The sequence below is a fragment of the Ovis canadensis genome, chromosome Y (assembly GCF_042477335.2).
Source record: "Ovis canadensis isolate MfBH-ARS-UI-01 breed Bighorn chromosome Y, ARS-UI_OviCan_v2, whole genome shotgun sequence".
NCBI lineage: Eukaryota > Metazoa > Chordata > Mammalia > Artiodactyla > Bovidae > Ovis > Ovis canadensis.
In genome coordinates, this window is record NC_091271.1 from 13912340 (window position 1) to 13984428 (window position 72089).

At 40.5% G+C, this 72089-nt stretch overlaps 2 pseudogenes; both read right to left on the reverse strand.

Annotated features, from left to right (window-relative positions):
* Window positions 1-6301: 6301 nt before the first annotated feature.
* LOC138431324 (BCL-6 corepressor-like) lies at window positions 6302-10945 on the reverse strand (annotated as a pseudogene).
* A 3793-nt stretch (window positions 10946-14738) lies between these two features.
* On the reverse strand, window positions 14739-21056 carry LOC138929714 (BCL-6 corepressor-like; annotated as a pseudogene).
* Between the last annotated feature and the right edge of the window lie 51033 nt (window positions 21057-72089).

Consider the following 72089-nt stretch of genomic DNA (forward strand, 5'->3'; position numbering starts at 1 on the left):
CCTTACAGAGTGGTAAATCGCTCCTGGGACTGAGGAATGCATGCATTTGCTTCGTTAGTTTTTCCACACAGTGATAAGTAACTATTTACAATCCACTTCCTTTTTGTGAACCATACGGTGAAAGTGATTATTTACAACCCACTCTCTTTTTGATATGGATTGCCTTGGGTTTCCTTGATAATTTGTAAGTCTGGACTTTTGATCTTTATCTCTGCTGAAAATAGCTACCTTGTAAGACAGTATACACACCCACACTACATTGAATAAAACATCTTTGCTCCATCAGAGCTTGGGTTCCTGTGTCTTTCTTTTGTACTTTATTTCATTCTTTCTTTCTCTGTCTCTCTCTGTCTCTCTCTCTGTCTATTTCTCTGTCTTTAATGTCTGTCTGTCTGTCTGTCTGTCTGCCTGTCTGTCTCTCTCTCTCACCGGCAAATTCACTGGAGCATAGAAACCCATCGTGCTCACTCTCTGGCCTGGTCTTCTAAAACCCTCTCGAGAAGGGTCCCTTCCTTGTGCCTTCATCCCCTTGAGAGGGTGCCCAGTGCCTACGTCAGTGTCACAAGCCCTGTGTCAAGGACTTTTTTGGTTTTCTTGGTAAATCAGGGAATATCAGCCTCTCTCTTTTACTTTCTAGCCGTTGACTCCAGACCACCAGGTTCTTGTCCATTAAAGAACCTCAACACTCCCCCAGGTCACCTCCATCTCCTCCCTCTGCATTCTCTTCTCTACTTAACCCTGTAAAACTCTCTCGGTGTTCCGGGCTGTGGTGAACACTGAGGGAACTGCTCACAATCTAGACAGGTCCCTCTCCTGTGACTACCCCTCCTCTCCTCCTGGTCACCTCTATTTCCTTCCTCCCACTTCGCTTCTCTATCAGTTCAGTTCAATCACTCAGTCGTGTCCGGCTCTTTGCAACTTCATGATTTGCAGCACGCCAGGCGTCCCTGTCCATCACCAACTCCCGGACTTCACTGAGACTCACGTCCATTGAGTCCGTGATGCCATCCAGCCATCTCATCCTCGGTCTTCCCCTTCTCCTCCTGCCCGCAATCACTCCCTGGATCAGAGTCTTTACCAATGAGCCAACTCTTTGCATGAGGTGTCCAAAGTACTGGAGCTTCGGCTTTAGCATCATTCCTTCCAAAGAAATCCCTGGGTTGATCTCCTTCAGAATGGACTGTTTGGGTCTCCTTGCAGTCCAAGGGACTCTCAAGAGTCTTCTCCAACACCGCAGTTCAAAAGCATCAATCCTTCAGTGCTCAGCCTTCTTCACAGTCCAACTCTCACATCCATACATGACCACAGGAAAAAACATAGCCTTGACTAGACAGACCTTAGTTGGCAAAGTAATGTCTCTGCTTTTGAGTATGCTGTCTAGGTTGTTCATAACTTTCCTTCCAAGGAGTAAGCGTCTTTTAATTTCATGGCTGCAGTCATCATCTGCAGTGATTTTGGAGCCCCCCCCCAAAATTAAGTCTGACACTGTATCCACTGTTTCCCCATCTATTTCCCATGAAGTGATGGGACCAGATGCCATGATCTTTGTTTTCTGAATGTTGAGCTTTAAGCCAACTTTTTCACTCTCCTCTTTCACTTTCATCATGAGGCTTTTTAACTCTGCTTCACTCTCTTCCATAAGGGTGGTATCATCTGCATATCTGAGGTTATTGATATTTCTCCCGGCAATCTTGATTCCAGCTTGTGTTTCTTCCAGTCCAGCGTTTCTCATGATGTACTCTGCATATAAGTTTAATAAGCAGGGTGACAATATACAGCCTTGACGCCTCCTTTTCCTATTTGGAACCAGTCTGTTTTTGCATGTCCCGTTCTAACCATCTAGTCAAATCTATGGTTTTTCCAGTGGTCATGTATGGAAGTGAGAGTTGGACTATAAAGATAGCTGCACACAGAAAATTGATATTTTGAAACATGCTGCTGGAGAGGACTCTTCAGATTTCCTTGGACTGCAAGGAGATCCAGTCACTCCATCCTAATGGAGATCAGTCCTGAAATCTTCACTGGAAGGACTCATGTTGAAGCTAAAATGCCAATGTGTTTCTTCCGCCACCTGATGCGAAGAGCTGACTCATTGGAAAAGACCCTGATGCTGGGAAAGATTGAGGGCAGGAGGAGAAGGGGATGACAGAGGATGAGATTGTTGGATCGCATAACAGACTCAATGGACATGGGTTTGGGTGGACTCCAGGAGTTGGTGACAGACTTGGAGGCCTGGCATGCTGCAATTTATTGGGGTTACAGAGGGTTGGACATGACTGAGTGACTAATCTGAACTGAAAAATCTTAAATGGAAAACAATCGTGTGTGTGTGTGTGTGTGTGTGTGTGTGTGTGTTTCAATACCTGTGATGTATAAACTAACACAGCATAGTAAATCACTTATATTTCAATTAAAATCTGGAAAAAAAAATGTCTACTTTGCCAAATGTCTACTTTGTCTACTTTGACTCATTCGAGAAGATTTTGCTATTAATATGGATACTCATTGTTCATGAAGCACTTTCCACTTATCTGAGGGCCACTGCTAGTACCCAAGCAAGACAAGCCACTAAGCTTGTGGGCACTACAGTGACATTAGCACCATATATAAGAAGGTGTTGAGTAATTTGGAACCATCTACTTGCACAAGCTTCATGGAAGGCACAGTAACCTGCATTATCTTGAAAATGCACATCATAAATCTTGTTTTCCAGGCAGTACAAGACCAATCACTGTATAGAGAAGAAAGGATGTGATCAGATCACACATAGTGAAATTCAAAGATATCTATACTCAGGGCTAAATTGCACTGTAACATAAGTAAGCAAGATCCACGTTGGTGAAAGGACAAGAGCATATATGAAAGTCTTGATGATGGCAAAAGTGTTGTATTGATAAATACGAAACCATGCCCATTTGGTGGGTGTACTCAACAGGTGGTTGGGGGATATGACAATACAAGTTTAGATAAAAATATGAAAAAACAATAAATAAGAATAGGTTAAACGAGCTAAAGAATAACCCAAAACTTAAGGAGGGAAGGACATACACAGGAGCCAGGTCATCAATCTCATGAAAGATCAGAGTGCAGGAAGAAAACACTTCTGTTTTTTATATAAATGACGTGTGACCCTATATTCTCCACACAACATTTCAAATAATATCAGCGTCTAATTGCTTCAGGCTCCATCCCAGTTCAGGTTTAATCCATGTAATAGTTTTTATTTATTAACATTAATGATACATCAAGTAACATTGATGATATTAACAATAGTGAATATTTCAAGTCTGTATTTTGTCACCTTGTTTATTTAGCATATTTGCAGGGTACATGATGTGAAATGCCAGGCTGGATGAAGCAGAAGCTGGAAACATGACCGCCGGAAGAAATAACTTCACGTATACAGCTGATGCCACCCTAACTGCAGAAAGTGAAGAGGAACCAAAAAGCCTCGTGATGAAAGTGAAGAAGGAAATTAAAAAGTTGGCTTAAAACTCAACATTAAAACAATTAAGGTCATGGCATCGGATTCTGTCACTTCGTGGCAAATAGTTGGGGTAACAATGGAAACCGTGATAGACTGTATTTTCTTGGGCTCCAAAATCACTGCAGATGGTGATTGCAGCCATGAAATTAACAGATTCTTGCTCCTTGGATGAAAAGCTATGGCCAATTTAGCAGTATTTAAAAGCAGAGACCCTAGTTTGCCAACAAAGGTATGGGTAGTCAAAGCTATGGTTTTTCCAGTAGTCACGTTTGGATGTGAGAATTGGACCATAAAGAGCGCTGAGTGCCGAAGAATTCATGCGTTTGATCTGTGGTGCTGCAGAAGACTCTGGAGAGTCTTTTGCACTGCAAGGAGATCAAGCCAATCAATCCTAAAGAAAATCAGTCCTGAATATTCACTGGAAGCACTGACTCTGAACCTGAAGCTCCAATACTTTAGCCACCTGAAATGAAGAACTAATTTCTTAGAAAAGACCCTGATGCTGGGGAGGTTGAAAGCAGGAGAAGGGGACGACAGAGAATGAGATGGTTGGATGCATCTCTGACTGACTCAATGGATCTGAGTTTGAGCAAACCATAGGAGTTGGTAATGGATAGGGAAGCCTTGAGTCTTGTGTGTGGCAGTCCACGGGGTGTCAGAGTCAAACCTGACTGAGCAGCTGAACTGAACATTAATGATAGGGCTCAACATATACATTTCATGTATGAAATAAAAACGTGTGCCCCTACTTTTTCTGTTCTCTGTAAACTGTTTCCATTAAATCTCTGTTATCAATTTTATTTCTTTGGTATGTTAAAATATCAGCCAGTAGTTAATTAAAACAGGAGGTTGTAAAAAGTTGAGTGACATTTAATGTTAACTATGAACTTTAGTTACTAATAACATAATATTCGTATATCAGTTATAGCAAACATTCATAATAGAAATTTTAGGAGGAAAAGATTGTATGGGAACTCTGTATTTATCCTCAATTCAATAAAATTAAAACTCCTAAAGGTATAAATGGCTTATTAAAAATATAAATATATTTACACACATTCTTCCAGGACACAGGGCAGCAACTTCTTCAATGTTTTATTACCTTGGTTAAAGTTTCAAATAGAACAACATCTGCCATCAGAAAACAAGGCAGTGTTTCCCTTCAAGTCAAACTGAGCAGAGATCTGTCTGTCAGGTTCTGAAAATGGTGATGTAAACAACATAGACAGAGGGTACAGGGAACCCAACACTTTTGGTAAGGTGGAGCTGTAAGGGGTCACAGGAAGACACTCTATGACAACCGGTAAATAACTCACTTATAACATGTGAAACAGGGGGTCACTCTAGGCATTCACAGTTGGGAGGTATGTTGTGAGCAGCTTTTTTTTCGCCCTTTCAAAAGACACATCAACTAAAAAGGACCCCTCAGCTGGTAGGCAACAAGAATCTTCCATTTGTTCAATCTGTGAATCCAATGTGACATGCTGGTAAACCTGGCTACTCGCATACGGTTACCTTGGGCGACTGTGCAGCTCCTTTCCAAAAAAAGAGGAGGAAGTATGGTGGCAACTCCAGTGTGACCAAGTCCTTGGAAAGATGGGGGATGGCTATGGAACCATACTGGTAAAATGGGCAAGAAATTTGATGCAAACTGTTAGTCCTTGTCTCATCTGACCTTGGTTATTCCTGCACTCGTTGAAACAGAGGTCTGGCCACCAACATTTCCACAACCCTGCTGCCTTACTGCCTACCTGGCAGACATGATGCACATCTCACCCCAATATCTATGTATTCACAAGCAAGCCAACAACAGGGTTAATAACTTATCTCCCCTTGCTAATGAGAATTCAGAAGGGTTCATTTCCACAAACCCTGGGTTAGGTCAACTTTTGCAGCAGAGATATGTGGAAAAGATTAGAGGATGTCAAAGCAATTCACCTAGTTAAACAAAGTGAATTTTCATGACAAGGCTTTCTTTTCATCCTTAAAAAAGTCACCAACAGAATCACAGCACAAGCGCAGTTATTACTGATACAAACATTGTGGTAGGATACCTAGCTCAGTTTGTAATATGAGGAGGCTTTGTTTCGTATTTCATCTCCTCCCCCATCCTCGTCCAGCCAGGCACTCTCCCACCTCATGTCAAGTAGCAGCTGCAAGTAATTTCCAAATTGAAATGCCAACAAGTACACCCACCTCATAGCCAAGTTAGCAGCCTGCTGCAGCAGGGTCTCTCCAGCATTCTTATTAGCACTAAGTCTCCGTGCTTCTGGAGGTAGAGGGCAAGACTGCGTCATCTGTGGAAGTAAACCTGAACACAGTGGCTGCAAGGACTGGTCCTGCTTGGCTGGTGACTGATCGTACTTAGAAGTGAGCCTGGGCTGATTTCTGAATCTCTGGATGGTTACCTGTCATGAAACCAGGCAGTGCAAACATTTAAGGCCATCTTCCAACACTTGCATTTTTCCCCTCTCTCTGACATATAAAACTAACATAAGGTAATTTTCCTTTTCACTTGTTTGGATGTGGGACAGATGTCAAGGGGGTGTAAGGGGAAGAGATTTGTCTAACGAGTTTGAAATTTCATCACCACTTAGGAGACATGGTCCTTTGAATGCAGGACTGAACTTGGAAAAGGAGGTCAGAAAAAGAAAAGCTTTTTTTTTTTTTTTTTCCTGAGAAGCAATAACAGGTGGGCAAACACTGATCTGTGGAATGCCTACACAACCATCATTTAGTAGAGGATATCAAAAGGTACCTTGTCATCTGCATTGTCCCTTGTCATTGAAGTGCACTGTCTGGGCCCCTAAGGAATTAGGTGTTTGATTTTGCACAGTCTCTTCCCAGATGGTTTCTCAATGTCATCTGTGTTTTCCTGGCAATCCTCTTGTTCATTTGTGAGCAGTACATCTGGCTTTTGGCTTTCTTTAATTCTCCGCTGTTTGGTATGCTTTTTAAGCCTGATGTAAAGTTTGTCTGGGTTTGAATTTGATTGCCTGCAATAATGGATAAAAAGATTCTTTATGGGTAGGGAGTCAAGAGAATACAGGAAAGCCTAAAAGGGGGTGAAGGAGTGTCTTTAGGGAAAGGAGAAAAATGGATTTCAAGTTTTAGCTGGTACAGAAAATAAGCCTTCTGTAAACACTGATCACTTCAGTTTACAAAGACAATAGTAATTTAACTTCAAAACCTTAATATTTTAATTAGTTGACGTTCAAACAGCAAACAAGTTAATCCACAGAATGCCAAATGTCAACACTATTTAAAGGGCTGGAGCAGGAGTCAGCTATGCACACTTTTCCAATCCCACTTTGTGGGCTCAGATGCAAGACAGTCCCAAACAAGGTCAATCAGTCTATGTTATCAGGAAGCAGGAAACTAATTCGGTAAGAAGGTGAAATGAAGGTGCTGTCAAGCTACAGGGCTCAATAAGACATCTTCCTCAGCAGCGATAGTCTGGGTAAAGAAAGGCCCAAGAAATAAAGCTCCCTCCTTTCAAACGAGCTTCTCAGTAAACATTCCAGAGGGAAGTATGGAGGCTAGTAGGATCTCATGGGAAAAACTACTCACCTAACCACATGCTACTCAATCAACTTCAGTGTCATTCAGGTTCCTCCAACTCCCTCCATCACAGACGGTAGGTGACCAACCCACCCTCCAGGAGTGGCCCCCACACACCTTGTTCATCGTCTTTGGATTTGACAGAATTTTCCAACCAACTTTCGTTACATCTGGCCTCTGCCCTCTTTCTGCTGGGTGTCTCCTTAGATATTTTACTGCCCTGAGGCTTAAAGACCTGGGTTACTTTCTTCCTGCCTTGCTGGCCATAGTTGCTCTCTGCTGCCAATGTCTGCTGCTCTCCAAGGTGCACGTGGTGTTGCTTTGGGTGATAGGGCCCTGTTAATTTAATGCTCAGCTTCTGGTTAGTCAGCTCACTGTACTGTGAGTTTTCTAAGTGGTTAGAGGAAATGCTTGTCATTTCCCTCTAAGGTCAGTCGTTCTTTGGAGAAATAACTGCAAAGTAATCAAAAAGTACCCTAGCAGTAAGGGTCAGACTGTCATACATCTGTACGGGAGCCCCTGGTAGCTTAGACAGGAAAGAATCTGCCTGCAGTGCGAAAGACCCAGGTTGGATCCCTGGGTCAGGAAGAGCCTCTAGAGAAGGAAGTGGCAACCCACTCCAGTATTCTTGCCTGGAGAATCCTATGGACGGAGGAGCCTGGCAGGCAACAGTCCAAGGCGTCACAAAGAGTCAGACACAACTGAGTGACTTCACTTTCACCGTATATCTGTAATGGCAGTACAGTAAAGGAGGGAGGTCTCGTCACTATCTTTGCTGCAGGTTGCAAAGACTTGGGACAATTTGAGTATTTTCTTTGGCTGTCTTTCAGCCTGAGCATCTGATGAGGTGTAAAAGGAGGTATGAGCAGGATACCTGGAGCCTGTGGGTTCTATGTAATCGTATACAATATTGCCCTGGAGTTGGTAAGAGAACAGAGCCATTCACTTCTCTACCCCAAGACTTCGCCTGGACATTGAGAGGCTAGAGTAAGCACCATGTCTTCTTTCAGTTCCTTTTCGGCTTCCTGCAACTAAGCTTTTGGGACTCGTTTCTGCTTGGCTTTTGGCAAAGGGTCTTCTGGAAGCTCTTCCACAGTGTCACCTGAGACACTGTGCTTCTGTCCAGCATGTGAGTGAGGTTATGAGGCATCTTCAAGTCCATCTGTTTGGATGGTGTCTCATTTTCAGGCTCCCTGTCCATCAGGTCCTTCTCCACAGGAAGATCTCTGTCCTGAGGGACCTTGAAGAGATCCTGTTTTTGTTTTTGTTTCTACTGCTACACTCACCTGGAGAAGGGAGACAATAATACAAAATTGAAGGCCCAAAAGTCACCAGGAGAATGGAAGATCTGGGGAGCAGGTGAAAGATCCCATATTAAATGGCAATGCCTTATCTCCTATACTGACCAGATCTGTAACTATCATTTTTATAGCTGGGGGCGTGAAAACAAGAAAAGAACATGAAGCATCCATTGTATTTGTTCCTTTCCTTTCACAGCAAAATCCTACAAAGACAATACTGATCTTAAAATCTGTATGAAGACATGCTGAACTTCACATTTTGTAATGAGTGAAGGCTGATGTAATAAAGAGGCCAAATATTTACCAAATATGAGCTACAGTGCTGGGGTCCAGCCCTGGTGGATCCAGGGAATTCGAAGGTGGGGACGGAGTCGGCATCCTTGGAAAAATACATATTTAATTACAGACATATAGAAAGATTAGAAACGGATAGTGTAGAAGGAAAATTAGTGGAGAAAAATAGGCTGAATAACTTGGTTTATGTGGAATAGCATCCATGCTCCAGATAGGAATTCAGCCAGAAAAACGGGGAGCAAGAAAGAAATGACATGGGGGAATCAGTTTTTTGCGGAAAGTGATCCAATTTCTCTGTTTTGGGGTTTGCCTATATACCTTTTGTTACACATAGGGATGAATACAGAGTCACGTGGGGGTCAGCAGTCCTGACCTTTATCAAAATCAGGTGCTTCATGTAAAAAGGTCGTAGGGATTCTACATCATCTTCTGGCCATGAGTGAGACCTGCTGACATTTTATGATCGTTTCCTTCTGATAACCAAAAAACTTATTTCTTCCAAGGGTGTTTTTTCTTAAACTAGGCACCACCCTCCAAATAAAGTTACATTCCTATAGGGTGAGGGGGTAGTGAGTTACAATATAGAAAGGAATTTATTTAATCCAAGGCTAACATGATTAATCTTAAAGGTTAATGCTTATTTCTCCTATATGCTTAAAGGTTAATACTTATTTCTCCGATATGCTAGTTATATTCATTATAACGGCAGGGGACATGGAGATTTAGCAGCAAACATCAACGCAACAAATGAAAATCCTTTCACCACTGCTCCCCTTAAGATCTATTTAGTCTTAAAATAGTGATAAAGTTACATTTTTACATAGCAAGGACACAGTGGTTTATAACAAAGTACGGTGATCTATTACAAAAGAGAAAATGCATTAACTCAAAAAGTCTAGTCTTGCTAAACTTAAAAACTACTATATTTCCTTTTCTATATTCCAAATACGTTGATTCATATATTCCCAGGTGCCTAAGCATATGGAGGCCTGGTGGCAATCAATGACTCAACAATGAGAAAAGCCCTATGCTAATTAAGACTCTCAAAATACTCCAAAACTCTCTGTGCTGTTTACGGTTAGAAGGTAGTAAACAATCATGTGGCAGGAGTATGGGTAATCCCGTCACACAAGCTAGTCTGTCAACAGAGAGGCTTGACCTGAGACACCCTTGTCCCACCCAGGGCAGGGAATTAGCAGCAATTAATGGCACAACAAATGAAAAACCCTTCTCCAATGTAATTCCTAACCAACCCGCTATACTAATAATTTCCAACTTCCCAAAAGAATTTGCCTTTAGTAAATCTAAAACATCTCATGTCGCTCAGATTGGGAGGCTGTAAACAATCACATGTGGCTGGATGAACCTATACAGGGGGGCTAGATAACCTTCAGAGGAGTCCATCAGCTGAAACACTCTTGTCACGCCCAGGAATTTTTATTGACTTGGAGCTGCAAGTTAACTCCTTCTCTGAGAGAAATGGTAATGCGGGAGAGCCCGCTGTAAAGTCAGAGGTGTAGGTGACAGCATAAAACAGACTCTGGTTTTGGGGTAGATGCTCGGGAACAGGGGGTGTCCTGAGGCTTTATCATGCCTTTGTGTATGCCAAGCCTCCTTCCTCATGACCTTCGCCATGGGTGGAGTTCCTCACGCTGGCCCCCGACACTATAGAAAGAAAACTGGTAATGTACTTGGTTCAACAGGGCAAATTATGAAGAAAAAATAAATCATGGATGGAACTCTTTAGCAAAGTTTCTAATTGTATCTACAAAATTCACAGGCAACGTCACAGCAGTCAATCTGATTACAGTGAAATTCTCTGTCCGCTTTTCTCTCAAACTTTTAGGGGAAATTTTTATTACTGAAACCATGTAACTCCTCTCGTTTCCTGTGCAAGAGGAATTTTCTTCATACCTATACATGCAACACTATGCCTGACATTCTTTCCGCATTCCTGCACATGCAACTACTTAAACGTATCCCAAAGACAAATTCCCATCCTTTTGTTGTCACATATGCCCTCTGACTCAATGCAGCTTCAGATTCCAAGTGAACATTTTACATTTCAACTTCAAGTGTCGTGTAGTTACCTATCATATAGTTGCTGCTATCTCTGTTAGCAGTTTCAACTGTGTATAAATAGACATTATTCTCAAAGAGGAGGTTTTCTCCTTAAGGTTTCACTTTCATTCAAACTTAGTAAAACTGAAATTAGTTTATATTTCACCTGCCTGACTTTTTCACTAGCGTCTTCTACCCACAGAAAATATCCAGGGGGTTTGTGAGCACTTATTTCATACATGTTGGCAAACAGATTCACTGGGGTGGGGTCAGGGGAGGGGACCTTCATCTTCCTGTTCCTCCTTAGACAAGAGCACTTATAAAAAGTGAGCCATCTCCCTGTCTTCTTCAGGCTTCCCATCTGGTAAAAACTGAAGGAATGAAGATGGCGCTTCATCACCCTCTAGGTCTAGGAGCATGCAGCACATGTGTCACCATTCCCACTCAGCCAGATCACCTCCTGCCTTATTCTCAAGGACAGAAAGGATGAAATCCGTGCTTCCTCGTTCTGAACTATGATCAGAAAACCTGTACTGCTAAAGTCATGGTCCACTGAAACAACAAAGCCATACCCATAATTTGTGCTCTGTCCTTGGAGAAGGCGATGGCACCCCACTGCAATACTCTTACCTGGAAAATCCCATGGACAGAGGAGCCTGGTAGGCTGCAGCCCATGGGGTCTCAAAGAGCCAGACACGACTGAATGACTTCACTTTCACCTTTCACTTTCACTTTACACTTTCCTGCATTGGAGAAGGAAATGGCAACCCACTCCAGTGTTCTTGCTTGGAGAATCTCAAAAGAAGGGGGAGCAACCAGGCTGCTGGTGGGCTGCTATCTTTGGGCTTGAACTGTAGCCCACTAGGCTCCTCTGTCCATGGGGATCCTCCAGGCAAGAATGCTGGAATGGGTTGCCCTGCCTTCCTCCAGGGGATCGTCCCAAGCCAGGGATCAACCCCATGTCTGCCTCACTGCAGGTAGATTCTTTACTGTCTGAGCCACCTGGGAAGCCCACCCATAGTTAGTTGTTTTCTTTGTTTCACAAGAGGCTCTTTTCCCAAACTAGATCCATCCACACTTTCACCCAAAGCAATGCAGTATGAGAAACAAATATAAAATAACTGACACCTTTTCAGTACTGCCTTCTTAGATCGAAGATTCCGATTCTCTTAAATGAAGCCTCCCGAGGTATTTCTCATTATCCTCCTAAAGAACACATCTGACTATCAAGTTAACAGGCTATCTGAGCTGCTTGGAAGAGAAGCTGCACAGCAAATTTCTGCAGATCTCAATTTGGACTTTTGTAAATGAGGTCATTTCAACCACTATCCAAATGACTCCAGTTGAGGACAAAGAGATACACAAAGAGATATGCAGGAGTACTGACCATGACAATCTGTCACTGTTGCTACTTTTCTAAGTATAGAGAATCACATCTCCTTTGCCTTACAGTCTAGGCTGAGGTGATCATGTCTATGTTTTAACACTTGCTTTCCGCAGCACAGTCATATGACTCAGAGCTCATATGTCCCATAATTCATCATGTTGTACCATACAGTTACCTCACAAAAGGATCACCATGATGACATTTATAATTCATCGTAGAAACAAACCAGCACAGCAACCTCTCTATTATTGAGCCACGCCCCGTTAGATGGAAGCAAAATGGAAAAGTACTGATTAAGACTACCCAACGGTTTAAAATCCCAGCAATGCAGGTAATTTTAGAGACCCCAGCAAATCCTAACTTTGTTAAAAAATTTATATCCTTTACGAAAGAAGTACCAGCACTCTCTGTTCAAAGCTCTAATGTAAAAAACATACACATGGTCTTATGGAAGAGAGGTTTCCTGACCACGAAGCTTCATGAAGCTCTTTGATTTAGTCTTTTTTTCCAGTTCCTGCCCAGGCACTTCTATTGAGCAGGTCCTAGGTTTGCTCAAGCAAAAGAGTTGGCATAGGAGACCATAACTGCATTTTTCGAAAAGAAGGTATGAATCTACTTTGGCAGTTCAGCTAATGATTCCTATTTGTGCATTTACTAGTTTAGTTAACATAATTAACCTACTGACTTCTAAAGTGAAATTTTTATTCAACTGCCAGCATGCAGGAAGCTCAGGCTTCCCTGGTGACTTGAATGCTGAAGAATTTGCCTGCAGTGAAGGTGAACTCGATTTTATTCCCGAGTTGGGAAAATCCCTTGTAGAAAGGCATGGCAATCCACTCCAGTATTCTAGTCTGAAGAATCCCCATGGACGGAGAAGGCCAGCAGGTTACCATCCAAGGGGTCGCAAAGAGTCAAACACAACTGTGGGACTAAGCACACCTATACACTCGCTCGCAGATTAAATTAAAATCTTCAGCACTGTATTTTCAAATATAGGTTTTATTTTTTTTTTCTTTAGGCACCTGTCACAGAGATGTACCTGGAGATTTTTTTTTGTAACTTCAGAGTCAGTGCTTCTCTTAAAAACGATGTGTCTCAAGAACCTCTTTTGGGGGCACAATAAATTTCAGAGACCATCAGTTCTTCATTCTACTACCTGAAAGAGCAAGGTATTTTTCCTTGCAGGCACTAAACTGAAACTGAACTTGTTTCTCTCACTTCTCTCAATTCTGAGAATAGAGTCAAACCTGTTCTCATAGATGCGGTATCACAAAGTACTTATATCTCTCTGTGTCATTCCGGTCAGCAATGCCCTCCAGGGCTACCAACTTCAGCTTTTTATCCGGATTTTCTTTCACTCTTTACCAGGTAACAGGGCTGAACTTACTAATTTCAGAATCTCTTGCTTCAGGCTGGCTTCACTTTCTATCATCTCCAGCTGTGGGGACTGCATCATTGAATGCTCGAAAGAAAATAAATTCAGACTCCCCCTCCTCCCCCCCACCCCCCCACACACAAAAAAAACATATCAAAACTATTTTAGGTGCCTTATCTTTAGAGTTGGCGAAGGAAATGGCAATCTACTCCAGCACTCTTGCCTGGAAAATCCCATGGACGGAGGAGCCTGATAGGCTATATAGTCCATGGGGTTGCAAAGAGTCGGATACGACTGAGCGACTTCATTTTCACTTTCACTATCTTTAGGATAGTATCTTCCAAAAAAAAGAAAAAAAATATATATATATATGCCTGAAACCAACAATGATTTATGAAATAAAGCTGTTCTATCATATACTCATAAATTTTGGTATGAAGGTATATATTCTATGTGAATGTACATTCAGAGAATATACTTGCAAAAACAATATTCTTTTTCTCAGATAAATAGAAAAGAACAATCAAATATAAAAGAGAGTAGCAAGAAGTGATGTCCAAGGAACAAAGGTGAGCATAGGTATAAAATTCCCTTCAAATATTTGGCAGTAAAATTTAACTCTAAAGGTTTATGTAATATCATAATAAAAGTAATTTGTAAGAATAAATTTGGAAAACTATCTGATGATAAGCAGCAGGTAGGCATAAATACTGTCCTTCTGTAATCCTTATGTAATTAAGGATCAGGTATATAATTCTCAAATTTCATAAACATGAGCTAATATTTTTTCATGACATTACAAAAATAATTTGGTTTTATTCATTTTTCAGATAATGATAAAAGTCTTGGTAAATTCCTGTATGAATCATAATTCACTACTATGCGAGAGGTGTGTTCTTACATAGATATGTGAATCCTGTATAACTACCAGACTTGTGGCTGCTACACATTTTCTCCAAATATCACATAACACATTCTGAACATCAATGTAAACAAATGCTAACAGCATAGAAAGTAAAATAACTGATAAACATCATGAAACCTTTAAATATCCTCTGCAATTATTAAAACTTCTGGTATTAGCATTCAAGTGAAGTTTTTTTTTAACCTGAAGCATCTAAATTCTACTATGTAGTTTCCCTTATTGGACACACTTCATAATAATTTTAAGCATTTAAATTATTATAAGCTTCATTAACCAAATCTCCCTGTTGCCCTACCATACAATAACCTCCCCCCCCCCTCCCCATTCCTCTTCATGCATTTAAAAAACTAGCACCTGGTCAATTTGCTGCAATTCAGGTGGAGGGCCCAGCTGCAATGCCTGCTGCTCCGGGCTGGACTGGAATAAGCATCCAGCCTTGTAGTGATACACTTGAACCAGTCATCCAGATAACCAGCAGAGTTAGCAATTCTCTTTGCCAGCCTAGACAGCTTTGGTTTCAGAACTTTGCTACTGGTTGATTTTGCCTCGTGAGCTCAATCTTTGGTATTGGTGGAGGTGATATCCACACTTGGTGGGGCACCAGCCATGCAAAAGGGTTTGGGTACCTTTTTTTTTTTTTTTTACCAGAAGTTACAGCAAGGCAATCATTTCCCAGAATTGGCTGCAGGAACAGAGTCAAGACTGGCATTTCTCAGTTCTCCCTGTTGTGTCCCACTGGAACATTCCCTTTGCTAAAGCTAAAGACTGAGGGGTCTGGAGTGTGTTTGAAAGCATAGGCTTCATCACTGATGCACCCCAACTCCTCCCTCAGAGTAATTAAATCCTGGTAAGGCTGAAGCACCGGGTCAGTCAGGGGTTTGGTGCCCTCGGCACTCTGGAGAAGACTCAGTTTTAAAGCTGGCTATATGTATGCATTACATTTTTCATCTGGCTCTTCCTGCAGAAGAGCTACATATAGAAGGCTGTCATTTATGATGACAGTTTTCCCTTGATTCTACAAAACGCTTCCATTTAGGTTCTTGTCGCTCAAGATCTCCGAATGTAACATCGTTCTGTTAGCTCCAAACGTCTCAGAAAATTTATTTTGAAGGCTTGGGTCCTCAAAAGAGGATCTGTCGTCAGAGCAGGATAACTTCTTTGATTCTTTAGTGGTCTCTACAGGAGTCCAACCAATGTGCCTTCATTTGTCACAGATTCTGGCAGGCCCATGGGTACCTTGGCTTTGGAGCAAGATGGCTGGGAAAGGGAGTACTATTTAGCAAGAAAACTTGATGAGGGTGTGCAGGTTTCTTGATATGATATGAGAGAGGATTTAGAGGTATGGTTTCATGTGCTAAGTAGGGAAGGTAACTCCAATGGTAGGAAATTTGTGGGGACGTGAACACCTCCACTGGAGACAGAAAAGCCAAATTAAGCGGAAGATCACCCTCACTGCTTTGAAATTAGGTTCTGGGTTCCTGGCTTTGATGCCCTTGCTGCCAGTGTCATTGCTTTGTTTGACAGATGTGATCAACACCTGACCCATATGTTGATTAAGAGATGCCACTGAACCCATGGAACTCCTACTAGTTTTGGTGACATCCACACTACCATTTGGGATTGACAACACAAAGGCTAGGTGGCCCACACTCAGCTTTGACCCCAACACATCAGTGACCATGGCAACTGTGTTTCTCATTCAGGAACAAAATGAACTGCACTGCTGGGGGATGGCCCAGTCCAAACTCTCGCTCTTCAGAAGCAAGCCTCTACCACTGTTCTCTTCATTGGAATTTAGCCCATGCACCAACGAGAATGAGGGGGTTCTGCTAATGATGTCAGATCTATAGACAGCACAATCATTTCCTGGAGGGAACAGAGTTTCTTCTGGAATCTCACTTCTGGAGAACACTAAGCCACTTCCAGCTCGGCTGTGAGCCAAGACTTCAGGAGCCATCTTCTTCATGTGGTCAGTTTTGGAAGCAATGACACCCGCCATCTCAGAAGACAAGTCTAGTGGCTTACTGGTGACACCTTTGGTAAACATCTGCTTCTCCAATGGAGGAGATGAGCTGCCATCCTTTCTGTCATGACCCATTTTTTTCCCCAAGTGTCCACAGGAATCGGCTGCGTGCTTTCAGCTCCCTCTGGATACTTGCTGCTGCAGGGTCTGGCCATGAGGCACTTGCTGCTGATCTTCATGTATGGCTTCAACATGGTGATGGAAGGTAAGGCAGAAATCCTGGCATAATGCTTATTGATTTCAGAGCAGATGTTTGCAGTGGGCGGAGAAGGAAAGAGGAGTCTTGGTAAAGGCCAGGGTGACAGTGGTAGAAGACCTGTGTCCCCCAGCAGGCCAGTGGTTACTGCCTTGGCAGAAGGTCCCTAGGCTGCTCATTATTCCAACAGTGGGAATTAACGAGGTTCCCATGACTGACACCAATCTTCCAGTACAGGCTTTTGTCTGCACAGAGCACATGTGGGGTGCCTGGGGATGATGAAGGTATTAAGAGCCTCACAGGAGAAGCAAGAGATGATACCATGTGAGGATTCACAGACTGAGGTGGTGGCAGGCAGAGAAAATGCTCCTCATTTGTGCAGACTGGAGACTACATTGGCTGAGCTATTCTGTAGGACTGAGGTGGCAGTGCCTTTGTATATGTCCACTGATACTTATTTGGAAAGTTGCAGGAAGGGGAGACGTCTGGCACGGTTCCCTCCAGGGCAACTGGAAGTAATGAAGACCACTATGTTGAGATGGCTACATTTGTCACTGGCAGACCTATCTGAACCCAATGCTGCTGCTGTAGGGACAGCACTTTTTTCTGTGTTCTAAGTGGTGTTTTGTACACACCACTGAAGTTATCAGGCAGCTTTCCAGACAAGTGGAAGCCTCCACTGTTTTGGGTGTCTTCAGTTTGAACTCCACCTCTGGATTCCTTTCTGAAGAAGACTTAGCTCCACCTAAAGAGCTCATGCCACTCTCCTGACCTTTCTCTGAGGCCAGTACACACCAGACAGAAGAGACAATACCTTCAAGGACACAGATGTCCCTCTGGAAGAGGCCAGTGCAGTCCGTGCTCAGCTCTGCAATGCCATCAATCCAGTGGACAGCAGCCACATCCACCTTTACAGAAAAAGAACATGACTTGTGTGTTATTTTTCATGCTTTCAAAGCAGAAGTATCCATCTCAAAGAAAGTCCGTAGATTAATTTTCCATGACAGCAGCCTAACATTAGAGCAAACATGGTTAAAGATGAAATTAAACTAAAATATCCATGGGTCTCCATTATTCTATTTCCCTTCTCCACTCATATATTTTCACTTCTATCTCATAGCACTTAAATGGGCTTCCTGCATTTCTTCACCACTCAATCAGCCATCATTCTGAAAGCATGTAAAATTTTATATCCTTTTAGAGTTAATATTTATTAGTTAAATTATTAAATGAATGAGAAGAGACAATGATTTGACTTATAAATAATAAAGATATTATTTTCTTTTAATTAAATTTCTAAAATAACTAATAATTAAAATAATTAAATTATTACTGTATTAAATAATAAAAACAATAATAAAGACAACAATTTACATTAACCCTCCCCAGACGTGTCAGGGTTGTATGTGGATCCTTTCCTGGGCACAGAAAAGGAAGACTTATTATAACCAAAAACAATCTTACATGAACAACTGGGAATAGAACTTCATTCCTAAACTAACAGAGCATCTAAGGGTCAAAATGCTGTTGCATCTTTCTCCTCTTCTCCCCGGTATCTGATGACAGAACTGTGTTTCATATTCACTGGTAAAATATATATCAAAAGGGTCTACAAAAGGCTGAAAATTTATTCAGGTGCCACCACTGACAAAAAACAAAGCTGGAAACAGGAAAGCAGTGAGAGAAAACTGACTCACATGTATATGCAGATTTATTTAAAATTGCTAAGATTTTTTAGCAGAAATATTCCAGGAAACAAAGCAGTAGATAATAAATTAAAAGTGTGAGAGAAAACAACTGTTAACCAAGATTACTACATCTGAAAAACTGTATTTCAAAACTGGAAGATAAATTAAGAGTTACCCCAGATTAAGAAACACTAAGGAAATTCATTATCACCAGAAATTCATTTCTTCCTTAGAAGAAATCCTAACTGGGGTCAAATTAAAACAAACAAACAAAAAATATTCCATAGAAACACAGAATCATATGGATCACAATACTTTCCCATAAAGTCTGTCACAGTTTCCATTGTTTCCCCATCTATTTTCCATGGAGTGATGGGATTGGATGTCATGATCTTGGCTATTTTAATGTTTATTTTTAAGCCAGCTTTTTCACTCTCCTCTTTACCGGGGTCCAGCCCGGTTGGATCCAGGGATATCCTCAGGGTGACGGCATCGGTTGGGGGTTGGGGGTGGGATGGGGGGAAGACTAAAAGAAAGAATGAATGTTGCAGTTAAGAAAATAGAGGAGAGAGAGAGGTTGACATTCCTTGGTTTACACAGAAAGCCAATAAATCCCCAGAACAGGACTTGCACTGTTCACGTAGGCCACAGGTGCCCTCTGGAACCACTGAAGGTGCTTCACCTTGGGCATCTTCTCGAGTGAGTCTTAGAAGCCTGGGCAGGAATGTGAACTCAGAGGGCCCCAGCACTCCAAGGAGTCAAACTGAAAAAGAAAGAAGACAAGAACAACACGGAGAGACTAAGCTTCAGTGAGCAAGGCGTGCAACTTTATTTTCACAGGGAACTTTTATACCTTAAGTTGTACATAGAGAATAATGGAAGATGCAGAGTCATGCACGGTCAGCAGCCCTGACCCTTATCAGAACCAGGCGTTCTTTCTGTATACCTATTTGTATACACAGGTCTTAGGTGACTTACATCATCTTCTGGCCCGGAGTCCTGCTAACATTTTATGACCTTTCTTCTGATAAAGGTTAGTTAACCAGAAAGCTTATTTTCTCTAAAAGTGTTTTTTTCTAAAGTCAGGCACCATTCTCCGAAAGCACTAGATAAAGTTGCATTCCTATAGGGCAAAGGTGCAGTGGGCTATAACAGGGAAATAATTTATTAACTCAAGGCTCAGTGTTGTTAATATCAAGGCCACTACTTATATTTCTATATATCAACTATGTTAATTAATGCTCACAATATGAAAACTTGGCAGCAAACATTGGCTCAACAATGAGACCCTTCACCAGTACAGTTGTAATAATTTTAACTCCTCAAAAGGCTTTATTAAAGCTTCCCATGCCTCTCGCAGTTGGGAGGCTGTAAACAGCCACAGGTGTAGTTGTAAAAGTCCAGCTAAACCTGTCAGGCAAGTTAGAGAGCCATCAGAGGGGTTTGAATGCATTAAGCTCAGGTGGCTGGAACCAGCACACTATGTGCGGCCAAGAGGAACTACCCCACATCCCAAGTCAGAGGCAGAAGCTGGGAAAACCCCATGTCCAAAGGGCGGGGGCCAATAGGAGTTACCCCACGTCTGAGGTTGGAACAGTGGCCGAGAGTGCCAGGTTGTGACGGCACAGGAATGGCCTTGAGGAACCACATCCGAGGCCAGGAGCGGCTGCCGGGAGGACCAACCCCACATCCAAGGAGCAGTGGCTGCGTGGGCGCAGGAGGGTCTAGAGGAGCTATCCCACGTGGAAGGTCAGGAAGGGTGGCGGTAAGGAGATACCCCTCATCCAAGGTAAGGAGCAGCGGCTGCACTTTGCTGGAGCAGATACCCCTTGAAGAGATACCCCATGAAGAGATATCCCATGCCCAAAGTAAGAGAAACCCAAGTAAGTTCGTGGGGGTTGCAAGAGGGCATCAGAGGGCAGGCCCACTGAAACCATACTCAAAGAAAACTAGTCAGTCTAATCACACTAGGACCACAGCCTTGTTTAACTCAATGAAACAAAGCCATGCCCATGGGGGTAACCCAAGACAGGTGGGTCATAGTGAAGGGGTCTGACAGAATGTGGTCCACTGGAGAAGGGAATGGCAAACCACTTCAATATTCTTGCCTTGAGAATCCCATGAACAGTATGAAAAGGCAGAATGAGAGGATACTGAATGAGGAACTCCCCAGGTCAGTAGGTGTCCAATAAGCTACTGGAGATCAGTGGAGAGATAACTTCAGAAAAAATGAAGGGATGAAGCCAAAGCAAAAACAGTACCCAGCTGTCGATGTGACTGGTGATAGAAGCAAAGTCCGATGCTGTAAAGAGCAATATTGCATAGGAACCTGGAATGTCAGGTCCATGAATCAAGGCAGATTGGACATGGTCAAACAAGAGATGGCAAGGGAAACGTCGACATTCTAGGAATCCGTAAACTAAAGTGGACTGGAATGGGTGAATTTAACTCAGATGACCATTATATCTACTACTGCGGGCAGGAATCCCTCAGAAGAAATGGAGTAGCCATCATTGCCAGGGTCCAGCCCTGGTTGATCCAGGGAATTCGAAGAGGGAATGGCATTGGCGAGGAAAAATTTATTTATTTAATTAGAAATACAAAGAGATTAAGAAGACATAGTATAATAGGAAATTTTAGTGGAGAAAAGAGAATGAATAACTTGGTTTACGTGGAGAACCAGTAAAGTTCCATACAAGGAACTTGCACCAGCTACGTTAGGCCGCTGGCGTCCTCTTGAATAGCGGGGGTGCCCCATCTTGGGCTCCCTCTCTCGCGGATCTTAGAAGCAAGGGGCAAGTAAGTGGACATGGCGAGCCTCCACGCCCCAGATGGGAATTCAGCCAGAAAATAGAGTAAGAAAAGAGTAACACGGGGTAAAACAGTATTTCCAATGACTGGTGTGGCCTCTATTGTCTAGAAACGCCTTTTATACCCTTTTGATTGTACATGGAGATCAATGGGTAATACAAAATTATGCAGCATTAGCAGCCCAGACTCATCAAAACCAGGCTTTTCTCTTTGCATACCTAGTTGTATACACAAGTCTTAGGTGATTTACATCATATTCTGGCCAAAAGGGGCAATTAACATTTTACAGCCTTTTTTCTGATAAGGGTTTGTCAACCAGAAGACTTACTTGTTTTGATCTTCCCGAAGTGAGTGCCACTCACAGAAAACACTAAATAAAGTTACATTCTTGCATAGCAAGTATACAGCAATTTATAACAAGTAAAAGGAGTATAGTGATTTATAACAAAAGAAAAGTAATTAACTCAGAAGTCTAGAATTGCTAACATCAAAACTATTATATATCCTTTCCCATATCCCATTTACATTGATTAACATCCTCCCAGGTGCCTAAAAGATAAAGAATATGGCGGTCTAGCAGCAATCATAGAGTCAACAGTGAAACCCTGTCACCAATATGATTTTTAGCTCTTTAGAATAGGCTCTGTATCTTTAAGATGATTTTAAGCTTTGTGCCTCTTGTGGTTGTGGGGCTGCAAGCAGTTCACAAGCAGTAAGAGGTCTGGGGGAAACTATTAGGCAAGTTAGAGAGCTATCAGAGGGTGTTTTAAGCAGAGACATTCTTTTGCAGGAGACTGAAGCCCTGAATTAACTTTTTCCAGAGAGTGTCAGAAGGGTGGGAAAGTACAATACAATAAGGCAGGCAGATTCTTATTTTGGGGGTACATGGTCAGGAAATACCAGGGGGAAACCCTGAGGCCTGACTTGCCTTGCCCATCAGGCCTCTGCCACATGACCTTGTCATGGGTGAAATTCCTCACGTTGGCTCCTGGCACATCATGGTCAAGAAAAGAATCAGAAATTCAGTACTTGGATACAATCTCAAAAAGGACAGAATGATCTCTGTTTGTTTCCAAGGCAAACTATTCAATATCACAGTAATCCAACTCTATGCCCCAACCAATAGCACTGAAGAAGCTGAAGTTGAATGGTTCTATGAAGACCTACAAGACGTTTTATAGCTAATACACAAAAAAGATGTCCTTCAGGATAGGGGACTGAAATGAAAAAGCTGGAAGTCAGGAAACACCTGGAGTAACACTGGAGTAAATTTGGCCTTGGAATGTGGAATGAAGCACGGCAAAAACTAATAGATTTTTGCTAAGAAAATGCACTGGTCATTGCAAACACCTTCTTTGAAAACACAAGAGAAGACTCTACACATGGACATCACCAGATGGTCAACACAGATATCAGATTGATTATATTCTTTCCAGCCAAAATGGAGAAGCTCTATACAGTCAACAAAAACAAGACCAGGAGGTCATATGTGACACAGATCATGAACTCCTTATTACCAAATTCAGATTTAAATTAAAGAAAGTAGGGAAAACTGCTAGACCATTCAGGTATGACCTGAATCAAATCCCTTTGGATTATGCAGTGGAAGTGAGAAATAGTTTTAAGGGCCTAGATCTGATACATAGAGTGCCTGATGAACTATGGAATGAGATTCGTGACATTGTACAGGAGACAGGGATCAAGACCATCCCCATGGAAAAGTAATGCAAAAAAAGCAAAATGGCTGTCTGTCTGAGGAGGCCTTACAAATAGCTGTGAAAAGAAGAGAAGTGAAAAGCAAAGGAGAATAGGAAAGGTATAAGCATTTGAATGCAGAGTTCCAAAGAATAGCAAGAAGAGATAAGAGAGCCTTCTTCAGTGATCAATGCAAAGAAATAGAGGAAAACAATAGAATGGGAAAGACTATAGATCTCTTCAAGAAAATTAGAGATACCAAGGGAACACTTCATGCAAAGATGGGCTCGATAAAGGACAGAAATGGTATGGGCCTTACAGAAGCAGAAGGTATTGAGAAGAGGTGGAAAGAAACCACAGAACAACTGTACAAAAAAATCTTCATGACGCGGATAATCACAATAGTGTGATCACTCATCTAGAGCCAGATATCCTGGAATGTGAAGTCAAGTCGGCCTTAGAAACATCACTACGAACAAAGCTAGTAGAGGTGATGGCATTTCAGTGGAGCTATTTCAAATCCTGAAAGATGATGCTGTGAAAGTGCTGCACTCAATATGTCAACAAACTTGGAAAACCCAGCAGTGATTACAGCACTGGAAAACGTCAATTTTCATTCCAACCCCAAAAAGAGGCAATGCCAAAGAATACTCAAACTACCGCACAGTTGCACTCATCTCTCATGCTAGTAAAGTAATGCTCAATATTCTCCAAGCCAGGCTTCAGTAATAAGTCAACCGTGAACTTCTTGAATTTCAAGCTGGTTTTAGAAAAGCCATAGGAAACAGATCAAATTGCCAACATCTGCTGGATCATCGAAAAAGCAAGAGAATTCAAGAAAAAAAACATGTGTTTCTGCTTTATTGACCATGCCAAGCCCTTTGACTGTGTGGATCACAATAACCTGGAAAATTCTGAGAGAGATGGGAATACCAGACCACCTGATCTGCCTCTTGAGAAATCTGTGTGCAGGTCAGGAAGCAACAGTTAGAAGTGTACATGGAACAACAGATTGGTTCCTAATAGGAAAAGGAGTACGTCAAGGCCGTATATTGTCACCCTGCTTATTTAACTTATATGCAGAGTACATCATGAGAAATGCTGGACTGGAAGACAGAAACTGGAATCAAGATTGCCGGGAGAAATATCAGTCACCTCAGATATGCAGATGACACCACCCTTATGGCAGAAAGTGAAGAGAAACTTAAAAGCCTCTTGATGAAAGTGAAAGTGAAGAGTGAAAAAATTGGCTTAAAGCTCAATATTCAGAAAAGGAAGATCATGGCATCCGGTCCCATCACTTCATGGGAAATAGATGGGGAAACAGTGAAAACAGTGTAAGACTTTATTATTTTGGGCTCCAAAATCACTGCAGATGGTGACTCCACCTATGAAATTCAAAGACGCTTACTCCTTGGAAGAAATGTTATGACCAACGTTGATAGCATATTCAAAAGCAGAGATATTACTTTGCTGGCTAAGGTCCATCTAGTCAAGGCTATGGTTTTTCCAGTAGTCATGTATGGATGTGAGAGTTGGACTGTGAAGAAGGCTGAGCACCTAAGAATTTATGCTTTTGAACTGTGGTGTTGGTGTTGAAGAAGACTCTTGAGAGTCCCTTGGACTGCAAGGAGATCCATGCAGTCCATTCTGAAGGAGATCAACCATGGGATTTCTTTGGAAGGAATGATGCTTAAGCTGAAACTCCAGTACTTTGGACACTTCATGCGAAGAATTGACTCACTGGAAAAGACTGTGATATTGGGAGGCTTTGGGGACAGGAGGAGAAGGGGATGACAGAGGATGGGATGGCTAGATATCATCACTGACTTGATGGACGTGAGTCTGTGCCAACTCTGGTAGTCGGTGATGGACAGGGAGGCCTAATGTGCTGCGATTACAGGATCGCAAAGAGCTAGACACTACTGAGTGACTGAACTGAACTGAACTGAACTGAACTGACCGAACTCCTATTATGCCAAAGAGACTTATTAACTAGAGCCCTAAGTTCATTTTCTTCAGAGAAACGTGGTCGGGGATAGCCCCCCATTCGTATCAGAGGAGTTGGTGGAAGGCATAAATGGTAAGACAGACAGACTCTGGTTTGGGGATAGTGCTTGAGCAGGTCCAAGGCATCCCTTGAGTCCTGATACGCCTTTCCCGTCAGGTCTCTTCCACCTGACCTTTGTCATGGGTGGGATTTCTCGTGCTGGCTCCTGGAACCTCTTTCACTTTCATTAAAAGGATCTTTAGTTCCCCTTCATGTTCTGCCAGAAGGGTGGTGTCATCTGAGGTGGTGTCAGCCTTAACCAATTTCTGAAGTTATTGATGTTTCTTCCAGCAGTCTTGATTCCAGTTAGTGCTTCATCCAGCACAAGATTTCACAGGTACTCTTATATGTACTCTGCATATAAATTAAATAAACACGGTGACAATATACAGGCTTGATGAACTCCTTCCCCAATTTGGCCCCAGTCTGTTGCTCTAACCATTCTGTTCCTAACCACTGCTTCTTGACCTGCATACAAATTTCCCAGGAAGCAGGTAAGGTGGTCTGGTATTCCTTCGACTTGAAGGATTTTCCAGTTTGTCATGATCCACACAATCAAAGGCTTTGGCATAGTCAGTAAAGCAGAAGTAGCTGCTTTTCTGGTAATCTCTTGCCTTTTCTATGATCCACAGAAGTTTGGTAATTGATCTCTGGTTCATCTGCTTTTTGTCAATCCAACTTGAAGATATAGAAATTCCTTGTTCACATACTGTTGAAGCCTCCCTTCCAGGTATAACCTAAATCAAATCCCTTATGATTATACAGTGGAGATTTTTTAAAAAAATGATTCAAGGCATTACATAGCATAGAGTGAAGAACTATGGATGGAGGTTCATAATATTGTACAGGGTTGGTGATCAAAACCATCCCAAAGAACAAGAAATGCAAGAAAATAAAATGGTTGTCTAAGCAGGGCTTACAAGTAGCTGAGAAAATAAGAGAAGCAAAAGACAAAGGAGAAAAGGAAAGATATACCCTTCTGAATGCAGAGTTCCAGAATAGCAAGGCGAGATAAAGCCTGTTAGGTGAACAATGCACACAAACAGAGAAAAACAAGATTAGGGATCTCTTCAAGAAAATTGGAGACACCAAGGTAACATTTCATGCAAAAATGGGCACAATAAATAACAAAAATGGCAAAACTATGAGAAGCAGGAAAGATAAAGAAGAGATAGCAAAAACACACAGAAGAATTTGAAGGAAAAAAAAAAAGTACTAATGATTCAGATAATCACAATGGTCCCTAGAGCCAGATATCCTGGAGTGTAAAGTCAAGTGGGCCTTAGGAAGCATCACTACAAAGCTAGTGAAGGTAATGGACTTTCAGCTCAGGTATTTCAATCTCTAAAAGATGATCCTCTGAAAGTGCTGCACTCAATATGCCAGCAAATTTGGAAAACTCAGCAGTGACCACAGAACAAGAAAATGTTAGTGTTCACTACAATCCCAAAGATGCAGAATGCGAAAAAAAATGTTCAAACTACCACACAGTTGCACTGATTTCACACACTACCAAAGAAATGCTCCAAATCCTTCCAGCTAGGCTTAACAGTATGTGAACTGAGAACTTCCAGATGTACAGCTGGATTTGGAAATGGAGAGGAACCAGAGATCAAATTGAAAACATCCACTGGATCACATAAAAGGCACAGGGGTTCCAGGAAAATTATCTGCTTATGCTTCACTTACTATGATAAAGCCTTTGTGTGAGAGTGAAGTCTCTCAGTCGTATCCGACTCTTTGTGACCCCATGAACTGTAGCCTACCCGGCTCCTCTGTCTATGCGATTTTCCAGGCAATAGTACTGGAGTGGATTGACATTTCCTTCTCCAGAGGATCTTCCTGATGCAGAGATCAAACCCAGATCTCCCGCTTTACCATCTGAGCCACCAGGGAAGCCTTTGTGTGGACTATAGAAAATTCTTAGAGATATAAATATGAGACAACTTTATCTGTTTTCTGAGAAGGCTGTATACATGAAAGAAGCAACAGTTAGTACTTGACATGGACTGTTCAAAACTGGCAAAAAGAGTACCTCAAGGCTGTATACTGTACTCTGTTTATTTAACTTCCATGCAGAGATCAGTTCAGTTCAGTTCAGTCACAGAGTCCTGCCCGACTCTTTTGACCCCACGAACCACAGCATGCTAGGCATCAATGTCCATCACCAACTCCCACAGACCACACAAACCCATGTCCATTGAGTAGGTATATCATCCAACTGTCTCATCCTCTCTCATCCCCTTCTCCTCCTGCCCTCAAGCTTTCCCAGCATTGGGGTCCTTTCCAAAGAGTCACTCTTCACATCGGGTGGCCAAAGTATTGGAATTTCGTCTTCAACACAAGTCCTTCCAGTGAACACCCAGGACTGACTTCCTTTAGGATGGACTGCTTGGATCTCCTTGCAGTCCAAGAGACTCTCAAGAGGCTTCTCCAACACCACAGTTCAAAAGCAGCAGTTCTCAGCTTTCTTTATAGTCCATCTCTCACATCCACACATGACTATTAGAACAACCACCAGCCTTGACTAGACGGACCTTTGTTGACAAAATAATGTATCTGCTTTTTAATATGCTGTCTAGGTTGGTCACAACTTTCCTTGCAAGGAGTAAGCGCCTTTTAATTTCATGGCTGCAATCACCATCTGCAGTGATTTTGGAGCCCCCCAAAATAAAGTCAGCCACTGTTTTCACTGTTTCCCCATCTATTTAGCATGAAGTGATGGGACTGGATGCCATGATCCTAGTTTACTGAATGTTGAGCTTTAAGACAATTTGTCATTCTGCTCTTTCACTTTCATCAAGAGGCTCTTTCGTTCTTCTTCCCTTTCTGCCATAAGGATGGTGTCATCTGCATATCTGAGGTTATTGACTTCTCTCAGCAATCAGGATTTCAGCTTGTGCTTTCTCCAACCCAGCAATTCTCATGATATACTACTCTGCATATATGCTAAATAAGCAGGGTGTCAATAGATGGCCCTGGTGTACTCCTTTTCCTGTTTGGAACCAGTCTGTTGTTCCATGTTCAGTTCTAATTGCTGCTTCTTCACCTGCATACAGGTTTCTCAAGAGGCAGGTCAGGTGGTCTGGTATTCCCATCTCTCTCAGAATTTTCCGGTTTATTGTGATCCACACAGTCAAAGGGTTTGGCATGGTCAATAAAGCAGAAACACATGTTTTTTTCTGGAACTTTCTTGCTTTTGGAAGTGGTCAAACAGGAGAAGACAAGAGTGAACTGCGACATTCTATGAATCAGTGAACTAAGATGGACTGGAATGAGTGAATTTAACTCAGATAACCAGTATATCTACTACTGTGGGCAAGAATCCCTTAGAACAAATGAAGTAGTCATTATAGTCTACAAAAGAGCCCAAAATTCAGTACTCGGATGCAAAAATCTCAAAAACGACAGAGTGATCTCTGTTCGTTTCAAAGGCAAACCATTCAATATCAGGTAATCCAAGTCTATGCCCCAACCAATAACGTTCAAGATGCTGAAATTGAACGATTCTGTGAAGTCCTACAAAACCTTCTAGGACTAACAATCAAAAAAGATGTCCTTTTCATTTTAGTGGACTGGACTACAAAAGTAGGAAGTCAAGAGTCACCTACGGTAACAGGCAAGTTTGGCTTTGGAGTATAGAATGAAGCACAACAAAGGCTAACAGAGTTTTGCCAAGAGAATGTACTGGTCATAGCAAACACTCTCTTCCAACACAAGAGAAGATGCTACACATGGACATGACCAGATGGTCAACACCAAAGTCAGATCGATTATATTCTTTAGAGCCAAAGATTGAGAAGCTCTATACTGTCAGCCAAAACAAGACCAGGAGCTGACTGTGGCTCACATCATGAACTCCTTATCGCTAACTTCAGAGTGAAATTGAAGAAAGAGGAGAAAACCACTAGACCATTCAGGTTTGACCTAAATCAAATCCCTTATGACTATATAGTGGGCATGAGAAATAAATTTAAGAGACTAGATCTGACAGAGGGCCTGATTGAAAAAATGAAAATAAAAAAAAAAAAAATACTTAGGAAGAAACTTAAAGAGGCCAATGATTTGTACACTGAAACTACAAATCGTTCAAGAAAAGAATTACATAAGATAAAAAATACGGAAAGATACTCAATGTTCATGCATTGGAAGACCTAAAAATTTTTTTTTTGCATACTGTCCAAAGCAATCCACACACCAAAGCAATCTCTCTAAAGATTCCAATAGCACTTTTGCAAAATAATTTAAAAATCCTAAAATTAAATAATTTCTCAAAAAATTTCAGAAAGCCAAAATAAATGTAAAAACGAGGAAGAAAGTTAGAGAAGTCACACCTTGTGGAATCAAAACATATTGCACTGCTGGGGTGATCAAATGAATGTGGCACAAGAACACAGAGATACAGACCAACCGACAGAGGAGATAGCAAGCCCAGAAACAAACCCTCATATTTGTAAGGTCCGCTGACATTCAACAACAGTGTCAAAAACACATGAGGAAGCAGATGCTCTGCTCAGTCAATACATAAAAAGAGATAAAATTCAACAAACTAAACAGAGTCAAGAAATAAATCCTCACATTTTTATGGTGGACTATTTTCAACAGTATCAAAATCACCCTGGGAACAAGACAGTGTCCTCAACAAATGATGTTGAGGAACTAGACTTCACACGCAAAATAATACAACTAGACCCTTATACCTTTTTTTAAAAATTAGAATATTATGTTGATATATGGCATAAACCAACCCAGTTATAAAACATTTATCCTTCAATTTAAAAGGAAATTTTAAAAAACTGAAAAAAAAAAGATGAAAATAATTCTGTAAGTGAATGGTGGTAATGGTTGCACAACATTGCGGATACACTTGATACCATTAAGCCGTACATTTAACAATAGAAAAAAAAAAAATCAAATGGATTGGACTTCCCTGGTGGCAATAATTCTCCTGTCAGTGCAGAAGACCTAGGTTCATTCCCTGATCCAAGAGAATCCCACATGCCATGGAGCAACTAAGCCCATGCACCACAGTTACTGAGACTGTACACTAGAGCCTGGGAGCCACAACTATTGCGCACTTTAGAGTCTGTGCTCCACAAAAAGAGGAGCCACTGCAATCTGAAGCCTGCATACCGAAACAATGCAGTAGCCTCTGCTCACTTCAACTAGAGAAAAGCCTGCAGGGCAACAAATAGCCAGCATGGCTAAAAATAAATAATAAATAAACAAATACATTTAAAATCAAATGAATTAAAGACTTAAGTGTAAAACCCAAAACCATAATACTCCTAGAAGAAAATATCGGAAGGCTTCCTGAGAGTTAATGATGGTCTCCTACATCTGCAACAAAACAGGTAAATGTAACCAAAAGAAAAACATTTTTGGGTCAAAGGACATAGCCAACACAGAGAAAAGGAAACCAATCAAATGGGACAACATATTTGAAAAGTATATATCTGAGAAAGGGTTAATATCCAAAATGTAAAATGAACTTCTATAAGTTAATAGTACAACAAAGAGCCCAAGAGTTAAGATACAGAACACAACTATTTCTCCAGAGTAATACACAAATACCTCAATGCCACAATGAGCTATCATTACACATCCATTAGGAGGGTCATTAAACACACACAACAACAACAACAACAACACAGTAAATAACAAATATTGGTGAGGATCTGGAATAAACTGGAACCCTCCTACACTATTCACTAGAAAGTAAATAAGGCAACTTCTATGGAAAATATGTGATGGACCTGGTAACCCACTCAGTATCCTAGCCTAGAGAAACACCATGGATAGAGAAGCCTGGCAGGTCCCTGGGGTCACATGAGTTGGACAGGACTAAGTGACTAAAACACCATCACCACCGTGATAAATATGCAGGTTCTACAAAATGTTAAAATTAAACTTCTAGATAATCTAGCAATCCTATATCTGAACACAGAGCTGAAAGAACAAAAAGAAGTAAGCCAGAAAGAAAAACACCAATACAGTATACTAACACATATATATGGAATTTAGAAAGATGGTAATGATAACTCTGTATGTGAGACAGAAAAAGAGACACAGATGTATAGAACAGACTTTTGGACTCTGTGGGAGAGGGAGAGGGTGGGATGATTTAGGAGAATGGCACTGAAACAGGTATACTATCATGTAAGAAACAAATCGCCAGTCTAGGTTCGATACAGGATACAGGTTGCTGGGGGCTAGTGCACTGGGATGACCCAGAGAGATGATATGGGGAGAGAGGTGGGGGTGGGGGTGGCGGTTCAGGATTGGGAACTCATGTACACTCATGGTGGATTCATGTTAATGTATGGCAAAACCAATACAGTATTGTAAAGTAAAATAAATAAATAAATATTAATTAAAAAGTAATAAAAAATGTGCACAACTATTGTCATTAGAGCATAATTCACAATAGCCAAAATGAAGAAACCATCCACTTACTAGCAGATGAACAGATAGTCTGCAAAATGTATTATATACATATATGAAGTTATGCACATACCTGAAGCCTCAAAAAACAAAAGCCTATCATGTTACAAAATGGATGAGCTAAGTGTACTAAGAAATAATTCAGACATAAAAGACAAAATACTACATCATTCCACTTGTATGAGGTTTTTATAAAGTGTCAAACTCATGGAAACAGAAAACAGAATCAAGGCCACCAAAATTTTAAGGATGGAGAAATGGGGAGTTGTGTTTGATGGGTACAAATTTTCAGTTTTGGAAGATTTGTTAAATTCTGGAATACATTAATAATAACTGTATTGTATCCTAATACAGTTGTGACCATATTCTGCTGTGCAGCATTTCCACAATAAAATCTATTTTTAAAAAATAAATAAAAATAAATTTAAAAGCTGAGAAATAAATAAAGTGATCAGAATTTGTAAAGACGTGTACTAAAGTGAAGATGGGCCATGAAATTTGCACACACAGGAAAAGGAGTTTCCAAATTTAAAGATGACCCACTAGGTTTCTGGCCATATGCTAAGCTGTGTATGTAAAGAGCAAGAATCTTGAAGATGGGCAAAGAAAATTTTCCAGGAGAGTTACTGAAGAAGAGTGAAGACGAAGGTGAAAAATATGGTGTTCCTGACTGGCCAGAGCGGAATAACTTTTTGGGCTTCCCAGAACAAATGTAAGCCATGTATACAGTACAATGCAATCTATTAAGTGTGAAATATGAATGTTAAAAAAATAAAGTTTTTACCTTAATTAAAATATTTTATTGCTAAAAAGTGCTAACCTTTTGAGCTGACTAACATATAGGCTTCCAGTGAGTTATAATCTTTTTGCTATTGGAAGTTTTCAAACTATTGTGAGAATTACCAAATGGGACACAACATGAGGAAATGATGTTGGAAAAAATGGTACTTAAGGACACTACAGGGTAGTCACAAACTTTCAATTTGTAGAAAAAAAAAATATCTGTAAAGCATAATAAAGAAGCAGAAGTTTTAAAAACTATATTTTACATTTGCACAAAATATTTCCAATTCAAGTAACTTCAGAGGGACTGACGTCAGAATACACAAATGAACTCTTAAAATTCAACAACAACACAACAACATGATTTAAAAACAGGCAAAAGTTTAAGATGTTAACCTAAACACACCATGTTTACAAATGCATAAAATACATGGATGTTTCATTTGAGCTATAAACCACACATTACAGTAAATATAAAAAGGTAAAGGACAAAAAAAAATGATAAAAGAAAAGGACAAAGCCATACAGGTGGCCAACAGTCACATGAAAAGATGCTCAATACTGCTAATTATTAGGGATATGCAAATCAAAACTATTATCAGATGCCGGAAGCCAGTGTGAGGAATCCCACCAGTGACAAGGTCATGAGGAAGGAAGGTGACATATGCAAGGCATACTCAGACTTCAGGGACCCCTCTGGAAATTCCTAAGCATGTACCCCAACAAAAATCTGCCGGTTTTTGTGCTCTGCTTTTCCACTCTTCTGACATTCTCTGGAAAAAGTCAATTCAGGGCTTTAGTCTTCTGCATTTGAAAGAGTGTTTCAATCCAAAACCCCTCTGATGGCTTTCTAGCCTGCCTGCAGGACTCCTACAGCTGCGCGTGTGATTATTTGAGGCCTCCTGACCACAGGAGGCACAGGAAGCTTAAAACATCCTAGGAATGTAGGGGCTTCCGAGGAGTCAAAATCTTTAGAATAGGACTGATTAAGGGTTTCCTTTGTTGAGCCAATACTTGGTGCCAAATTTTCATATCCTTTATTTTTAGATATAGTTGGTATATAGAAAAACAAGTAGTAGACCATGTATTAACAACATTAGATATTTGAGTTAAGTACTTTCTTTGTTATAACCCACTACACCTTTGTTCTATAGAGATGTAACTTTAGTGCTTTAAGGAGATGTAGATTAAAGAAAAACACTTCAGGGGAAACAAAATTAACATTCATTAAGGAAGAAAGACAAAAAGTGTTAACACGCCTCTTGACCAGAAGATAATGGAAAATCACCTGAGACCTTTTGTATACAAAATGATATACAGAAAGAATCTGGGTTGCGAACGCTACATAATTTTGTGTTACCCATTGATCTCCATGTTTTATAAAAAGTATAAAAGGCCTTCTGAACAATGAAGAATGGAACTAGCTTCTCAGACCAGTTTCTCGGACAAGTCTCTCGGCCTTGTGTCTTGGGAATCTGGCTCCCACGTTTCTCTCTCTTTCTCTCTTCTTCTCTCTCTTTCCCTCCCTCTGCTCTTTACTTTAATTTCAGGCTGAATCTCCACCTGGGGTGCGGTGGCCTGCCAAGTCTACTTACTTGCCCTGGCTGTTAAAACCCACGCAAAAGGGAGCCTAAGGTGAGGCACCCTTAGATATTCAAGCGAGCGCCGGTGGCCCAACGCAGATGGTGCAAATTCCTTGTCTGGAATTTTATTGGTCTTCCGCGTAAACCAAGCTATTCAGCCCTCTTCCTCCACTTAATCTTCTTACTACACTATAGTTTCTTAATCTAATCTTATATCAGTCAATAAACAAGTCTTTCCAGGCCAACGCCATCCACCCTTTGAATTCCCTGGATCCACCGGGGCTGGACCCCAGCAATCAGGTAAGAGATATGGCAACTTTCTAGTGATCATAATTAGAAAGTTCACAATTGATAAATGCTGGAGAGGGTGTGGAGAGAAGGGAACCCTGTAACACTACTCACGGGAATGTAAACCGATACAGCCATTTGGAGAACAGTGTGGAGAAAACCTAGGAGTAATAAGCTAGTATACAACCAGCAATCCCACTAGTAGGCATATACTCCAAGGAAACCATGACTGAAGGGAACACACGTACCCCAATATTCACTGAAGCACTATTTACGATAGTTAAGACATGGAAGCAACATAGATGTCTAACAGAAGATGAATAGAAGGAAGCTGGGGTTCATGTGTACAATGAAATTTTATTCAGTCATTAAAAAGAATGAAACAACGTCATTTGAAGCAATATGGATGCACATAGAGAGTGTCATACTGAGTGAAGTAAGTCAGAGGAGAAGAAATATGTTATGACATGTTATCCAAAATATCCATATCCATTATAGGAAGAATCTAAAAGGAAATGACATATCTTGCTACAAAATAAGAAGAGACTCACAGACATACAGAAAGTGAGGAAAGGGACCAAAGGAAGGGATAGTTATTGAGTTTATAATGTTCAGATAGTGTCAAAAAAATGGGGGAAAAAAATCATACGGCCACTCAGTCAGTTCAGGTCAGTTCAGTCGCTTAGCCGTGTCTGTTGCTTTGTGACCCCATGAACTGCACCCCAGCAGGCCTCCCGTCCAACACCAACTCCTGGAGTACACTCAGACTCACATCCATTGAGTCAGTGATGCCATCCAGCCATCTCATCCTCTGTCATCCCCTTCTCCTCCTGGCCCCAATCCCTACCAGTATCAGAGTCTTTTCCAATGAGTCAACTGTTTGCATGAGGTGGCCAAAGTACTGGAGTTTCAGCTGTAGCATCATTCCTTCCAAAGTTATCCCAGGCTGATCTCCTTCAGCATGGGCTGGTTGGATCTCCTTGCAGTCCAAGGGACTCTCAAGAGTCTTCTCCAACACGAACACCGCAGTTCAGACGCATCAATTCTTCAGCGCTCAGCCTTCTTCACGGTCCAACTCTCACATCCATATGCGACCACTGGAAAAACCATAGCCTTGACTAAAAGGATCTTAATCAGCAAAGTAATGTCTCTACTTTCTAATATGCTATCTAGTTTGGTCATAACTTTTCTTCCAAGGAGTAAGAATCTTTTAATTTCATGGCTGCAATCACCATCTGCAGTGATTTTGGAGCCCCCCCCCCAAAAAAAAAAAAAAAAAAAGTCTGACACTGTTTCCACTGTTTCCCCATCCATTTCCCATGAAGTGATGGGGGATGCCGTGATCATCGTTTTCTGAATGTTGAGCGTTAAGCCAACTTTTTCAATCTCCTCTTTCACTCTCATCATGAGGCTTTTTAGTTCCTCTTCACTTTCTGCCGTAAGGGTGGTGTCATCTGCATATCTGAGGGGATTTATATTTCTCACAGCAATCTTGAGTCCAGCTTGTGTTTCTTCCCGTCCAGGGTTTCTCATGATGTACTCTGCATATAAGTTAAATAAGCAGGGTGACAATATACAGCCTTGAAGCACACCTTTTCCTATTTGGAACCAGCCTGTTGTTCCATCTCAATTCGAACTGTTGCTTCCTGGCCTGCATTCAGATTTCTGAAGAAGCAGGTCAGGTGGTCTGGCATTCCCATCTCTCAGAATTTTCCACAGTTTCTTGTGATCCACAGAGTCAAAGGCTTTGGCACAGTCAACAAAGCAGAAATAGATGTTTTTCTGGAACTCTCTTGCTTTTTTTGATGATCCAGCAGATGTTGGCAATTTGATATCTGGTTTCTCTGCCTTTTCTAAAACCAGCTTGAACATCAGGAAGTTCACGGTTCACATATTGTTGAAGCCTGTCTTGGAGAATTTTGAGCATTACATTACTAGCATGTGAGATGAGTGCAATTGTGTGGTAGTTTGAGCATTCTTTGGCATTGCCTTTCTTTGGGATTGGAATGAAAACTGAACTTTTCCAGTGCTGTGGCCACTGCTGAGATTTCCAAATTTGTTGGCACATTGAGTGCAGCACTTTCACAGCATCATCTTTCAGGATTTGAAACAGCTCCACTGGAATTCCAGGATGTCTGGCTCTAGATGAGTGATCACACCATCGTGATTATCCGGGTCGTGAAGATCTTTTTTGTACAGTTGTTCCGTATATTCTTGCCACCTCTTCTTAATATCTTCTGCTTCTGTTAGGTCCATACCATTTCTGTCCTTTATCAAGCTCATCTTTGCATGAAATGTTCCCTTGGTATCTCTAATTTTATTGAAGAGATCTCTAGTCTTTCCCATTCTGTTGTTTTCCTCTATTTCTTTGCATTGATCGCTGAAGAAGCCTTTCTTATCTCTTCTTGCTATTCTTTGTAACTGTGAATTCAGATGCTTATATCTTTCCTATTCTCCTTTGCTTTTCACTTCTCTTCTTTCCACAGCTATTTGTAAGGCATCCCCAGACAGCCATTTTGCTTTCTTGAATTTCTTTTCCATGGGGATGGTGTTGATTCCTGTCTCCTGTACAATGTCATGAACCTTATTCCATAATTCATCAGGCACTCTATCTATCAGATCTCAGTATCATACAAATGAAAGTCATTAAATTCTCTGCACAAGCCTCTGCTTGACTCTTCATAGAGTGACAGAGTATCAGAAGGAAAACCACTCAAATATGGACCATTCTTCATAATTGCAAAGTGCATCTTATAGAAGGCTGCAAGGTTGTCTGTCAGATGCCAAGACACAGGAATGTCACTAAAGAAAACTGCCAAGAAGTGTCTCTACATAGCTTGCCAATAACACCAATGAATGAGTTCCTACCCCAAGTTTTGCACTGTAATTGACTGAAAAATAGAAGACATGGCCAGTAAAAAGACAAGAGGACAGTTGTCCTGCTCTTTCTGCCACTGTCCTTTTCCTCTTCCCCTAACCAGGCCCACTTTCCCCTACACCTCACACATCCCATCTTGCTTCTGATCAAACTCAGGTCTGGAATGCAGAAAAGACCCAACTGTTACTTTAATGTTTTCATTTGAAATTGCTATCATGTCCTTTTAAAACAAGTCTGGAAGACCTCCCTAGTCATATTACCTAAATGCAAGGTTAAAGGATACACTGAAAGACTGTTAACTCTGTCTTTCCAGGTAGGTCATAGATTAAAAACAAACAAAAAAAAAAATCCTGCATTGCAGGGGACCCACGTTTGATCGTTGGGTTGAGAAGTTCATCCAGAGATGCAAACAGCAACATACCCCAGTATTTCTGACTGAAGAATTCCATGGACGGAGAATCCTGGTGGGCTGCAGTTCGTGGGTTACAAAGAGTGAGTCACACCTGCGTGACTAAACAACAACAAAGGTCATGATGTAATCTTCTTGGTGTTAAAGAACTGAGAACTCAGTGTTACAGAACTTGTTAGTCCACAAGAAGTCTTAAATGTACTTTCTTCTATATCCAGTAAACTTTTGGTCCCTTTTAAAGCTTTCCACAATTTTCCCTTCCATGATAAAGTGTTCTTACGGTGAAATACCTAGGAGTGAATGCAATGGTCCTAATAAAACTCCTGTTTCCCCTACAAGAATAACACAGATTAGATATGGGGGAGGCGAGGCAGCTACTTTCAGATCTCCCGCTCCTAAACATGCCTGCTTTGCCACCCAAGTTTTGGCACATAAAAGAATAAATTATATACATACAGCAGTAAAACTATTTACAAGAGATTCCATACCTGCCTAAGACTCAAAACCAGGGAAGAAGGTAAGAAATGTGTAGATAATTAAGCAGTAATGATTTGAACCATGTTTGGAACTGCTGGATCTCGTGTGTCCACATAAAAAGTCAAACCGTGAAAGAAGGTGTAGTATCCTTTCTTTTCTCCAACCTTGCTTTCCCAGGCAGCAGATGTCAGTGCCCAACCTCCTCTCCCCATGCTATCCCTAATTTCCTAGATTTTTGTGATACTTTGGAAAGTACCCACACCCAATGCTGTGTACTCCATAACCCAGAGCTGTCTCAAACTGGGCTCTTGAAGTACCAGTAGAGATACTTCTCGGCATCTATTGCTCCTCAGGATGCCAAGGTTAGAGATGTGAGAAATGGCTCCATGGCACTATCAGGCCTGAAAGGGAATCCTTGGTATCAATTTAAGTAAAACCAAGGCAGAAGGTGAAGACAGTACACCTGAGCACTCTCCCAAAGCCAGATGGCCTCTGACATCAGTGTTTCTTTTAAAATTTGCATATTTGTCCATTCAAGGGCACCTTCTAGCTTCCTATACCCGTCCTATCACTCCTTGAAGGCCCTTTTAGTCTTGGGAGTGGTGATTCGCTGCCCCAGCACCACACATCAGCAATCCCCACTCTGAATCTTATGTGGGTGAGCTGGAGCCAATGGCTTCCTAAATCTGTCTCCATCCAGCCTAGCCTAGGAGAGCTGCTTCTGGGGAAGAACTCTCCCAGCCAGGATAGGTTCAAGCCTTCTTCGACCCTGTGTACACTTAGCATAGTGTGCCCTCTATAGATCTCTAGTAAGGGAGGGAAGTGGGTGGTGAAACAGGAAGGGGAAGCAATAGCTTTTTAAAAATTTAAGTCTTCGGATCCAGATTGTTGGTCTCCTTGCCATACTATGAACAGAACAACAGAAATTAGGTTGGGCAAGGGGACTGTCAGAAATGATGTAGGAGGAGGTATCCTGGGAGAGGTTCTTGAAATGTCCATCTGTTCTACTGTCAGCATCTTCACCTGAATCATCCACTCCTGTATGTCTGCACCTAGACAATTTTATTATAGCTTACAGTGTTTAATTTTACAAGGGCTTCTGCATGTAAATGAATATGACTTCTCCCTCAATTCCAAATCTGTGTAAATTGATCACCTCTGCCTCTTGTATTTTAGTTCACAAACTATATTTTTGTCTTGTTGGAACTTCTTCAAGCCAACTTCCCCAAGTCTGATCGCCAAGTGTGAAACACAGAAGAGCTGAATGACACTGTAACTTTGAGAAACACAGTTCTTAAAAACTAAAGGAAGGACATTTCTACTTTCTAGAAGCCTCAGTGGATTCTTACTCAACAAAAATATCAGGTATCTTTTCCAAAGACAAACCTTGGAGAGAACCATCAAGTCACATCTGACTTTAGACAAATAACTTGGGCCACAGGGCAAACTGAGCAGTCCATCCATCCCAGCCCCAGCTGCTTCTCATTCCAGTGGCTGCCACCCAGGAGTCAGTAAGGTAGCCAGTTGCAAAAGAGACAGAATCACACAGGCCATAAATACTGGCAAAGAAACTAGGGTCACTCACGTAAGCATCTGACTCTCTTCCAGACCCTAACAGTGTGGGGGAGTGGCTAGGACCCTAAAGCACTTGTATCACTGCCCAAAGCACTTCTCTCCTTCCCCTTTGAAGGTCCCAGAGCACCACTCTAACCATGAGGCCTAAAATACAAAGGGCCTCTTAGCTTCTCTCCTGCTTAGGCCAGTGGGAAAAGTGTGAGCCCACTGTCCTCCATGAAACAATGTTATGGCTGCTGGGTGCACACGAAGACCATCATGGCAATGCTGGAGTTGAGGAAGCACCACATCCCACCCCTCCCTGCCCCCACCTGATTCCACACAATCCCAGAATCCTCCCAGCAAAAAGCTGAATGCTGGGATTGTCTCAGAGGAAAATAGACTTTGGAGGCAAAGCAAATCTAATGTGAAACTTAAGGTATGTTTAAGGCAGGTCTGAGCCTCTTGGATCATGAAGCATCTGATAAGCCACCATACTCCCTTGACCTCCCCCAGCAAAAAAAAAATCTTGAAGCATATCAAAATGATAAGGCAATAATTACCATTTGTCCCTCCTAGGGACAGCTCTTCTTTCAGTTCCATTCTCGTCCACTAGGCCATATTCCACCTGAGCAACAGGACAACAGCAATATCTATTCTGCACTACAACATGAAAAGCTATTCCTCTTTTTTCACCACTAGTTATCTACTCAAGGTCAATAACTCGAAATCTCTTACCAATGTTACCTCACATTCAACACACACTCCATTCCCAGCTTGAGAGGAAAAAAAAAAAAATTTTCTAGCAATTGAAGGCCATCCATACTTAGCTAGGTCACTTTGTGGTTAGTTGCCTTCTGGTCAAAGATGCATTACTTCACTATGAGTCCATGAATGAATATCTGGGCCGAAGCTTCCCTGCCTCTGGTGCTTTTACTAGACAAAAAGTTTTCATCAAGCACTGAGGAGTTTCATCGTTCAGATTGTGTATCTAAGTATGAATATTCATATATGAATTATTTTGTGTTTCCAAGTGACCCTTTTCACTTGTCTCTGGAATCATCTAACAAAAATTCTGTCCAATTTCCAATTCAACAAAATCCTATATTTTCTCTTAAAAGATAGCTACATCTTATACTCTCTGTATTTACACACCAATGTTTGCTTCTAAGTTCGCCAGTCACTTCCACTTTTGTGCATCTGAGTCCACTTGTTGGGATTTTTCTCAGAACATGTCAAGCCAGGGAATTTCTGAAGACATATATTTCTAACACATACAGCCTCTTAGGTCTTTCTGACATTTTTGCTCTCCCAATTGTCTAAAATATTAAACATTCCCATGTAGAGCAACATGGGTTTGCAACAGAAGAGGGGAGAGTGGATTCAGGAATTAGCCATAATTATTTCTAGGGTGCAGAATGTGTGATCTGTACCCCACATACTAACATCAAGTTTCCGGAAAAAAGGAAAAAAAAAAAAAAAAAAAACTAATGTCTGCATCAGTATATTAACTTTTTAAACCAAGTTAATATTGACTCCAAAGCATCCACATATTTATCTCCAGTTCCTGTTTAGAGACTGTCTGACTGCAAATTTCTCACTATCTATAACCCAGAAGTTTATGGTTCAAGGTGTGCATATTTATATACACAATTCAGGGTCCCCTCTGCTCTCTCCAAAGGCCACCTGTAGACACTGGTCTGGTATCTTAGGCCTATATCATCCTTCTGCTTCAGTGTTGGAAATGAACTGGATGCAACCACAGAGTTCTAAGCAAACTTTCCTGTATTTGAACATCAGCATGAATCCTTTCTAGGAGCACTGGGCTAGTCTGCCAAGTTCAGGTCATTAAGGGAGCATGACTGCTGTATACATCTCCAGTTCATTCACTAAGATTGACCTACTAGAACTAGACACTCTATCACCTGCTTTGGGTTAAAAACAAACAAACAAACAACAACAACAAACCCTTCCACAATATCAAAAGAAAAGAAAGACGTAGGCCTAGACAGTCATGTTTTCCCCCATGGAGGATACTCTTTCTCTAGGTATACTCAGTAGGCTTTGTTCCCTCATGGTGTGCATTGTATATATATATATATAAATTTTCCAATACCTCTACTGAATCAAAAGAAGAAACTCTAGAATCCTCTTTCCACTTCGTTCCATGAGACATGAAAGGCTATACTGCATAGTCCCTGCTAGTGGGTATTGGACAAGGCCTCACCATATTCTATCCTTCTTTCAGATATCACACTTCCTCTTCTCCTCCTTCTTCAGCAAGAAAGGAGTCTCCATCTCTGTTTGAACTAGTCTTTTAGGAGATATTTACACCAACAATATCCCCAAGGGCGCACGGCTGTTCATTTCAGATAGAACTCAGCAAGCATGAGGACACCTGAATCGTGCCAGGTGAGTACACATACATGCACTTGCAGCCACTAGGGGATAGGTGTTCCTTCCCAGGCCACCCTGACTGCCTGTGCAAACACTGTGACATGTTCTCGTGTACACATACACACAAACATATGTATTCTGTATATAAAGTTTGCCTAATCCATGATTACAGCCGTGAAATGAAAAGACACTCCTTGGGAACAATGTTATGACCAACCTAGATAGTGTATTTAAAAGCAGCGGCATTACGTTGACAACAAAGGTCTGTCTAGTAAAATCTATGGTTTTTCCAGCGGTCATGTGTGGATGTGAGAGTTGGTCTGTGAAGAAGGCTCAACACTGAAGAATTGGTGCGTTCCAACTGTGGTGTTGAAGAAGACTCTTGAGAGTCCCTTGGACTGCAAGGAGATACAACCAGCCCATTCTGAAGGAGATCAGCCCTGGGATTTCATTGGAAGCAATGATGCTAAAGCTGAAACTCCAGTTCTTTGACCACCTCATGCAAAGAGTTGACTCATTGGAAAAGACTCTGATGCTGGGAGGGATTGGGAGCAGGAGGAGAAGGGGACGACAGAGGATGAGATGGCTGGATGGAATCACTGACTGGATGGATGTGAGCTTGAGTGAACTCCGGGAGTTGGTGATGGACAGGGAAGCCTGGTGTGCTGCGATTCATGGGGGCACAAAGACTGGGACACGACTGATCGACCGGACTGAACTGAACTGAACAAGCAAAAGGAGTTCATTTTTTAAAGGCATTTGTGCAAATGTCACACGTTGTTGTACTGAATGCAAGTGAGTTACCAAGACAGAAAAAGCCATTGTATGTAATTTATGTATATTTATATGCAATCGTCTCCTTTTATTCAGAAGAAGTCTAAAATAATCAGATAAGCCAGTTGGAAATTTCTGAAGAATCCCTTTGAAGGTGTCTCCAGCTTAGGAGGTCCTCTGTGAGATCCAGGGGAGTGCAGACCTGGGTGAGCAAAGATTTTGACAGCCTCTTTGTAATACATTATTCTGCAGGGTTTTTACTGAGTCACCAGGGAAGCCTAGCTTCCTCAACTCCTCCTCAATAAAGATTTTTCCCGAAAGTACAAGTCACAGGAAGAAGCAATAACTGACCAAGAGCTAAAGCCTGCTGCTCCTGTGAGTCCGGGGGCTTCTTGGTTGGGGCTGACAAAGGGGCCTGTGTGTTTAACATTCAGAGCCCTGGAGTTAAAAAGTGAATAGGAGGGGAGAATTATAAAGGGCACAGTGCTTTGAGGAGGGCTGACTATAGGGAAAAAATTGTTGCCAAAGACAAGCCACAAAATTAACCTTTGAGATAATTGACTCTTTAAGCCATCCTGCTTTTTAAAAGTAATCTTGGGCAGTCCTAAGATGGTGGAGGAATAGGACGGGAAGACCACTTCCTCCCTCACAAATTCCTCAAAAGAACATTTCAATGCTGAGCAAACTCCATAAAACAACTTTTGAATGCTGGTAGAGGACATCAGGCAACCAGAAAAGCAGACCATTGTCTTCGAAAACAGGTAGGAAAAAAATTTTAAAAAGATGAAAAGAGAGGCAAAGGAGGTGGGAGGGAGCTCCGTCCCAGGAAGGGAAGATTGTCCCTGGAATGGAATTTTAAGAAGAGAGGTTTCCAAACACCAGGAAACACTCTCCCTGCCGAGTCTGTGGCGATCCTTGGAAACACAGGGGGCAACGTAACAGGAAGGAAAAATAAATAAATAATTAAAACCAACAGATTACAAGCCCAACAGTAACTCCACTAGTGGAAAAGCAGCACAGACGCCTGCATCCGCCACTAGCAAGTGGGGGCAGGGCAGGGAAGTGTGGGATGCACTGGCTGCAGAGATTTGTAAGAATCCGGTAGGAACAGCCCACACATAACCAGAATGATCTAAATTGGGCTAGCAAACCAGACTGTGGGATAGCTACCACGCAAAGAGCTTGAACATAAGACACCGCCAGGACCACGCACAGAACAAAGGATGGAACGGAAATAGCCGGCTGCAGACCATCCCCCACCGGGGACAGGCAGCCAGAGCTGTAAGGGCTGGAAAGGGGCAATTGCAGCCCCGGAGAGATTCTACCTACCAAACTGCAAGCAGGCTTCTTTGCTAAGACTTCTAGGAGTGCTGGACAGTCACCATCTGCCTCACAAGGGGAGCCAGCAGTACAGTCAGAAATCTGAGCATCAGAGACAGAAAAGGCGACAAGTTGCAGTGACCACGCTCGCCAAACTCCTGATCTACTTGGACCTGGAAAGCGCACAAAACGTAGTCCCAACCGAATCTGAGCCTCTGAGGGCTACCTGAGCGCTGAACCTGAGCAGCTTAGACCATGGAGGTACACACAGCTTAGGGCCAGCCTCAGAGGGTTCCCGGCTGAGCATCTTAGAACCAGAGCGGTTTGTGCACCGCGAGAAGGGACAGGTCCAGTGGGGCTGAGACACTGTGTGCACACAACAGTGCTACTTGTTTGTAGCATTCGCCCCCTCCCCACAGCGCGACTCAACTTGTGAACTTAAAATACCAGCAAACAGAAGAAGTTAAACAGAGGGAACTGCCTTGGAAGTGACCCCACTCTGCCCACAACATCAGAGAAGGGCCAGATGTATCTTTACTATTTTTACAATCATTCCTTTTTTTTTTGTCCCTCTTTTTTTTTCCTTGCTTTTATTTTTCCTAACTTTTTTTTAATTGTTAAGTCTTCTATTTCTCCTCTAAATTTTATTTCTATAACCTACTGTTACTTTTCAAAAAAAAAGACTATATTTTTAAGGCAAACACCATATATAGTCTTTATTTGGTTGTTGTTGGAGTATTTTAATAATTCTTGTGGCTTTTATTTTTCTGTTTTCTTTTTTTTTTTCCTTCTGCTTCTTTTCTTTAATATTGTATTTTTGAAAATCCAACCTCTACTCTAGATTTTTTATCTTTGCTTTTTGTTTTTTGTTGTCAATTTTGTACATTTAACAACCCAAACTCTGCTACGCAATTTTACCAGAGAGCGAGATTACTCGCTTGACCACTCTCTCCTCCTTTGGACTCTCCTTTTTCTCCACCAGGTGGCCTCTGTCTCTTTCCTCCCCCGTCTCTTCTCTACCCAACTCTATGAATCTCTATGTGTTCCAGATGGTGGAGAACACCTAAGGAACTGGTTACTGGCAGGATTTGTCTCTCTCCTTTTCATTCCTCTATCTTATCCTCCTGGCCACCTCTGTCTACTTCCTCCCTCTCCTCTTCCCTATATAACTCCATAAATACCTCTGAGGTGTCCAGACTATGGAGCACACATAAGGAAGTGACTACTGGCTAGCTTGCTATCTCCTCTTTTGATCTCACCACATCTCATTCCAGTAACCTCTAAATACCCCCTCCCTCTTCTCTTCTCCATGTAACTCAGTGAACCTCTCTGGATGTCCCTAAATGTGGAGAAACTTTTCATCTTTAACCTAGATGTTTTATCATCAGTGCTGTATAGATGGAGAAATCTAGAGGCTACTATAAAAATAAAACTGAAAACCAGAAGCAGGAGGCTTAAGTCCAAAGCCTGAGAACATCAGAGAACTCCTGAATTCAGGGAACATTAAGCAATAGAAGCTCATCAAACGCCTCCATACCTACACTGAAAGCAAGCTCCACCCAAGGGCCAAGAAGTTCCAGAGCAAGACATACCACGCAAATTCTCCAGGAACACACCCCTGAGCATCAATATACAGGCAGCTCAAAGCTAGTCCAAAACTTTGATGTCTCATAACTCATTACTGGTCACCCCACTGCACTCCAGAGAGAAGAAACCAAGCTCCGCCCACCAGAACTCCAACACAAGCCTCCCTAACCAGGAAACTTTGACAAGCCACTGATACAACCCCACCCACAGTGAGGAAGCTCCATAATAAAGAGAACTCCACAAATTACCAGAATATTAAAAGGCCAACCCAAACGCAGCAATATAACCAAGATGAAGAGACAGAGGAATACTCAGCAGGTTAAGGCACAGGAGAAATGCTCACCAAACCAAACAAAAGAGGAAGAGATGGGGAATCTACCTGAGAAAGAATTCCGAATATTGATAGGGGAAATGATTCAAAATCTTGAAATCAAAATGGAATCACAGATAAATAGCCTAGAGACAAGGACTGAGAAGATGCAAGTAAGGTTTAACAAGGACCTAGAAGAAATGAAAAAGAGTCAATATGTAATGAATAATGCAACAAACACTCTGGAGGCAATAAATAGCAGAATATCGGAGGCAGAAGATAGGATTAGTGAAATAGAAGATAGAATGGTAAAAATAAATGAATCAGAAATGAATCAAAACCTGAACAAGATACAACAACAACAACAAAAAATACAGTCCAATATCACTGATGAACATAGATGCAAAAATCCTCAACAAAATTCTAGCAATCAGAATCCAACAACACATTAAAAAGATCATACACCATGATCAAGTGGGCTTTATCCCAGGGATATAAGGGTTCTTCAATATCCAGAAATCAATCAATGTAATTCACCACATTAACAAATTGAAAAATAAAAGCCATATGATTATCTCAATAGATGCAGAGAAGGCCTTTGACAAAATTCAACACCCGTTTATGATAAAAACTCTCCAGAAAGCAGGAATAGAAAGAACTTACCTCAACATAATAAAAGCTATATATGGCAAACCCACAGCAAACCTTATCCTCAATGGTGAAATATTGAAAGCATTTCCCCTAAAGTCAGGAACAAGACAAGGGTGCCCAGTTTCAGCACTACTATTCAACATAGTTCTGGAAGTTTTGGCCACAGCAATCACAGCAGAAAAAGAAATAAAAGGAATCCAAACTGGAAAAGAAGAAGTAAAACTCTCACTGTTTGTAGATGACATGATCCTGTACATAGAAAACCCTAAAGATTCCACCAGAAAATTACTAGAGCTAATCAATGAATATGGTAAAGTTGCAGGATATAAAATCAACACAGAGAAATCCCTTGCATTCCTATACACTAATAATGAGAAAGTAGAAAAAGAAATTAAGGAAAAAATTCCATTCACCATTGCAACGAAAAGAATAAAATATTTAGGAATATATCTACCTAAAGAAACTATAGACCTATATATAGAAAACTATAAAACACTGATGAAAGAAATCAAAGAGGACACTAATAGATGGAGAAATATACCATGTTCATGGATCAGAAGAATCAATATAGTGAAAATGAGTACACTACCTAAAGCAATTTACAAATTCAATGCAATTCCTATCAAGCTACCAGGAACATTTTTCACAGAACAAATAATTTCAAGATTTGGATGGAAATACAAAAGAACTCGATTAGCCAAAGCAATCTTGAGAAAGAAGAATGGAACTGGAGGAATCAACTTGCCTGACTTCAGGCTCTACTACAAAGCCACAGTCATCAAGACAGTATGGTAATGGCACAAAGACAGAAAGATTGATCAATGGAACAAAATAGAAAGCCCAGCGATGAATCCACACACATATGGACAGCTTATCTTTGACAAAGGAGGCAAGAATATACAATGGAGTAAAGACAATCTCTTTAACAAGTGGTGCTAGAAAAACTGGTCAACCAATTGTAAAAGGATGAAACTAGATCACTTTCTAACACCACACACAAAAATAAACTCAAAATGGATTAAAGGTCTAAATGTAAGACCAGAAACTATAAAACTCCTAGAGGAGAACATAGGCAAAACACTCTTTGACATAAATCACAGCAGGATCCTCTATGATCCGCCTCCCAGAATTCTGGAAACAAAAGCAAAAATAAACAAATGGGATCTAATTAAAATTAAAAGCTTCTGCTTTTAATAGAAAGAAAATATAAGCAAGGTGAAAAGACAGCCTTCGGAATGGGAGAAAATAATAGCAATTGAAACAACTGACAAACAACTAATCTGAAAAATACACAAGCAACTTACACAACTCAATTCCAGAAAAATAAATGACCCAATCAAAAAATGGGCCAAAGAACTAAATACGGATTTCTCCAAAGAAGACATACGGATGGCTAACAAACACATGAGAAGATGCTCAACATCATTCATTATTAGAGAAATGCAAATCAAAACCACAATGAGGTACCACTTCACACTAGTCAGAATGTCTGTGATCCCAAATCTGCAAGCAATAAATGCTGGAGAGGGTGTGGAGAAAAGGAAACCCTCCTACACTGTTCGTGGGAATGCAAACTAGCACAACCACTATGGAAAACAGTGTGGAGATTCCTTAAAAATTTGCAAATAGAACTGCCATATGACCCAGCAATCCCACTGCTGGGCATACACACCAAGAAAACCAAAATTGAAAGAGACACATGTACCCCAACGTTCAACGCAGCACTGTTTATAACAGCCAGGACATGGAAACAACCTAGATGTCCATCAGCAGATGAATGGAGAAGAAAGCTGTGGTACATATACACAATGGAGTATTACTCAGCTGTTAAAAAGAATACATTTGAATCAGTTCTGATGAGATGGATGAAACTGGAGCCGATTATACAGAGTGAAGTAAGCCAGAAAGAACAATACCAATACAGTATACTAACACATATATATGGAATTTAGAAAGATGGCAATGATGACCCTGTATGCAAGACAGCAAAAAAGACACAGATATGTATAGCAGACTTTTGGACTCAGTGGGAGAGGGAGAGTGTGGGATGATTTGGGAGAATGGCATTGAAACATGTATACTATCATGTAAGAATCAAATCACCAGTCTATGTCTGATGCAGAATACAGCATGCTTGGGGCTGGTGCACCGGGATGACCCAGAGGGATGTTGTGGGGAGGGAGGTGGGATGGGGGTTCATTTTTGAGATCACATGTACACCCGTGGTGGATTCATGTCAATGTATGGCAAAACCAACACAGTATTGTAAAGTAAAATAAAGTGTATATATATATATATATATATATATATATATATATATGTTCTACTCATACATTGTTCTCCTAATCTATGTTAATGGAACTATTTTGTATGGAAATCTGCCTTTCTTCAAGGTTCATGTCAATCGTTTTATGGCCCAGGATGACTCACCTGGTGCCATTCTGTAGAATTTTAATATGTTTCCTTTCTTTAATTAGCCGACTTCTAGTAGCTATATAACGTCTGGCTAAAGACTAACATGGGGGGACTCTTTCTGCCCACTTCTGATGTCTACATCAGAAGTTTTCTTTATCTCTTTTATACTTTAATAAAATTTTATTACACAAAAGCTCTGGGGGATCAAGCCCCAGTTTGAATTCTCCTTCAGAGGCCTAGAAATCTAGTGTCTGTGATTCAGCAACAACCTTTCATCTTGAAGGTTCATCTGCGATTCTTCAGGACAAGGTAAGGATTCTTGCAGCTCTAGTTCTTTGTTCTCTTAAGAAAATGCATTTTCTGCTGTACTTTACTAACTCTACAGTGTGCTTGTGTGAATGAATGACACATCCTGCATGACGCAAATGAGGAGCCATGCTCTGAGGTTCCATCTTGACCTCATACAGCTTATGGCAGAAACCACTCAGGGGTTATATGGATCTGCCAGTGCCAAGAGGCACCCAATATCTCCATGAGAGATGACCATACATGGGCAAAACATGTGGACTGAACTCCCCTTTCTCTGTCAAACATTCCAGTCTCTTTGACCATTTCATTACCTCTTAGGAGTTAGAACTACTAAATAATCTGTTAGATCATAGACTCTCAAGGAACTTGTTATTTATGTTGTTACTGTGTACTGTTACTTAGGTCCCAAAATTGGATTGGTAGGTAGGAAGTGCCTAGCCTCCCGAGAAGTTGAAAGTTCCGAGCTAGATGGAGATTTAGATCTAAGAGCATCACTCAGGTGAAAGGTTACTCAGGAAATAGAGCAGAATTCTTCCTTTGGCAATTCTAGCTCTTAGTGGACCAGAGGAGGCTCTCCAGTGGCTTTTATCCTGACTCCTTAGATATGATTTCTATGGAATCTATGGGAATGAATTGGAAGGACTGGCCCTAATAATTTGAGGACAAAATCACTTTTTCCTCACTGGCCAGCCCTTCACAATCTCCTTGTCTATTGCTTATGCTGTTGTGGTGACGCTTGGAAGGAATATCTCAGTTTTATGTTTGCGCCAGTCTTATTGCTGTCAGGAAAATACTCAGGGTTGTGCACAGGCACTCAGGTGGTGAATGTTTCCCCCAGCGATCTTAGCTTGGGAGGCATTCCCAAAGGTTACTCTGAATCCACCCCAGGTGGCATAGAGTCAAGAAAGGTTTTAATGGTGAAAGATAAGACATCAGTCTGGGGAGCCATCAGATCTACCTCTGGTGCATCTCCAACCCACCTCAGTGATTGAACTAGGAGGGGTGAGTAGTGTCTGCATCAGTAAGGGACAGATGAAGTCAAACCAGGGAAGAAAAGCTTCAGTGTAAAATGTGTCTACACCCCCTTCTAAGGAGTGAAGGGAAGCCTCTGGTAGAAAGATGGAGTGGGGAAAAAAAAAAAAAGATGGCAATAAAAAACTAGTCGGGTTTTTCTCTCTTACAAAGGGAGCTAACATTTCCAGCTTCACTCCTTTGAACTGTGTCCTGGAAAACTGGAATATATTTGATCCACAGAGCCTAAAGAAGACATGCCTGATTTTCCTATGTGATATTGTATGGCCATGGTAACAACTGGAGGAAAGCAAACCATGGTCGGTTAGAGGGTCTCCTAATTATAACAGTTTTGCAATTAGGTCAGTTCTGAAGAAAACAAGGGAAATGGGTATTCAGTTCACTTCAGTTCAGTAACTCAGGAGTGTCCAATTCTTTGCAACCCCATGAATCACAGCTCGCCAGGCCTCCCTGAACTTCACCAACTCCCAGAGTTCACTCAGACTCAAGTCCATCAAGTCGGTGATGCCATCCAGCCATCTCATCCTCTGTCGTCCCCTTCTCCTCCTGCACGCAATCCCTCCCAGCACCAGAGACTTTTCCAATGAGTCAACTCTTCTCATGAGGTGGACAAAGTACTGGAGTTTCTGCTTGAGCATCATTCCTTCCAAAGAAATCCCAAGGCTGATATCCTTCAGAATGGACTGATTGGGTCTCCTTGCAGTCCAAGGGACTCTCAAGAGTCTTCTCCAACACCGCAGTTCAAAAGCATCAATTCTTTGGCTCTCTAGCTTCTTCACAGTCCAACTTTCACATCCGTACATGACCACATGAAAAAACATAGCCTTAACCAGATGGACCATAGTCGGCAAAGTAATGTCTCTGCTTTTGAATATGCTAACTAGGTTGGTCATAATTTTCTTCTAAGGAGTAAGCATATTTTAATTTCATGGCTGCAATCACCATCTGCAGTGATTTTGAAGCCCCCGAAAATAAAGTCTGACACAGTTTCCATTGTTTCCCCATCTATTTCCCATGAAGTAATGGGACCAGATGCCATGATCTTCCTTTTCTGAATGTTGAGTTTTAAGCCAAATTTTTCACTTTCCTCTTTCGCTTTCATCAGGAGGCTTTTTAGTTCCTCTTCATTTTCTAATAAACTAATGCTCAAGATTCTCCAAGCCAGCCCTCAGCAATATGTGAACCGTGAAATTCATGATGTTCAAGCTGGTTTTAGAAAAGGCAGAGGAAACAGAGATCAAATTGTCAACATCCGCTGTATCATCCAAAAAAAGAAAAAAAAAAAGGCAAAAAAAAAAAGAAAAAAAAAACAGAAACAGAGAGTTCCAGAAAAAACATCTATTTCTGCTTTATTGACTATGCCAAAGCCTTTGACTGTGTGGATCACAATAAACTGTGTTAAATTCTGAGAGATGGGAATACCAGACCATCTGACCTGCCTCTTGAGAAATCTGTATGCAGCTCAGGAAACAACAGTTAGAACTGGACCTGGAACAACAGACTGGTTCCAAATAGGAAAAGGAGTCCATCAAAGCTGTATATTGTCACCCTGCTTATTTAACTAATATACAGAGTACATCATGAGAAATGCTGGGCTGGAAGAAACACAAGGTGAAAGTGGGTAGAAAGAGCATATTTGTTGCCCTTATTTTCTCTATGATATATGCCATATTTGCACCCTAAGGGTAAAGATGGGGGTGTGAAAGTTTCAGTGGCAATAGTCATATCCGATAAAATAGACTTTAAAACAAAGTCTGTGAAAAGAGATAAAGAGGGGCACTACATAATGATCAAAGGATCAATCCAAGAGGAAGATATAACACTTTTAAATATATATGCACCCAATATAGGTGCACCACAATATGTAAGACAAATGCTAACAAGTATGGAAGGGGAAATTAACAATAACACAATAATAGAGGGAGACTTTAATACCCCACTCACACCTATGGACTTATCAAGTAAACAGAAAATTAACAAAGAAACGCAAACTTTAAATGATACATTAGACCACTTAGACCTAATTGATATCTATAGGACATTTCAACCCAAAACAATGAATTTCACCTTTTTCTCAAGTGCTCACAGAACCTTCTCCAGGATAGATCACATCCTGGGCTGTAAACCAAAACTTGATAAATTTAAAAAAAAAAAAATCGAAATCATTCCAACCATCTTTTCTGACCATAATGCATTAAGATTAGATCTCAAATTCCAACATATGTAGTTTGAACAACACACTTCTGAATAACCAACAAATCACAGAAGAAATCAAAAAAGAAATGAAATTATGCATAGAAACTAATGAACATGAAAACACAACAACCCAAAACCTGTGGGACACTATAAAAGCAGTGCTAAGAGGAAAGTTCATAGCACTACAGGCATACCTCAAGAAACAAGAAAAAAGTCAAATAAATAACTTAACTCCACACCTAAAGCAACTAGAAAAGGAAGAATTGGAGAACCCCAGAGTTAGTAGAAGGAAAGAAATCTTAAAAATTAGGGCAGAAATAAATGCAAAAGAAACAAAAGAGACCATAGCAAAAATCAACAAATCCAAAAGCTGGTTCTTTGAAAGGATAAATAAAATTCAGAAACCATTAGCCAGACTCATCAAGAAGCAAAGAGAGAAAAATCAAATCAATAAAATTAGAAATGAAAATGGAGAGATCACAACAGACAACACAGAAATACAAAGGATCATAAGAGACTACTATCAGCAATTATATGCCAATAAAATGGACAACACGGAAGAAATGGACAAATTCTTAGAAAAGCACAATATTCCAAAACTGAACCGGGAAGAAATAGAAAATCTTAACAGACACATCACAAGCACAGAAATTGAAACTGTAAACAGAAATCTCCCAGCAAAAAAAAAAAAAAAAAGCCCAGGTCCAGACGGCTTCACAGCTGAATTCTCCCAAAAATACAGAGAAGAGCTAACACCTATTCACTCAAACTCTTCCAGAAGATTGCAGAGGAAGGCAAACTTTCAAACTCATTCTATGAGGCCACCATCACCCTAATACCAAAACCTGACAAACATACTGCAAAAAGAGAAAACTACAGGCCAATATCACTGACAAACATAGATGCAAAAATCCTCAACAAAATTCTAGCAATCAGAATTCAACAACACATTAAAAAGATCATACACCATGACCAAGTGGGCTTTATCCCAGGGATGCAAGGATTCTTCAGTATCCAGAAATAAATCAATGTAATTCACCACATTAACACATTGAAAAATAAAAGCCATATGATTATCTCAATAGATGCAGAGAAGGCCTTTGGCAAAATTCAACACCCGTTTATGATAAAAACTCTCCAGAAAGCAGGAATAGAGGGAACTTACCTCAACATAATAAAAGATATATATGGCAAACCCACAGCAAACCTTATCCTCAATGGTGAAAAATAGAAAGCATTTCCTCTAAAGTCAGGAACAAGACAAGGGTACCCACTTTCACCACTACTATTCAACATAGTTCTGGAAGTTTTGGCCACAGCAATCACAGCAGAAAAAGAAATAAAAGGAATCCAAACTGGAAAAGAAGAAGTAAAACTCTCACTGTTTGCAGATGACATGATAACCCTAAAGATTCCACCAGAAAATTAATAGAGCTAGTCAATGAATATAGTAAAGTTGTAGGATATAAAATCAACACACAGAAATCCCTTGCATTCCTATACACTAATAATGAGAAAGTAGAAAAAGAAATTAAGGAAAAAATTCCATTCACCATTGCAATGAAAAGAATAAAACATTTAGGAATATATCTACCTAAAGAAACTAAAGACCTATATATAGAAAACTATAAAACACTGATGAAAGAAATCAAAGAGGACACTAATAGATAGAGAAATATACCATGTTCATGGATCAGAAGAATCAATATAGTGAAAATGAGTATGCTACCCAAAGCAATTTACAAATTCAATGAAATTCCTATCAAGCTACCAGCCATATTTTTCATAGAACTAGAACAAATAATTTCAAGATTTGGATGGAAATTTAAAAAAAAAAAAAAAAACAAAAAAAAACAAAAAAAACACCTCGACTAGCCAAAGCAATCTTGAGAAGGGAGAATGGAACTGGAGGAATTAACTTGCCTGCTTCAGGCTCTGCTACAAAGCCACAGCCATCAAGAAAGTATGGTACTGGCACAAAGACAGAAAGATAGGTCAATGGAACAAAACAGAAAGCCCAGAGATAAATTCACACATATATGGACACCTTACCTTTGACAAAAGGAGGCAAGAATATACAATGGAGTAAAGACAATCTCTTTAACAAGTGGTGATGGGAAAACTAGTCAACCACTTGTAAAAGGATGAAACTAGATCACTTTCTAACACCACACACAAAAATAAACTCAAAATGGATTAAAGATCTAAATGTAAGATCAGAAACTATAAAACTCTTAGAGGAGAACATAGGCAAAACACTTTCCTACATAAATCACAGCAGGATCCTCTATGATCTACCTCCCAGAATTCTGGAAATAGAAGCAAAAATAAACAAATGGGATCTAATTAAAATTAAAAGCTTCTGCACAACAAAAGAAAATATAAGCAAGGTGAAAAGACAGCCTTCGGAATGAGAGAAAATAATAGCAATTGAAACAATTGGCAAACAACTAACCTGAAAAATATACAAGCAACTTACGTAACTCAATTCCAGAAAAATAAACGACGCAATCAAAATATGGGCCAAAGAACTAAATTGACATTTCTCCAAAGAAGACATGCGGATGGCTAACAAACACATGAAAATATGCTCAACATCACTCATTATTAGAGAAATGCAACTTCAACGATAGGATTTTGGGTTTCAGATGTTCTTCATAGGGGTGGCGGTGGGGATGCTGGAATAAGACTGTTGTTTACTTAGGCTGAATGAAACCAGGGATGTACCTGAGGAGGATTTATCCTCCAGCCAATGGAAAATAGCAGTTTTCTTTCTCTTAAAAGTTGGTATTTTTGTTTTACCTTCAGACTATGTTTTGGAACTAATAAATATGTTCATATTAGATGTTTTATACCATAGTAATTAGAAATTCCTGGCTTTTATAGGCCCCTGTCAATACAGAAAAAGACATCACACCCTATTCCAGGGGACCCCAACTCAAAAGTGTTATGTTCCTCCAAACAAGAGAAATTCCAACAGAGAGTGCTGAGAGACCTTGTATTTACTGAAGAAGATTTTGGTATTCAGCTTTAGGCTTACAAGGTAGCCTATAAATTTCTGCTAGCCTAGCTAAGAGTCAGACACGACTGAGTGACTTCACTTTTCACTTTCATGCATTGGAGAAGGAAATGGCAACCCACTCCTGTTGGAGATTGCGAGTGAAATGACACAAAGACAAGACACACACACAAGAGACAGACACCCTCTGGGTAGAGGAAAAGGAACTGTGCATCAAGGAAGCTAGCAGTTTACTTTTATATAGCCCCCCGGGCAGAATTCCAGAATGTATGACTAAGCCTTCTCAGTATAGTGCACGTGCATAAATATCATACAGCAAGAGAGTGAAATTCTGGCTTACTGCAGAGTCTGTCCAGAGCCGTTTTTTCCTCCTTATCACAGGAAGGGAATATTCCCTCGTTTTCAAGGGACCATTAAACTCAAGGCTGTGTACAGACTCCTTGGCAGAACACTACATTTGCAAGCACGTTCAGCCCAAGCAGAGAACCCCGTTTGCAGGCACATCTCCACTTTCCCTATTGTGGCTGCATTAACCCTTCATCTCCCCCTTTTTTATTTGCTTTAATAAATTGCAGCATGGTCTGGACCTTCTCTGCTTTGCGCTTTAGTTGTTTCCTTTTTCGCCATCGCTGGAAGACTGGAAACGCAACACAACATAAAAGTAATATAAACATAGTGTTCCCAAAGGTAGTCCCGATTAGAGTGGATACATGCCCTAATGGATTTAAGTTATTCAATCCTTTTTGAAGACTTTTCAACAAATCAGACCCCACAATGTCAGGTAAAGTCCTGCTAAAAGTAGACAAAATTTGTCATTTCAGATCTGTAATGTCCGTAGAGAGATTTTAATGTCCAGTCAAAGATCATTTTACTCTTTCCCATCCCTCACTCGTGTTAAATGGTACAGGTGTTATACAAAACTGAGAAGAATTCCAATTGCATTTCAATACATTTCGTGTAGATAAAACAGCTAACTGATCTCCAAGCCAGGAAACAGTGTGTTGAAGATTGAGCACATCGGTAGCAAGTTGTGCATCAAAATCTCGCTGTTGTTGCCATAACAAATGAGCCTTTATGCCAATCCCAAACAAAATCAGCTGTTTTAATTCCTTGGTGTAATCCGAGGCCTGCCACCATGGCTGTTGAAGTTACTGACACAACTGCTAGAATCAAAGCATTACCACACCAAGCATACGTCGAGATCGATGCAGCAAAGTCTGTAAAGCGGTTACTAGATGAGAACCAGTAAAAGAATCTGACTATGGTCTAGTCAGATTTATAGGCAACCATATTTCTGTCCTAGCTTTTACAATTACTAATGAAAAATTTGAGTCACAGGCTTGTTTTTCAAATTCTTCCCACCAAGACTAATTTACACATTGAGTTAGACTTCAATAATCACATGACACAGACCCCACAGTATCATTCCAGGTCCAATTCCCATATAACAGTGCAAAAGGATATCTTACACATGCCATTGTGGAATAAGATTTATTAATGTGTAAATTAACATGAAATGGACCTGAAGAGTCACCACTATCCAAAGTATAGTTTCCTGACCAGATAGTGGGATTACCAGAAACTGCCCATAGTTTCCAAATATTCCCTTGAATGTGTGGATATCCCTGCAATTGTAATTGAGGAGGGACAAGTGCATATTGCTGTCATTTCACTGTTTCATTACCATTGCCCATCAAAGTGCTATTTGCACTATGCCATCTAAGAAATTTATTTGACCATTTTTTTTAAGAATCGCCCATGATCTGGACTCCAATCTACAATGATAGAGTCAGAATAATTCATGACTTTAAAGGGTCAATGACCTTGGTAACATTCCCATTCCAAAGATTCTAGAGAAGGAGCAAAAAAGTAAACATTTTTGAAGAAAGGAATCAGCCATTGTTGGTTTTGATCAATCTCGCTGGGGTCCAAAACCTGTAATTATTAACAGAAATGAAAGCATACCCTCGTCCAAGATATATTAATGATGCTGGGGTCCTTTCTCTTTATCTTTATACCAAATAGGCGTATTCAAGTTCTTCTTGTCTTTTTTTTTTCCCTTGAAAATGCAACTCTCCTGACGATAGATTTCCCTTGCTCCAAATATTCAAAAAATTTAGGGTAAGTAAGGTTTTATACAAAATGTCTTTAGGTTTCATAAATCTCTTCTTTTTTTTTTTTAAGATACTATGTAAGGTATGATTAGCTCTCTCAATGATAGCTTGTCTTTGACTATTATAAGGAATATTAAAAGTATGAGTTATATGATATTGGGATAAAAAGTGAGCTAATTTTGTGGATTGGTAGGCAGGTGTATTGTTAGTTTTTAATTTAATTGTAATCTCATAACTGCAAAACTAGATAATAAATGAGTAATAATAACGTCAGCCTTTTTAGAATGTAATGTAGTGGCCCATTGAAAACGTGTGTATGTATTTATTGTATGATGTACACATTTTTGTTGTCTGAGAGAAGAAATATAAATTGCATCTATTTGCCATATTTGATTTGTTTGTTGTCTTTTTACGTTGACACCTGGTGAGGTAAATGGTAAAGCAAAGGGTGCACATATGGAACAAGAATGAACAATATTTTGAGTTTGTTTTTGAGTAATAGCATGAGATTTTTGTAACCCTTTGGAGTTGGTATGTTGTAAGAGATGTTTTTGTTTTGTTGCTTTTATAGGATAAAGTAAGGCATCAATTGTAGCATTTTTGAATGATAAGGGTCTAGGAAGGGCGGAATGTGTGTGAATGTGAGTATAGAAAATTAATTTTGAACACTGTAAGAGTAATTGTATTTGGTAAAACAATTTATCAATAGCTATTTTAAGGGTCAGTGGAAGGGAGACATGGGGAAACTGTAAGCAAGAAAGAATAGCATATCGAGAATCTGAAACAATGTTAATAGGAAGTTGGGGAATATCTTGCAAAACTAAATAGATAGCCCACAATTTAACGGGCTGTATAGAAGAAAATGAGTGGGGAAGAACCTTGGAACTTTTGGGAGTTTAATATCTAGCAGTATTTTTATTTGTATCTGTAAAAATAGTGGATCTCTTAATTGGAACATCTGAAATTGGGGATTGAGATATCATAGAGTTAGTTTGAAGAAAATTAATCAATTTAGATGATGGATAGTGATTAGAAAATGAACCAGGAAATAATGCAAGAGAAATCTATCAGTTTTTATTAAATTGTAAACATCGAGATATTTGAACAGTTGTTAATTGAGTAACAATCTGGTATGATTTATATGTTGACAATTGTAAAATATGATGGCGACCTTTTTGTATAAGGAAGGCTGATTTATCTATATATGTAGTTAATTTTTTGGAAAAGCTATTAGGTAAGAAAACCCATTTTATTAATCTTTTTAAAAAATCTTTTAGCAATTATACAAGATGAAGAATAAGGGGTACGAAATATTATAAATGAAATATGTTGAGACGCATGTAAGTAAGTCAAAAAAACCGTCATTTAGTCGTTGTTTAACAAATTGAAGTTTTTGTAAAGCCAATGGGGTTAAGATCTGGGGGCTGTCTAGAGTTGTATCTCTTTTTAAAGTAAAAAACAAATGTCGTAATGGATAAGTAGGAATCTCAAGTACTGGGCATAGCCAATTGGTATCTCTCAATAACTTTTGAAAATTATTTAAGGTTTTGAGGTGGTCTCTTTTGATTTGCAATTTTTGGGGTCTTATTTTATGTTGTTTTAATATTGTCTCTAAATATGAAATAGGAAAGTCTTTTCGAAATTTTTTCGGGGCTATTTGTAAATTGTATAGTCTTAAAGCCTCTTGCATTTTTAGAAAGAATTTATCACGTTTGACAATATTAGGAGCTGTTAATAGGAGATTATCTATATAATGATATAGAATGTAATTAGGGTATTTTTGACGGAGGGATTATAAAGAGCAAGCAATTAATTTTTGACATAAAGTAGGACTATCTGTCATTTTTTTTTTTTGTGGTAAGATTGTCTATTGGTAATGCTTAACAGGTTGAGCATGATTAAGAACAGGAATTGTAAAAGCAAATTTATCTCTATCTTGTAATTGTAGGAGAATGGCAAATAATAATAATAATAATAATCAGTCTTTAAGATTTAGCACCATTAAGGACCAATTTTGAGGAATAAGAGCTGGAGAGGGGATTCTTAATTGTAATGTTCCCATAGGTTTAATATATTTATTAATTTTCTGTAAATTGGTTAAAATTTTTTTTATTTTTTAGATTTTTTAAAATAGCAAAAACAGGAGAATTTTAGGTGGAGGTAGAGGGCTCTATATGACCAAGTTGGAGTTGTTTTTGTATTAATTGTTTTAACGCCTCAAGCTTTATTTGTGGTAATTGCCAGCGTTCAATCCATTTTGGAATATTAGTTAACCATTTGAATGGGAATGTTTGAGGAATTTGAGCAGTGGCTACCAATTTTTTTGGTGGAATGGTGACAAAAGCCCCCAAAGGAGAGAGAATATCTTTTTCCCCAAATATTAATAGGTATGTTTATAATATAAAAAGTAACAGACACTGATTTTTCATAATGGAATTGGCATTGTAACGGATGGGTAGGTTTTTAGACATCTGTAATAGAGCCCAGTCCCGTCAGAATTAGAGGGCTTTTCTTTCTTTTTTAATCTTGGGGCCATTGTTGAGAAGAAATAATTGAAACCTCTGTTCCCGTGTCTACTAGTCTCTCAATATTGTTTTGTTGTTGTTGTTGTTTTTGTTTGTTTTTATATAATTAAGGAGAGAACAGGGTGAGAATCTTTGATAAGCATTTTTTAAAATATATGTAGCCTAGTATTTTTAAACCTTCCTGTTTGTTTATTAGGAAGAGCCAAAAGGGATGATAAGGTAGGAGAAGTATTTGAGCAATATGTTTTTTAGCTAATAATGAAAGCGTGGTAGAAGTAGAAACCATAATCAAAAATTTTTCCAACATAGTCGGAGTCTATTACCCCAGGAATTATGGTTAGACCTCTCAAAGCCGCACTGCTATGGTCTAATATTAAGCCAAAGGTGACTTTAGGCAGTGGTCTGAATATATTTGTTTTTAATTTGTAAATGTCTCTTCTTGGTGACAAAAGAACATTATCAGCTAGTGGCAAATCAGCAGCAGCACTCCCTGAAGTAGTAGACCGTAAGTCTGAAATCATCATTTGATGCCTTTTTAATGAGGCATTGATTGGTAACTGTTGTTGGGAGGGAACAGGGTTGAGGCAGGTGGGATGGAAGGAGGGCAAGGAGGAAAAGTCACTGGTATTGTTTTCGGGCCCCAAGGATTTAGGCCCGCAAGACAGTTTTTGGTATTGGGTTGCCCATTTTGTCTGTTTTAGATTTGCACTCATTAGTCTAATGAAGCCCCTTTTCGCATCTATGGCGAGGTCTAGGAGGAGTCTTATTTTTTCTAGCAAAAGATCTGTCTTTAGGAATTGCACCTTGATCAGCTTTTAATTTTTGACTTTTTTTTTTTTTTTTATGACCAGGTTTTTTACAATGGAAGCAGTTACCTCTCTTTTGTGGTCTCATAGCTTTGGCCAAGGCTGTAGCATCGCCTGATGCTTTGGGTTTTGTTTGTTTGTTTGTTTGTTTGTTTTTTAAGCAGGCTCTGATATATTTAGCTATAGATGTACCCTGTCCCTTTAATGGTACCAGTATAGGTTTGCATTTAGTATTAGCATTTTTATTTTTATTTTTTTTTTTTGACAACAACTGTTTATGAATAAGTGATACAATGACGTAGTCCAGAATTAAACAGCAATAAATGGTTATATACAGTGAAAACGCTTCCCTCCCACCACCCAGTCCATCCTTCTCTCCAGAGGCAACTGTTACTGTCAAGTCCTTGTGACTAGCTGAGATTTTATATGCATACATATATGTGTGTCTCAACAAGTGTCTATTTTCTATCCCTGGCAGCCTCCTGGTAGAATACCATGTACATAGTCTTACACTATTTTCACTTGATTTATCTCGGACAGGTTTGCTTTCATATTAGTACATTAAAAGCTTTGTTGTTGTTTGACAGTTATGTGATTTTCCGCTGTATGTATCTGTCATATTTATCTAACCAGTCACCTATTGATGGATATTTAGATGGTTTCTTTTCTTTTGATATTACTATATTGTATAGAATGACCTGGTACAGTATAATTCCCAAGTGTGAAAATATTTACAAGGATTAATTCTGAGAAAAGAAAATCCTAAGTCAAAAAGTACGAATAGTCATGATTTTTATCAGTTCAGTTCAGTTCAGTCGCTCAGTCATGTCTGACTCTTTGTGACCCCATGAATCGCAGCACGCCAGGCCTCCCTGTCCATCACCATCTCCTGGAGTTCACTCAGACTCACGTCCATCGAGTCGGTGATGCCATCCAGCCATCTCATCCTCTGTCATCCCCTTTGCTTCCTGCCCCCAATCCCAGCATCAAAGTCTTTTCCAGTGAGTCAACTCTTCGCATGAGGTGGCCAAAGTACTGGAGTTTCAGCTTTAGCATCATTCCTTCCAAAGAAATCCTAGGGCTGATCTCCTTCAGAATGGACTGGTTGGATCTCCTTGCAGTCCCAGGGACTCTCAAGAGTCTTCTCCAGCACCACAGTTCAAAAACATCAATTCTTCGGTGCTCAGCCTTCTTCACAGTCCAACTCTCACATCCATACATAACTCCTGGAAAAACCATAGCCTTGACTAGACGGACCTTAGTTGGCACACTAATGTCTCTGCTTTTGAATATGCTGTCCAGGTTGGTCATAACTTTCCTTCCAAGGAATAAGCGTCTTTTTATTTCTTGGCTGCAGTCACCATCTGCAGTGATTTGGAGCCCAGAAAAATAAAGTCTGACACTGTTTCCACTGTTTCCATCAACACACAGAAATCCCTTGCATTCCTATACACGAATAATGAGAAAGTAGAAAAAGAAATTAAGGAAACAATTCCATTCACCATTGCAACGAAAAGAATAAAATACTTAGGAATATATCTACCTAAAGAAACTAAAGACCTATATATAGAAAACTATAAAACACTGATGAAAGAAATCAAAGAGGACACTAATAGATGGAGAAATATACCATGTTCATGGATTGGAAGAATCAATATAGTGAAAATGAGTATACTACCCAAAGCAATTTACAAATTCAATGCAATCCCTATCAAGCTACCAGCCACATTTTTCACAGAACTAGAACAAATAATTTCAAGCTTTGTATGGAAATACAAAAAACCTCGAATAGCCAAAGCAATCTTGAGAAAGAAGAATGGAGCTGGAGGAATCAACTTGCCTGACTTCAGGCTCTACTACAAAGCCACAGTCATCAAGACAGTATGGTACTGGCACAAAGACAGACATATAGATCAATGGAACAAAATAGAAAGCCCAGAGATAAATCCACACACATATGGACACCTTATCTTTGACAAAGGAGGCAAGAATATACAATGGAGTAAAGACAATCTCTTTAACAAGTGGTGCTGGGAAAACTGGTCAACCACTTGTAAAAGAATGAAACTAGATCACTTTCTAACACCGCACACAAAAATAAACTCAAAATGGATTAAAGATCTAAATGTAAGATCAGAAACTATAAAACTCCTAGAGGAGAACATAGGCAAAACACTCTCAGACATAAATCACAGCAGGATCCTCTATGATCCACCTCCCAGAATTCTGGAAATAAAAGCAAAAATAAACAAATGGGATCTAATTAAAATTAAAAGCTTCTGCACAACAAAGGAAAATATAAGCAAGGTGAAAAGACAGCCATCTGAATGGGAGAAAATAATAGCAAATGAAGCAACTGACAAACAACTAATCTCAAAAATATACAAGCAACTTCTGCAGCTCAACTCCAGAAAAATAAACGACCCAATCAAAAAATGGGCCAAAGAACTAAATAGACATTTCTCCAAAGAAGACATACGGATGGCTAACAAACACATGAAAAGATGCTCAACATCACTCATTATTAGAGAAATGCAAATCAAAACCACAATGAGGTACCACTTCACACCAGTCAGAATGGCTGCGATCCAAAAATCTGCAAGCAATAAATGCTGGAGAGGGTGTGGAGAAAAGGGAACCCTCCTACACTGTTGGTGGGAATGCAAACTAGTACAGCCACTATGGAGAACAGTGTGGAGATTCCTTAAAAAATTGCAAATAGAACTGCCTTATGACCCAGTAATCCCACTGCTGGGCATACACACTGAGGAAACCAGAATTGAAAGAGACACATGTACCCCAATGTTCATCGCAGCACTGTTTATAATAGCCAGGACATGGAAACAACCTAGATGTCCATCAGCAGATGAATGGATAAGAAAGCTGTGGTACATATACACAATGGAGTATTACTCAGCCGTTAAAAAGAATTCATTTGAATCAGTTCTGATGAGATGGATGAAACTGGAGCCAATTATACAGAGTGAAGTAAGCCAGAAAGAAAAACACCAATACAGTATACTAACACATATATATGGAATTTAGGAAGATGGCAATGATGACCCTGTATGCAAGACAGGGAAAGAGACACAGATGTGTATAATGGACTTTTGGACTCAGAGGGAGAGGGAGAGGGTGGGATGATTTGGGAGAATGACATTCTAACATGTATACTATCATGTGAATTGAATCGCCAGTCTATGTCTGACGCAGGATGCAACATGCTTGGGGCTGGTGCATGGGGATGACCCAGAAAGATGTTCTGGGGAGGGAGGTGGGAGGGGGGTTCATGTTTGGGAATGCATGTAAGAATTAAAGATTTTAAAATTTAAAAAATAAAAAACTAAAAATTAAAAAAAAAAAAAAAAAAAAAGGCAGAGTAACCAGAGATCAAATTGCCAGCATCTGCTGGATCATGGAAAAAGCAAGAGAGTTCCAGAAAAACATCTATTTCTGCTTTATTGACTATGCCAAAGCCTTTGACTGTGTGGATCACAGCAAACTGTGGAAAATTCTGAAAGAGATGGGAATACCAGACCACCTGACCTGCCTCTTGAGAAATCTGTATGCAGGTCAGGAAGCAACTGTTAGAACTGGACATGGAACAACAGACTGGTTTCAAATAGGAAAAGGAGTACATCAAGGCTGTATATTGTCACCCTGGTTATTTAGTTTATATGCAGAGTACATCATGAGAAATGCTGGACTGGAAGAAACACAAGCTGGAATCAAGATTGCCAGGAGAAATATCAATAACCTCAGATATGCAGATGACACCACCGTTATGGCAGAAAGTGAAGAGGAGCTAAAAAGCCTCTTGATGAAAGTGAAAGAGGAGAGTGAAAAAGTTGGCTTAAAGCTCAACATTCAGAAAACAAAGATCATGGCATCCAGTCCCATCACTTCATGGGAAATAGATGGGGAAACAGTGGAAATAGTATTAGCATTTTTAAATGCTAAAGTTTGTAATAATATATCTTAAATTTTATCCCTCTGTACAGCTTGTTTTATAGCTACCCTCAATCTGACTAGAAAATCAGTATATGGCTCACTGGGGCTTTGCACTATTTTAACAAAGGAGGACTGGGGGTGGCCAGTAGGCACCACACGACACCATGCTCGTCAAAAGACCTGGTGGACTTGTTGTATGTCTTGATCAGAGTATTGAGCCTGTTTTTTTAAAGCCCGATAATGGCCCTCTCTCATTAACTTATCTTCGAGAGGACCAGGGGAATTTTGTCTTTCATTAATCTGAGCCTGATTTTTAGGTTTTTTTTTTTTTTCACCAGCTATGAAGTTGCAACCATTGAGAAACCTCTAAGACAGCTTGGGCGATAGATTTCTAATCTAACGGAATGATTAATTTGCCTATTTTAAATGATTTCAGCATAGCCAAAACAAAGGGAGATTGAGGACCATATTGTTCTACTGTAGCTTTAAGATCTTTAAAAATTTTATATTTCAAAGGAGTGTATTGAATATTTATCACATTGTCATCTTGCTGTCTTTGGATGGGAAATAATTGTGGAAGATCGATAAAACCACTAGAGGGAGCAGGCAAGTTATCATCATGAAGCATAGATGAAGGAAAGGAGAACTGACAATGTTTTCTGCCCACATCGGGCCAGGACAACCAACCGCAGTGGGGAAAAGAGTAGCATAAGGAGGAGCAGAAGGTGCAGATTTTTTTTTTTCTTTTCTATGGGATTTTTACCATTTTTGGAATAGATGGGTCATTTTTTAAATCTCTTTACCCTCCTCTGATGAAACCAAAGAAACCTCTGAATCTGATTTTGAACTATCAGATGTTTTACCATTTACAGGAGGAAGCTCACCTGTATCCTTGCCTTCAAGCAACGTAGAAGCCCCCTCATAAAATGCCTCTTCCTTTATTGAAGCATTAGATTCAGTCTCATTATCAGTAGATAGCAAAGTCAAAGCCTGTGTTATAGCATTACATAAAGTCCATAACTTTAAACGGATCACATTACCCTTTTGATGTTGTTTTTTCAAAATTTTTTGAATTATTTTTCATTCAAATTTCCTTCAAATTTAACTGTAACTTAGTTTGATATTGAAACCTATGACAATATTTTCCCACCAAGTGAAAGAGCTCACTCAATCGACGAGTTGAGGCCTTAACGCCTATGGAGTGGAGAAGTCCTTTGACTAATTCCATGTACTGTGTCCATAATGATGATGAGGAATTCCCCGTGATTTTTCTGAAAGTTCCCCTGCTATGGATTTAAAATCCCCCCTGGGGTTATTAACCCTTTCGGTTTCACTCGAGCCCCACGTTGGCCGCCAGATGTTGGCGATTGCAAGTGAAATGACACAAACACAAGACACACACAAGAGACAGACACCACTCTGGCCAGAGGAAAAAGAACTGTGCAAGCAAGTAAGCTTGCGGTTTACCTTTATATAGCCCCCCTGGGCAAAATTCTAGACAGTATGACTAAGCCTTCTCAGTATAGCACATGTGTGTAAATGTTATCATACAACAAAAGAGAGTGAAATTCCAGCTTACTGCAGAGTCTGTCCAGAGCCATTTCTTCCTCCTTATCACAGGATGAAAATGTTCCCTCGTTTGCAAGGGACCATTAAACTCAAGGCTGTGTCCAGACTCCTTGGCAAAACACCTCGTTTGCAAGCACATTCAGCCCGAGCAGAGAGCCCCGTTCGCAGGCACATCTCCACGTTCCCTATTTTGGCTACATTAACCCTTCACACTCTAGTGTCCTTGCCTGGAGAATCACAGGGATGGGGAGAGCCTGGTGGGCTGCTGTCTCTGGGGTCACACAGAGTCGGACATGACTGAAGTGACTGAGTAGCAGCAGCAGCTTGCCCAAGATGATGAACATCAAGACTGGCTCCCAGTAGCAATGCAGCAGTAATAAGGAGAGCACACCAGGACAGATGCAGCATGATCTTCAGCTCACATTTCCCCTACACTGCTGAGGACTTGTCTGAGACCACCCTACAGCTCCTCCATCTTGAATATATATATATATTCCTTAATCTGCTAATCAGGAGATCTAGGTGCTGCCAATCAGTTCTGTTCCCACATGCCCCAAGAGATGTGCAGTGTGTGCAGCCAAGAGAGGACTCTATTTGCAGTAACCCCAAGAGATTCCAGGCCTCTAAACTCTCTTAAGAAAACTACAAGCTGTCTTGCCACCAGGAGCTGGCCCTTAGTTGGCCATACAGCACCTTCTTCTTGGCCTCAGGTGAGAGCCCAATTCCCATTAAACCCTCAAAGCTGGGAGAATTCCCTCTGCTAGTGGGCCAGACATCTTCTATATCTTAATCCCTCCCTCCACACTCCAACATACACCCTGTCCACTACACTCCATGTCCAGGAAGTGAGTGTTTCAGAGCTGCTGCTTTTACATCCTAGAACATTAGCTCCTAAGCAATGCCTATGGTGACATCGAGCCTGGAGAAACTGCACAGATGAGGGGGAAAAAAATTGATCTCTGAAGCTCTCATTGAAGGGCTGGACAACCCACCTAAGCCTCTGAAGTCAGCATGTGGCTGCTGCTCCTAAGTCGCTTCAGTCATGTCCGACTCTGTGCGACCCCATAGACGGCAGCCCCCCAGGCTCCTCCATCCCTGGGATTCTCCAAGCAAGAATACTGGAGCAGGTTGCCATTTCCTTTTCCAGTGCATGAATACATGCTAAGATGCTTCAATCGTGTCCAACTCTGTGCAACCCTATAGGCAGCAGCCCACCTGGCTCCTCCATCCATGGGACTCTCCAGGCAAGAATACTGTAATGGGTTGCCATTTCCTTCTCCAGAAGTCAGCATGAAAGCTGACTATTTCTGGGCAGGTGGGATGCTGCCAGATAACAGTGGCAACTTCCAGCTACCAGTCTAACTGAGCTTTTCAATTTCAACTCTGTGCTTTGCACTTTTCCACAGCTTTGCACAATTATTTTCATCACTGTTTCATATGCTGCACACAACATTGGCATTTGTCATGATCTCAGCTAAAACCTAAGTTTGCTTGGGGAAACTAATGGAAACCATTAACCGGTCCTCCTACTTGCTATCTACTTTCAATTCCCCTTTCAATCAACCTACCCTCACTTCCTCTCTCCTCTTCTCTCTTCCTTAGAAGTCTTAGTGGCCCACTAAAATAATTCTGAGGAAGTGTGACTGGATCCTCTGTCACTCAGCATCCTGTTTTGGGCACTGAGTGTCTTCAGTGTTTGCAGCTGGTACCCACCAATTTTTGCCAAACATTTTCTCTGTGTTTCTTCTAACTCTTTTTTCTTAAAAGGATAATAAAATACACTGTCTAAAGCATTTGTGCAATCAGAGCAAATTGGAAACACTAGAGGGAGAAAACTCAGAATTTGTCCTGGAATCATGCCCTAAAATCTCAACTCTTTTATGTGCATACATAGACATGTGGTTTATACAAATATTTATTTATCCATAAATGACTTGTGGAAAAATACACATAACATTTAAAATCAACAGTTAAGAAGTGTAAAATATATTCATGATGAGCTACCATGCCACTGTGCAAATCCAGAACTCTTCCATCTTTCAAAATAGAAACTCCATACCCACTAAATCATAACTCCTCATTTTCTCTATTTTTCGCCCTCTGATAGTGGCTTATTGAAAGTTTTAATATAATAACTAAATTTAAGCAGTTTCAAGAGGAATAATAGAGTTGTGTATGTGTGTGATGGAGATGTTTCACTTAGCATAATGTCCTCAGTGCTCTGGACAATGTCCATGTTGCAGCTTATTGCAGAATTTTCTTCCATTTTTTAGGATGAATAATACTGCCGTGTATGTTTGTATAACACACACTTTGTTTATCCATTCTTTGTTCAATGGATGCCAGGTTGCTTCCATATTTTGGCCATTATGAACAATAGTGCAATGGACATGACTGTTCAAATATCTTCCTGAAACTTGCTTTCAATTATTTTTAGATATGCACATAGAAGTGGAATCGCTATACCATATGATAATGCTACTTTTTATTTATTTATTTATCTCTCTATTTATTTATTTGTGAACTACCATATTGTTTTCTACTTAGTTCCTGAACAGGGGATTAAATCCAGGCCTCCTGGCATAGAAGCCCAGAGTCCTAACCCCTAGGCCACCAGGGAATTTCTCATACTGTTTTCTGTAACACCTGCAGCAATTTACATACTCACCAACAGTGTACAGGAGTTCCAGTTTCTCTAACCTCACCAACACTGTTTTTTGATTAGCCATCCTAATCTGAGGTGATATCTCATTATATTTTTGACTTGCATTTCACTTACCTTTTCATATATAGACTCTTTACATATTATTTGGGAAATATGCCTGTTGACATATTTATAATTCTTTGTTGTGATGGTTGTTTATTGTGGTTGAACAATAGAGCTTCTTGTATATTCTGGACATTAACCAATTACCAGATACATGATTTCCATGTACATATATTTTTGCCTATATCATGAATCGCCTTTTCATATGTTTATTGTCTGGTTTTAATGCACAAAAGTTTTTAAGTGTACTATAGTACCATTTGTCTACTTGCTTTAACAATGTTTTTGGTGTCGTATATCAAAATCCTTGCAAACTAGTATTATAAAGGTTTTTACCTGCTTTTTCCTAGGATTTTTTATGGTTTCATCTTATACATTTAGGTCTTTGATACCACTTGAATTAATTTTTCACATAGTATAAGGTAAAGGTCCAGTGAAATTCTTTTTCACATAGATATCTAGTTTCTGCAGCACACTTTCTTGAATGGACTCTCTTCTTCACAGAGTGGGTTTTACTACCCCTAACCACATTTGTGAAAGTTTAATTCTAGATTTCATATTCTGATAATTTAGTGTCTGTCTTTATTTCAGGAAATCTCTTGGTTACTGTATGTTTACAGAATCTGTGTAAATCAGTAAGTGTGAAAGTAAGAGTGAAACCTCCAGCTTTGTTATTTTTGAAGATATGTTGACTATTCAGGGAAGCTGGCCCCTCTAGGTTTGTATTTGCCAGCGAAGGAATAGTTACAAGTAGCTGATTTTCAGGCTTTGTTATCATTCCTTATCCCCAACTGTCCATGCCTTCTTTGCAGTAGCCAGAGAGGGTAAAGAGGACTTAAGGCAGTAAGAAGCTGAAGGTCTGTTTTCAGGGCTGGATTACATTCGTCAGATGCTGGTGGGGTGAGGTGACTCTGCAAAGTGGGGAAAATGACAGCAAGGCTCCCCATCTAAGAAATGTAAAACTCCTATATACCGGAAGTATATACTTCAGGATTACATGAAGACTCCTCTGGTGGTGGTCTTCTCTGACATACATTATGCTATTCAAAAAGTGTCTTTTCCTCTGCTAATATGAATCCTGGCCATGGCATACGGTCTTGGTACTCCAGTTTTAAGTCACTTAACTTCACTGCCTCCTCTGCGGGCAGCAAGAGGCACACCATCTTGACTGTGTTGATGGGGAGATACCGTGCCACAGCCCTGCTGCTGCTGCTAAGTCGCTTCAGTTGTGTCAGACTCTGTGCGACCCCGGAGACGGCAGCCCACCAGGCTCCCCTGTCTCTGGGATTCTCCAGGCAAGAGTACTGGAGTGGGTTGCCATTTCCTTCTCCAATGCATGAAAGTGAAAAGTCAAAGAGAAGTCACTTAGTCGTGTCCAACTCTTCGCAACCCCATGGACTGCAGCCTACCAGGCTCCTCCTTCCATGGGATTTTCTAGGCAAGAGTGCTGGAGTGGGGCACCATTGCCTTCTCCCTGTTGCCGCTGCTGCCAAGTCACTTCAGTCGTGTTCGAATCTGTGTGACCCCAGAGACGGCAGCCCACCAGGCTTCCCCGTCCCTGGGATTCTCCAGGCAAGAACACTCCAGGCAAGAACACATTTCCTTCTCCAATGCATGAAAGTGAAAAGTGAAAGTGAAGCCGCTGAGTCGTGTCCGACTGTTACTGACCCCATGGGCTACAGCCTACCAGGCTCCTCTGTCAGTGGGATTTTCCAGGCAAGACTACTGAAGTGGGGTGCCATTGCATTCTCCCTAATCAGTGCCAACTGTTTTTTCTTGTGCTGCACCGGAGGCAAAGAGGGTCTCTGAGTGTGGGTTTCCTTACCTACCCCATCATTTAGAGCTGGGGCATAAGTTTGTCTAAGTCCCTTCATCTGTCTTCCCCACCTGTGAGATCTTTTTGGTCACATCATCTACTTAGAAATAAAACAAGTGTTTAGCGCATTTCAAAGAGAACCCCTTACTGATGCCTCCTGTTTAGAGCTTGAGGACGTTGGCAAAAGTTCAGTGTTTTACTGCTTTAGCAAGAAATGAGAGAAGTGCCGCTATCTCAGCACATCTCCCCACATCTGCTACAGGGAACTGGAAATGTCCTCCACAGGGAACAAGGGTCCATCAGCATGTTCATTGCAATTCATAAATCCTAAAACTCATAAATAGCCTAATTGCCAGCTGCCAACACTGTGCTGCTTCACAGGACTCCCTTTTCCTGGTCTGGGTCTCCCACATATTCATGCCCACAGTTAGCAACAGGCAAGCACATTTTGATCTGTATCATTGGTTCCTTGCGCAAGCAGCCCAGTGCCCTCCTGGCCTTTTTGTGGCTGGCCAGCAACTCCATTGCTTAGAGAAATAGCTACGATGGCACTGGCCACTTGGAACTGATAAATCAATTATTAATCCCAGGCAAGATCTTCACAAGGGAGCTGCAGTCAAAGCCAAGTCATCGGAGCCAGACTAATGCCCGCAACTCTAGGTTGGAGCCGCACCCATAAACAGGGCCTTGTAAGGGAAAGTACTAGTTGACAGGTGCATCAGGTCCTCTGCAGGAACAATTATGCTTCACTGGTTTTTTCAAGTATGTTCCTTGCTTTGCTTGGCCAGTCAGTCACTGTGATAACTCAGGCTGCTTGAACATGCTTGGTAAGTCAGTTACTACAATGCCTCAGGGCTACTAGAATATTAACTAACTGCTGCTGCATTTTCAGTCTACTGTCCCAGGAGAGATGACTACTTTACTTACTCTGCTTCTAAATTAAAGTTTTTCTAAGATTTTCCCATAACTTTATTCAAGGGAGATTTTTTGTGCATAAAATCAGAAACAACAATCATGTCCAGTAATGACTTTGATGATATACATATACAGTGGGGTATTGCCTAGTTCTTTCTTCTCTGATTAAATACATTTTCCCAGTGGCCCAGTGGTAAAGAATCTTCTTGTCAATTCAGAAGAGGCAGGAGACAGAGGTTCCACCCCTGGATAGAGAAGATCCCCTGGAGAACAAACTGGCAATCCACTCCAGTGTTCTTGCCCAGAGAATGGACTGCAACTCATCAGGCTCCTCTGTCCCTGGGGT